Source organism: Pistacia vera, unplaced genomic scaffold (assembly GCF_008641045.1).
Source record: "Pistacia vera cultivar Batoury unplaced genomic scaffold, PisVer_v2 Contig192, whole genome shotgun sequence".
In the NCBI taxonomy this organism is placed as follows: Eukaryota; Viridiplantae; Streptophyta; class Magnoliopsida; order Sapindales; family Anacardiaceae; genus Pistacia; species Pistacia vera.
The window spans coordinates 533483-605571 of record NW_022195993.1 but is presented as its reverse complement, the minus strand read 5'-3'; the positions used below and the strand labels follow the sequence as shown (position 1 = coordinate 605571).

Sequence of the window (72089 nt, the reverse complement as noted above, 5' to 3'; positions counted from 1 at the left end):
GGTCGAAAACAAGGAGTTGTCGAACACACACAACATGCAAAATTCAGCCAATTCTAAACTATGCCCCAACATCAACTAAAATGATAGATATGTAAATATTTGTTACCTTCCAATGAAGTTTCATCACCAATGAACATTCGCAAGGTATATCCAAAGCTTCCTGTATGTAACGAGTGGGCGTCAATGCTCCTGGAACACTTTGCAAGCTAGTATGTGTGAATCATTTATTAACTTGTGTTTAAAACTAAATTTTAACACAAAAATTCAAAAGGAATATTAGGAAGAAGGTTTGGCCGAGAGAGGTGAGAATTTTAGATCTAAAATTCGATCTAAAACCAAAAGTTGCATGCAATAGTGATCTTGGCTTCTTTACATAGTTAGTGGAATTGGAAATATCATTTTAGTCCAAAACTTTACATGACGTGCAAGTATTCCTCCACCAATCAAAATTTCTTTTAGCCCACTATTATCTCATACTTGACATGACAATCAAATAAATCTTTCTCCACAAATATATTAAATTATTTAATACATTTAATGCATGTCTCCAAAAACATTCCATAATTTGTCTAATTTAATTTCGCAAACTATTCTAAATAGTTCAAATTAAATTAAAATAATTTATTTTTCACACATATTGTCCAGGATAACTTTTATCGGCTACCTAGGGGACCCATATGGAAATTTTTAATAACAGGCTTCAACGTATTTGATTGTGTACCCCTTTATCTCATAAACCTAAGGAACCAAATGCGTTATAGTTGTTGCGCACTCTTGAATTAAACATTTTGTTAATCATAAACTTTAATTATTTAATCAGATTAAATTATATCATAAAAGTTTATCCATTTAGCGATAGCTACAAATACACCCTCATGGAACACCGATAATTGAAACTAGGTTGATATATCGATATACCCTTCCAGTGACATCTTTTCCTTGCGTCCAGTTTTTCATCCACTTGATGATGAATGTTTAATAAACACTTCATTAAACGCTTGACCAAGTCTCATCATTCAGGTCCTTGTAAAACCCACAAGATGATATCTCTTAAACCTTTCGGAGTTATGAATTCTCTATATATGGAATAGTGTTCTCAGACCCATAGAACTACAATCCCAATCAACACGGGTATTGATCTGTTAAACAACAGAATCTCGCCTTCTATTCTAATCAAGGACTATAGTCTACAAATCAAAGGTACACTAGCCACTCAGGATTAAGGTACATATGTCAAAGTTGCTACGATGTGAAGTTTATGTTTTCTGTTACGGTAATTACATAGAATTATAAACTTCACTTGGTCCAATTCAATGCATCTAGAATGCATAAGTGTCTCTACCCTAAAATCCACATTTTATTGATTCAAGATTCATCACCCCCACAGAGGCAGACAACACAACAACCTTATCAAAACTAAGTGCCTAGTTCGTGTTTCATGGTTGTGAACATAATTATGAGCTACAACAAAATCTCATATCTCCCATATATGATACCTTCATATAAAAAAGGATTTTATCTTACTCAGTAGCTTGGGAACCTTTGACCTTGATGTACATACATATACACATGTATTATAAAGGAGATATAAGATGGTAATAAAACATTTCTATTTATTCAACAATCGTTTACAATCTCTCAGAAAAAAAAAAAACATTGTACTATTGGGGCATAACCCCAACAATGTTCCCACTTAAGGTTTAGCGAAATGTTAAGTTAATACCCCTAGTTTCATTTATTCCAGATTCTCGCCCTTAAAGTAACATTTTTTCCTTTACTTTAATAGTTGAAAGCTAAAATGGTATTTTCTTATTTTGCTCTCTTCTCTTCCCAGCCACCACCACCTTTCATCACCATCACCGCCTCCAAGACCACCAAAAACTCTTCTAAACCTCTAACCAAAGGCCATTTCTCCACACACACAACCCCAACACCACCCACGCCCCCCCCCCCCCCCCCCCCCCCCCCCCCCCCCCCCCCCCCCCCCCCCCCCCCCCCCCCCCCCCCCCCCCCCCCCCCCCCCCCGGCGGCCTCCCTTGTTTGCCCCGCCAATTACCGACGATAGCCCAGCTTTTCTCCCAACTTTTTATTGTATCGTGACTCATGTTAGCATGTTAAAGTGCTTTCTTTGGCAGGAGGCTCGTTCATGTTAGCAAAAAGCAACTCATGTTAGTAGAGTCTAAGCTGGCAGTTTTTTGGTTTTTTTGGTCGATTTTAAAGTCTAAAATCACTTCCGAGACCACTGTTGGACTCCCCACAACCTCCTCTACAAAATGCATACCTTCGCTTGTCGACCTCACTCACCATTTTGAACCACCTCCATTCTTGCCACCTTATGAGACTAGGTTACTTCTCAAGCTTTTTCTGATCAATTTGGGTACAATTGATCTCTCAAGACTTCACAACCAGCTTCTCCACCATCAATTGATTGTTGTGATGTGTTTTTTGGCCGTTTGTGACTCCCTAATTGCCGAAAATCGAAGCCCAAAGGAGTGCCCATAACCTGCTCAATTAAAATCCTTACCAACTATTGCTTAGAAGCCAACCCATCACCACCAAATTACTCCCTGCACTTCACACACCAAAACCCCTCAAACACTTCACCTGATTAACCCTCAAATCACCAACCATCTCCATTTTTTGTTCATGTGCACCCAACCCTCATTTATGGTTTGAAATCATGCTTGGGTTGTTGAAGTTGCTAAAATTGATTGTTGATTGGTGTTGACGATCAATCCTCGGTGGTTGTCTTGTTGATTGTGTGTGTTTTCCGATAGCCAATCAACCCCAACTACAAGATATCTTCATCTTCGAAGGTTGGCTGTGGGAAGTTTAGTAATAACACCCTCTGTATCTGGGTCAAAATTTATTAGTTATTAGCAGTGTTACTTTAAGGGTATGAATCTAAAATAAATGAAATCAGGGGTATCAACTTGTCATTTTGCAAAACCTCAAGTGGGAACATGTCGTTTACTCTTAAAACAATAACCCAAACCTACCCCATTTTTAGAATGGATAATGTGGCGGATTTGGGTATACATATAAGAGGTGGGCATGGGCATAAATTTCTTAGTGTCCAACCCAACCCACCCCATTGACATCTCTAGTATTTGTAAAGAATAAGGAAATAAAATTGGGAAATAAAAGAAAACTTAATATAGGTATAAGTTTCGTATCAATTCATTTTTTTTATTCAATTGATGCTATTTTATTACTTCTATTTTACTTTCATGTAGATTTTAGTGTGGAGTGGATCTATCGGCACCCAACAATAGACAAAGAAGCCCCACTTGTTAATGAATTCTATAATGACAAATTTATTCCTATATTAAATTATTAAAATTAACTTTAATTTTCTATTATTAAAAATACTTTCAACACCCAATTATTATTTTACAAACCCTAATTTTATTTTATTTTTTATGATAATGAATAATTAAGTTAGGATTTGAAATAGAGTGGTGTTGCTTAAACCCAGCCCAAACTCTTTCTATGGCCCAAAATCAATTAAATTTAAATTTATTAACTTCTCTACTTTAATTTTATCTTCTTACTTAATCTTTTTAACTTCTCATTTATTTAATCATGATTAATAAACAATAAATTTGTTCCAGAAAATTCCTTCTTGAATTTATCCTCTTTTTTATTTGTTTATTTTTTTCGAAGTGAATAAAATTTTACTCAAATACACTTGTGATTTAGAAACAAACAATGAAAAGGTTGGAAATTTGTTTTGGTTTGGTTTTATGGTTTTCAGTAACTGTATCTAAATCATGAGATTTTAAGAAATAAAAGAAGTTTAAAAAGATTGGGAAATTACAGAAGTTAGAAAGATTGGGAATAAATAAAAATTGATTTTTTTTCTAATTGATTTTGGGACTTGGCTAGAAAGAGATTGAGTGGGGCTTAAATGACACCCTCGAGATTTTCTTTAAATTGGATCAGATTGGATTAAAAAATCTAAAATCCAATATATACTTCGGATTGAAATCAATCAATGTCTTGGTTTTAACAAACGAACATCCCTTAATAAATCTATACTGTAAATCTCTATTTGTGAAAATTACATAGCATAGCCTTTTCATTATACGGACTTTCAACGTTAAACGTTAGATTTTTTAAATGATTGAGATTCATTTATACAATTTAACTTTCTCTAACCTTACTTTCGCTCTCTAACGTACCCTTTTAACTATTTTCATGTTATCATTTAAATTTTTTACAACTCTTATATAGTGTGTCCAGGGGCAGATGCAGAGTAAGCTGGGGGTGGGCCAAATTTTTCTAAAAAATATTAATATGTTAAATACCTCACAAGATTTTATTTGACTTCCCCCTAATTTTTTCTTTTAAACATTAATATATTTGATAAAATCCGATCCACACCCAACTTTTATATTAAAGAATTATGGCCCACCTTCAATTTTATAATAAAATTTGAAAAACTTCCACGTATTCCTCTACAAACCCTCACGTCTTTGCTGTCTAATCCTTCATCAACAAAATTCTACCAGTTATTTCACACTTTCACTCAGAGGCTTAATTAGAAGACTTTTCTCTCTGGTTAGTTCTTTTTTTTTTTTTTTTTTTTTTTTTTTTTTTGTTTTTTGGGTGAGTAATGCTTTTCTTTCATTTGTGTGTATTAGCATCAAATTTATATTGAGAAAATTTTTAGCAAAAAGGGGGAAGTTTTTAGATTTTAATATTTTGTGTATGGCAATGGGCCCGACATTTTCGGGTACCCGGCCCGGCCCGAAAGGGGCGGGCTTGGGCTTGGGCCTGGGCTTGATTTTAAGGCCTGACCTTGGGTACGGGCCGGGCATGGGTATATCTTTAGGCCCGGCCCAGCCCGACCCAAAAATTTTAGTATTAATTTTACTAATTTACCCTTATACTATATATTTAATTACAATATTATCCTATATATATCTATATCCATTTTTCCCAAACTCTAACCTCAATTTTCATCCCATATTAAAGGTTTAACATGTTAAAATTGCCTTTAAATTAGTTAGATGGGTTTGGTTCAACTTATTAAAGTGGATTTCACCATAACATATTATGCACAGCTGAAAAGTTAGTATAATCAACTATTATGAAGTTTTAATTGCTCACTTATTGCTTAAATTATTTGCGGAAATAACTTCAATTAATATTTAAAAACCATTTCTAAAATTAAAAATATAAAAAAAATTTGAAATTTATTAATATTTAAAAATAAACATTATTAAAAAAGGCGGGCCTGGGCCGGGCCTGCGGTTATAAAAAACCCGTCGGGCCGGGCTTGGGCTTTGCCTATCATACCCGTAGCGGGCTCGGGCCGGGCTTGGGCCTGTGTCATGAGGTCGAGCTTGGGCCTGGGCCAAGGGGTACCCGGTCCCGGCCCGGCCCATTGCCATCACTATTTTGTGATAGGTAAAGGATTGTGATTCTAAAATTTGGAAGAAAAATAATATATAGATACTAGAAATATAGAATCAAGAAGGCAACAATACTTAAATCGCGGCTTCACTTTGACCCCAATTTGTTTGAGGATTGAGGTAATTAATTTTTTTTTTAATTTCTTTTATGGCTTTAATTTGAATTGATGAATTTTTTTATATGAATTTTGTAATAAAGTTGATAAAATGCTAATGGCATGGGTAGCTTAAACATTTTGAGTTTGGTCTAAATTAATAGAACATTAAGAAGTCACATAATTGTGATTGATTATTTAAGACCAATAATTATTTAGATGAATACTATGGAAAAGGTAAAGAATAGTTGGAAAAATTTAGAATTTCCATAGTTTTTATCGAATTCAATTTGTGAGTTAATTTATTTCTTTGTATTTATGTAATTTTATTTCTTTGTCATTAGATATGGAAAAATATTTTAAAAGAAAGTTAATTGTTGAGACATCTCAACTTTCTTCTGTTGTCAATGATAATGAAAACCAACCTTCTTCAAAGAAAAATTGCTTCGAAGTTGACTTGGAAAATATTCCTTCTGATCCTGGATTTCGACCAAGAATTACATTTTATCATCCAAATGTTCGAGATCAAGTCAGAATGTGTTATCTTCAAAAGGGTCCTTGTCAACCTCGCCACCATAAGTTTCCCAAATCAAAATTTGGTGATCATGAACAGAGTTTCCAACATTCTTGGTTTGACAAATATCCTTACTGGTTGGAATATAGAGTTGAGAATGATGGTGCATATTGTTTATGTTGTTATCTTTTCAAACCAGATAAAGGATGTAATGTCTCACTAGGCAAGTCTTCACTGAGTGTCCTATAGAGAGAATCCAGAGAATTGCTAGTTTAAAAAGGGTGTTCGTCTAAAATTTTTATTCTTAATCCAGTTATAACATACTATTACACAAATATAATTTCTCACATATATAAATCCACATTAAATTTCTTCACTAAGACAGTGTGTGCAATCCTCTTGCCAGCTTGACGTCTCCCGACCACTACAATCTAATACCTGCAAAAATAAGGAAAGCAACGGGGTGAGCTATAAATGCTCAGTAAGTAAACCAAATCTAACTATGCTCTTACTCTGCTATCCCCGTTTTCGTTGTACTATTGCTAAATTTCTACTTGCTTTCTCTCTTTATTCTTAGGCGTACTACTTAGCAGTCTTCTATTTTTCTCAAATCTTCCTAAATTCTCCTAGTGCTGTGCTATTCTTTATCATTTTATTTCTCTTCTTTGCTAGATTATAACTTTCTGTTTCTTTCTCTACTCAACAAATCGCTAAGTTTCCTTGCTATTTGTCATGTCTCTAATTTCTATTCTTTTCTAGCATGTATCTAATTTATGTTCTTTTCTCGTATATCTTTAATTTCTTTTCTATTTTCGTAGGCTTCAATTTTATTTTCTTCTCCATTCTCATGGGCTTCTATTTTCTTTTCTTGGCTAGTCAGACACGCGATGATAAAACAAACTCTTTAACCTGTGCATAAAGGCATAAAATGCAATGCACATAAAATGTCTGATGCATATGCAAATGATCATGTTTGTATTCTTTTTGAAAATTCTTTTCTAATTCTTTCTGAAATTCTTTTCTTTCTTTTTGAAATTCGATCTTTACGTTTTCTATTTCTTATTCTATTTTTCTTTCTTTTTCTCTTTCTATATTCTGTTCTGGTTTGCCGATCAGACTAGGTTGAGGCATGGATTTGGAACCCTGGTCGTGTGAGCGTATTCTGAAATTCTTTCTGGGTACAATCCTCATCCACATGCGCTTCTAGCGGACTGTATAATTCTGTTTTCTATTCTAAGGCTGCTCACTGATGACGGCGTGCATGTGGGACACTTCTGCATCTCTGTCGCCACTAACTAACATAGCGAATACTCACAGGTTCTCCATCGCAATAGCCCTCTGAAAACATGCTTTATAAATATGAAAAATAACTAGCTAGACATTTTCCAATAATTTTAAAATTTCTGAAATACATGCTATGCTATGTCATGTATTTATATTTTGTCTATGCATAATCCCAAAATACGTGTCCGACTCTGGCATGTATTCTATTAATTCTAAGGTTTTTATTTGCTATACTTTTCTGGAAAGCCCAAAGTTCTATTCTAGTAGCACGCTTACCTTAAACATTTTCTATTTTATTCTTTATTTCTGAATTCTATGCATCGTGTGTACGTACGCGATTCTATAATTTCGACATAATTTTGTAATTCTTCAATTCTATCATGCTATGTAAAATGTACACGTACACAATTACATTATCACTCATAAATTCTACTCTTCTATAATTCTATTAGTGAGATATTAAAACGGCACAATTCAACTAGGGAATGAATTCTACATTTTGGGCAATCTAAGTTCTTCTATAAAAATCTATGCCACAACTTAGGTATTAAGTCTACTAACATGCCCAATTATGCTACTAGATTTTCTCAATATATATATCACATAACCATGTCATTAAACTACTCTCTAATATTTTCTAATGTTACAAACATGTCTTGTACAACTTTTTAAATACAATTTTTAATGCCATAAATTTGCATTCTCTTAACATGACCATCAACTTCAATTGTTATACATGCCCTTCTTTCTTCTTTTCTTTTGGCTACATTTTGTACATTAATCTATATTGCCATAGTAATCATTGTAAATACAATCTAACATATGGCATAACATATATATTTTGGCTAAATTCTAATTTCTTTCTAACATTCTTAACTAAACTTTTGGCCAATACAAAATATTCTCAAGATCTTCCAGCAAATTCTATGGCTTGTAATATATAATAAGGCATGAAAACTATACTCATACTAATCAATTTCTAAAATGGTCATGTATTTAATACATAAACCAAACTTCTATTTCGTTGATGTTTCTTTGATATTTATACTTGGGAAAGCTTTTCTATTCTTTATACAATAAAATCACTTATTGCATATTGTTTATAACTAATCTCAAAACAAGAAACAACAATATACTCATTTGACCAAGCCATTCTTTGAATGATCTTTCTAATTTCAAGCATACAAGCTTGACAATTTATAGTGGCATATTGTAATATTATAAAATAATCACCCATCTTTTACTATCATCAATACTATACTATTGCAACAATTTAATATGCAATTCTTGCCATCATTTTTCTAAAGTCATAAGTTTCAAAACTCATAATTCAATGACTAAATACAATATGCCATTCAAACTAATGCTAAAAGTTCAAGCAACTTGAACCATGCACAGGCCCGTTCATTTCATTGAACTAACATAACCAAGTGTTATTCTAAATTTTGGCATAACAAAATGCACTCTTGAATACTAAAACTTACCCTTAGTTCAGCCTAATATAACCTTTCAACTCCAATTCTTTCCTTTCTCAAACAATTTCTTCAACAAGATTTAACAAACTCATGCACGCATTTCTCTTTGAATTTTTATCAAACAATTCACGTGCACATGCAAATACTTGGTGGCCACTGTAATGCCCCACTTGAGATACGTAGTTCAATTGTGTTGTATTGCTTGAATTTTTATTATTTGTTCTCATTTGAGCTTGCATGTTGTTATTTTCCATTGGTTGGCCCTTAGTTGGATTGATGAGTTGAGTTGGTTAAGTGTTTGCCCTGATTTTGGTTGAGACTTGGTGTTTTTGAAATTCAGTCTTCGCTGGTGTGAAGAATAGCCTTTGTCGCGGCGACGTTGGCTTGAGTTTGTGAGTCGTTTCGTAAGTTTTCACCGGGTGACGGGAAGTTCTTCGCCGCAGCGACGGTCAGTTGAAAATTTTAATAAGTTTCTAGAGAATTCTTCCTTTGGGGCACAATGACCATTCTACCCCTAATTACAGGAAGTGGGGAGTGAAATGCAAAGAAATTACATAGAGAATAGTTTAAATGGGGGTACATTTGCAAAGAATTAAAAGGGCAAAGGTGGAATTCCCAAGAAAAAGTAAGGGTAAAATGGAAAGAGTGGAGAATATGAGATATTAAGGGTTTAACTTTAGAAACCCTTCATTCTTCTTCTTCCACTGCCATACTCATTCCTTTTCTCTCAACTTCCATCCAACCTTCAAGGAGTTTAAAGGGCTTTTGAGTAATTTTTTTGGGTAAAGAGGTGATTTAAAGCATCCTAAGGTAAGGACCTTTATTCTAGATGTGAAATTTACTATAAGGTGTTAAGGTCTTAGTGTTTATTGTTTACAAGTGTAGAGAAAAGCATCTACCAAAGGAAAAGAGAAGTGCTAGTGGAATCACACCATCACAAGGTAAGTAAATCCAACTCAAGCTAAAGTTTAAGAAATCCTTGAGTAGAGATTTCTTTATGCATGTATAAATGATGCTTGTTGAGAAATTGAGTAGAGATATATGTTTGTGTGTTGAGAAATTGAGTTGAGATGAGTATTTATGTTGTGGTGTTGGATATGCTCCTTTAATGGGAAGTGGTAATGTGTGATGAGTTGAGATGAATGTTGGAGGAGATTGAGTAAATATTTGGGAGTGTTCTTCTATGATAGGAGTTATGTCCATAGAAGGGAATTTCTTCCCATTTTGGATAGTTATAAAGAGAAAGAGAATTGTAGTTAGAGAAGAGTTTTTGTATGCACATGAGTTGTTTGATGAAATGCCTAAGAGAAGTATGAGAATGAGTTATGAACCTTAATTCTTGCAACATTGCATATTGGCATTTCCTAAGTGCATTAATGAGCATGAACCATTCTTATGCATTAATTGTGCATTAAGAAGTAGCTTGAGAAAGAGTAGAGAATTTCTACACTATAAGTATTAGCTTGAGAAAGAGTAGAGACCTTTGTGCTTAAACTACTCTTAAAGAAGAGAATAGAGTAGGTTGTGCGATGGGGAACCCGTGAGTGATGAGTAAAGTCACGAGAGTGGGTGCTTTGTGATCCCCAGTCGTGCCTCCGGTCAGATGAGGCCGTGACCGTCATGAAGAGTGGAACATGAGGTTCCAGTCGTGACATTCGAGAGATAGAGAGAAAGAATGTACACTCACATGGCCAAAGGTTCCGAATCCATGCATAACCGAATTTGATCGGTACAGAAATGAGTAGAAGTCATGTAGACTGGGAGAGTTCCAGGCCGTGCCTCCGGTAAGATGAGACCGTGACATTTCCATGAGTAGAATGGGAAAATAGAGAAATAGAAAGAACAGAAAGAGAAAATGAGTAGAGTCACGAAGAGTGGGTTGAGTCCCCAGTCGTTCCTCTGGTAAGATAAGGTCGTGACATACACCAGAGAGTATAGAGAAAAGAGTATGAGAAACAGAAACAAAAAGAGAACAAAAATGAGAAGAGAAGAGAGTAAGGAAAGAATTAAGAGAAAGAGTTACGGGGATAGACGAGTAGAGGATTTACTTACTGAGCATTATTTTGCTCACCTTGTTGTTTTTCTATGTTTTTGCAGGTTCTAGATAAGGACGCAGTCGGATGGATGTCGGCGGGCGAGAAGGAGTAGTTACACTGTCCACCACACTTTTGTGAACTCTTGTAAAGGATACTGACTTTTGTAAAAGAATATGTATATTAAATAAAAGAAAATTTGGGCCCAACTATTTTTATTAATGTACTCGTAGTTTATTATACGTATTTTTTATGAGTACAGTAGTATCAAACAGTTATTACATTTTAGTAATATCAAGCAGTTATTACAGCCACACTTCTACATCTCTCCAAATCCACTAAAATTGGAGCAAAAACTCACCAACTTAACTTCAAATCTGGACGGATTCAACACTTCCAAATTCCAACATCAACTCATGAAAATTTCATCCAAAGTTCAACCAAAACATCACATCTACATAACTACTCATCTCGGCTGAATTTCTACACGTTATTCTCCATCAAATGAGCATCTAAACAGCCAATACTTCTTCTCATACATCATACATAAACACTCAAGAATCAACTTACACATATACTACTCAAATTAAAGCTTAGATTGGGTTTACTTACCTTTTTCTTGCAAGAATCCTTTTCTTTGCTTCCTTTGCTCACTTTCTGCATTGATTCATGCTAAAACACATAAATTCATGAGAACTCATACTTATAAAACACAAATCACAAACTTTTTCTAAAATTCTTACCTTAGAAAGCCTCAAAATGAACATATATTCACTTAAGCATGAATTCTTAAGTAATTCCCTAGGAAGACTTTGAAGAACTGGAAGAGAAATGGGGGAAGAAGGTGGCGTGCTTAAGGGATGAGAATGGCCAGGGTTTGTCAATTGAAGCCTTATAACTAATAAAATATATATATTCCCATTTTACCCTTGTACTTTTATGATAATTCGAATTGTGTTATACGTGCATTTACCGATATACCCTCACTTTCAATGGATTTAACACATGTTCTTGGTCATTTTCACTCTCCACTCTTTCATCTAGTTATGAGTGAAAAGACCATTTTACCCTTATTCTTTAATTTCTTTCTATTAATTTACAAACTTGTATTTATCTCGACATCACACCACGTGTATTTTCCATAATCTTTCTACCACTCTATTCTCATGGCTAGCACACTTAATACATTATATTTATCATACTCACTTTTCACTTGAACACATGATTCTATGTAAAATGACCATTTTGCCCCTATTGAAACTTTTATAGAATTCTTCTATAAAACTAGTTAAATATATTCAGTATGACTATAAAATAATCCCTACCATATTTCTGAATGTAGGTACTACAAAGAAGAGCAGAGTGGCGGTGGTTCTTTTGTTCTTGATGACTTTCGCAACTAGAAGACATTTGAAAATTTTAAATATCATATTAGAGGTCCCAATAGCTATCATAACCAAGCTTTGAAAAATTGTCAAGCTTTGATGAACCAAAAGCAACATGTGAGTATAATTATTAATAAGAAATCTGACCAATAGTGAGAAGATTATCGTATTCGGTTGAAATGATCAATTTCTATTAGTTGGTTTCTTCTTTGGCAAGGATTACCTTTTCGTGGCCATGATGAGTATGATAATTCAATGAATCAGGGAAGCGTTCTTGAACTTTTACACTATACAGCTGAGCAAAATGAAGAGTATAGATTAGTAGCATTGGAGAATGCTCTTGAACATGATAAATTGATTGCTCCTAGTATCCAAAAAGACATAATCAATGCATTTGCAGTTGAAACCATCAACAAATTAATTGGGAGGTGCTTTTTTTTTCTATATTAGTTGATGAAGCTCGCAATGAATCCAACAAAGAGCAGATGGCAATTATTTTACATTATGTAAATAAAAGAGGATGTGTTGTTGAGTGTCTATTAAGCATTATGCATGTCACAAAAACAACAATTTTATCACTAAAGATGGGAATCGAAACATTGTTCTCTAAATACAATTTGAGCATATCAAGATTATGTGGACAAGATTATGATGGTGTGAGTAATATGCAAGGTCAGTTTAATGGATTAAAAGCACTTATATTGAAAGATAATGAATATTCCTTCTATGTTCATTGTTTTGTTCACCAACTTCAACTAGCACTTGTAGTTGTGGCAAAGAAGGATACAACAATTGAGAGACTTTTTTTTTAAGTTTCTTGCATGATAAATATTATTGGATGCTCACCTAGACGTTAGGATCTTCTTAATGAGAAACAAGCTTTGAAGGTGAAAAAAGCTATTGAAAGTGGCGAGCTTTCAACAGGGCAAGGCCTTAATCAAAATACTAGTCTTAGGCGGCTAGGGAAAACATAGTAAGGTTCACATTATCAGTGGTGAATTTAATTAATGACGAGTGGAGACTACAGCCCCACTCAAACTTTAAAAAATTTTAGATTATATATATATTTATATTTATTTGCATTTTGCCCCTATAGAACTTTGATATTTTGGGAAAGGAATGGTATTTTGTTTTTAATTTTTGGACTCTTACCAGAACAGCAATGCACGCCAAACGAACCTAGAACCTCTCTTGCCTCTTTCTCTCATGGTGCAGGTGCTCTAAACTCTCAAGTCTCTCTCACCTCCTTCCAAGTCTCAACTGGCACTATTTTTCAATTTCCATCAATTTCTCAAAAGGTAATGTCCCTAACCTTAAATCTCTAATTTTCTCTATTCAATTGATGTTTTGTTGTTGCATTCTTCCAATAAAATTGAGATTCGTTATCATTCTACTTGTATTATTTATTAAGAATTTGAGATTTTAGTAATAGTTGAGTGTATACTGTAAAATTTCATATAACCATCTTTTTAGAGTTTCTATGTTTGTATCTGCAAGAAAGAAAACAGTTAATTAAAATCATGATCCTATTAACTTAAATTTTAAATTTTAATTTAGAAGCTTATACAAGTAAATGATATATTTGGCTTTTGTTTATGAGAATAGAAATAATATATTCATTTGAAGACCGTAGTTTTGAGTTGCTTCAGTGTTGGGCTGCTGCAATGTTTTCTTTTAAATGAATTCATATTTATTGGTGGAGTTGTGATAAAGATCTGAATGTTGACTAGAAAGGTGGAGAAAGTAATGAGATGTTTGAAGGTTGGACCCACTTTTACATACCTTTTTTTCTTTTGTTTCAAGATTTTTCATGTTCTTTTTCTTTTTCTTTTTCTTTTTTTTTTTTTTTTTTTTTTTTTGGTTCTTTGCAAACTTGTAATCATTGTTTCTATGTTGTTTCTAGACTCTTTGACTCTTATAAGCAATAAAGAGGTCCTTTTTGCTGAAAAAAGAAATATTCATTTGAAGATGATCATTTTCATTACTATGTTTAATGTCGTTATTATTATTAATAGCAATAATGGTATCAAGAAATAATTGAATGATTTTAAGAGATAATGTTATCCATAAATCAAATTGAATAATTTAGTGATGATATCTTTATGTTGATGAGATGACAATGAATTATGTGGTTGTTTATTTTATAATTAGGTTGTTTGTTGTTGATTATTGTTTATGTTAGTAAAAAAAACTAGTGTAATTTTTCACAAATTCTTGGCATTCCCTAGTTTCTTCCATCTCAATCTCTTGGTTCTACACAAAATAAAATAAAAAACAAAAAAACATATCATTTGCTGTATCAAATAAATTATAAGTTATGTGGTTTGTGGTCCCTTGATGTTTGTGCTTTGTGGTGCCTTGATGTTTTCTTTATTTCTTCTCTCATGTTTGTAAGGTGATCACATGTTTATTGTTAAACAAAATACAAACCAGTTTCAAATCTTTTTCCTTGTTGCAAGGAGATCTTTGTCTATTCTTGAAAAGAAAATGAACACTGAAACAATCAACAGCTGTGAGAATATTTGATACATATACTCAGAACATTAGTACAAATAAATACAAACATGATCCAGAAACCACAAGCACAAAAATGGCAAAAGGCTATTGACTTGCATTAACTAAAATACATAAGATTTTTTCAAAACCTCAATGCTCTCTTTTGCCTTGTTTTTCTCCTTGAACTCAATGCAAATGTGCAATTGAAAGTTATATCAAAAGATGCAACAATATAACAAGTTTAGGTTACAAAAACTTATTATCAACATAAACAGCTAATTATTACTGAAACTTATTATCAACATAAACAAAACAAAAAAACTTATTACAAAAGCTTAAAAGATGCATATTTAAGATTTTTAATCAAGCACAATGAAAAAAAGACTAAAAAATATTAGTTCTTTGATAACATTTGTTGACAATACCAAAAACTTTTTAAACTTCATCATCATAAACAACTAATTATTTATTGTTTGTAAAGATTAGCGTGAACAATCATTTTTTATGTATCTTTTTTTTCATTCTCATTAAATTACTTGACTAAATCAAATTTTATAAAAATTTCCTATGAATCTTTTTTTTTTTTTTTTCCTATTCTTCAAGAGTTATAAAATGACATGCATAAATCAAGAATTATTTGTTTTTATGTTGAGTAAGTAATTACACCTAGATTTTTATCGTTTATAATTTATTCATCGTTATTTTTGGGACATTTTAAAAAGAGTTGACTTCTTTTTTCTATAAATATGCATGATTCATGTTAAATGAGTCTAAAAAGAATTTCAAACCCACAAAATATCATATTCTTATTGTCTTTCCATTACTATGTATGTAAATCACTATGGGTTACTATGTATGTCTTATTGTCTTTCCATTACTATGTATGTAAATCACTATGGGTTATTATTCTTGTACAATTTCTTATTATTTTATTTGTTTAAAACTTCTTATTAGGTATGCAATATGGATAAATTTCTCAAAAGAAAATTAGCAATAGACCAATCATCCTCATCAGTCCAAGAAAATAACGCCAATTATAAAGAAAATGATCCATTAAAAGAAAGTCATGTAGAACTAGAAGCCATCTTAAAAGATCTTCAGTCTGATCCAGCTCTATGGCTTAAAATCAAACATTATCATCCTAATTATAGGATGCAAATCGAAGATTTTACTTGCAAAAGAGTTGTTGCTAACCTCAAAATCATGCATTTCCATTGACAAAATTTGGAAAAGGATATTGTCGATTTAATCCTACTTGGTTTGATGTGTATGACGATTGGCTTGAGTATAGTGTGATCAAAGATGTTGCATTCTACTTGTATTGTTATCTTTTTAGACCTGCCATTATAAGTCAAGCTGGTAGTGATGCTTTCATTAGTGAGGGATTTTGTAATTAGAAGAAACTAGAACGCTTTCAAATTCATGTTGGCTAGCCAAATAGTGCTCATAACCAAGCACGACAAAGTTGTGTGAAGTTAATGAATCAAAAGCAACATATCAAAGTGACTTTGTCTAAGCAATCAGATCAAGTTAGGATTGAATATCGAACTCGCTTGGCTGCATCCATTGTTTTTATTAGATTTCTTTTGCATCAAGGGTTGGCATTTCGTGGTCATGATGAAGCTGAAGACTTGAGGAACCAAGGTAACTTTCTCAGACTTCTTCATTTTCTAGCTCAGTGCAATGAACATTTTAAGAGTGTTGTTTTGAAGAATGCACCTAGGAATCTTAAATTGATAGCACTAGTGATTCAAAAAGACATTGTGAATGTTGCGGCAAATGAAACCACAAAGGCTATCATTAGTGATATTGGAGATGATATATTTTCAATTTTGATTGATATGTCTCGTGATATATCAATGAAAGAATAAATAACTATTGTCATACGTTATATAGATAAAAAGGGTCATGTGCTTGAGCGATTTCTTGGCATTGTACATGTTAGTGACACAACAGCAGTATCACTTAAGATGGCTCTTGAGTCATTATTTTGTGAGCATGGATTGAGTTTGTCAAGATTACATGGACAAGGTTATGACAGGGCAAGTAATATGCAAGGAGAATTTAATGGTCTGAAAAGTTTGATTTTGAGGGAGAATGAACACGCTTATTATGTTCACCATTTTGCTCACCAACTTCAATTGACACTAGTAGCCGTTGCAAACAATCACATTTATGTTGCTTTGTTTTTCAGCTTGGTTACTAATTTGATAAATGTTGGTGGAGGTTCATGCAAGCATCGAGACATGCTTCGGGAGAGCCAAGTTAGTAAACTTGTTGAAGCAATAGAAATTGGTGAAGTTGGCAAGGGACAAGGTTTGAATCAAGAGACAAGTCTAAAACCAGCTGGTGATACACATTGGAGCTCGTATTATTATACGTTGATCAACTTAATCCTTTTGTTATCCATTGTGGGCGATGTGCTTGAGGTTATTGAAGAAGGTGGTTCAAATCCTGAACAAAGGGGTGAAGCATGTAATCTATTAGATTTAATATATTCCTTTGATTTTGCATATAACTTGCATATGATGAAAAGTATATTGGCAATTACTAATGAGTTGTCACAAGTATTGCAGAGAAAAGATCAAGACACCGTAAATGCTATGGCCCTAGTCAAAGTTTCCAAACAATGATTACAATTGTTGAGAGATGAAGGATGAGAATCTTTGTTGAGTGAAGTTTCTTCATTTTACCAAAAGCATGATATTACCATTTTGAATATGGATAATATGTTTGCAATTCGAGGGCAACCACGACAGAGAGTTGAGCACATGACAAATTTGCATCACTATCAAGTTGAATTGTTTTATATTGTGATAGATATGCAATTTCAAGAACTTAACACTCGTTTCACTGAGGTTAGTACTGAGCTGCTTCTTTGTATGACATGTTTAGATCCAAGTAATTCATTCTCTGCTTTTGACAAGCATAAGTTGATCTGTTTTTCCAGTTTTATCCATCTGATTTTTCAGCACTTGAGTTGATGGTACTTGAGAACCAGACTGAGACTTATGTTATTGACATGCGTTCTTGTGATGGATTTGCTGAGTTACAAGGAATTGGTGATTTGGCTAAGAATTTAGTTTGGTTTAAAAAAGACATTTTGTATCTGTTGGTGTATAATCTTGTGAAACTTGCATTAGTTTTATCAGTTGCAACTATGACCATTGAAAGGGTTTTTTCTGCAATGAATCTTGTGAAAAGTCAGTTATGCAATCGAATGGGAGATCAATGGATGAATGATTGTTTGGTCACCTATATTGAGAAAGATGTATTTGATATAATTGACGATGAAATGATTATCCAATATTTTTCAGAACATGAAAACTCGTCGAGGACAATTGTATAAAAATTGGTTTATTTTTACGAAAATTGTGTTTTTTGAAGATATTTATTTGTATTTTGTAACTTTTTATTGAAGCTCATCCTAATGAAAAAAAAAAGTACGGTTGTGATTGGTTTTATTTTATTTTATTTTTTTTTTTTGCCCCCATCAAGTGAAATTCCTGGATCCATCACTGCACATTATGAGACTTTACTTAGCTTGATTAATTTGTTCTCATCTGTTATTGAAGTGCTTGAGGATCTTATTGAAAATTATGATAATAGAGTTGAAGCAAGTGATTTGGTGGATTACATGACTTCTTTTAATTTAGCTTTTAACCTACATACGATGAAAAACATTTTGGGAATCACATTTGAACTTTCACAAGCATTGCAAAGAAATGATCAAGATATTATAAATGCTATGTCTTTGGTTCACTTGTTGAAAAGAAGATTAATGTTGATAAGAAATAATGGATGGGATAATCTACTTGATGTTTCTCATTTTTGCATTACTCATAATATAAATGTGCCAAATATGGAAGAGAAATTTGTTACACAAGGAAGATCGTGGTGTAATGTTCAAGAGATGACAAATTTATTTCATTATCGTGTCGAGTTGTTCTATGCAATAATAGATTTGCAACTATCTAAGCTTAACAATTATTTTAATGAAGGTAATACAGAATTACTTATTTGTATTGCCTCCCTAAATCCAAGTGATTCCCAAAATCCAAGTGAACCAATCATAGCATTTATAATATCTTGAACTTTCACAAGCATTGCAAAGAAATGATCAAGATATTATAAATGCTATGTCTTTGGTTCATTTTTGCTCAATTTTATCCACTTGAATTTTCTTCTACTGATCTTATGGCATTTGAACTTCAACTTGATAATTACATTAATGATATGCGCTTGGATAATGATTTTTCATGACTAAACATATTACCATTCTTGCTTTGAAAATGGTTGAAAGGACAAAGCATCTTATTTACTCATTGGTATATTTGCTCATCACATTGGCTTTACCCTTACTAGTTACAACTGCAAGTGTAAAAAATGCATTTTCTGCTATGAAAATTGTGAAGACTCATTTACGCAATTGGATGAGAGATCAATTCCTGAATGATAGCCTAATTCCATATGTTGAGAAAGATATATATGATAGCATTGATAAGGAGATGGTCGTGCAATGGTTCCTCAATATGAAGCCCCACCGAAGACAATAGTAAATGTAATTTTTTTTCTTTTTGTGACAATTTCAACTAGAAAAACTGAATATGATGTTATGTGAATTAGTTTTTATTTTGGCCCACCCTAACAGAAATTTCTGGATCCACGTCTAAGTGTGTCTTTTAAATTTGGAATAAATCACAACCAATAAAAACATTTAATGGCTAAAATAGAAAGTCTGCATAATAAAAATTATCAAAATGTTTGATAAGAGAAAAAAAAAAAACATGAGAGAGAGAGAGAGAGAGAGAGAGAGCTAAATGTACAAACTAATGTGTTTAAATGTGATTGGATAATTTTAAATTAAAGTAAATAATATGTCAAGCATGCAAAGTTACCATAACAATTTGTAGGGAAGTGTATAATTAGTTTGTATATCTAACGCTGATTCTATATATAAAGTCAAATTTATAAATAGTATGAGGATATTTTTTAAATTTTGAATATGTTTTGATAGGCTTCTCTACTGGCCAATAATAAGCTTTCTTTTTTGCCAATAAATGAGCCCAACCAAACAAACCATTTCTTTTAAGTAAGATTTACTATAAAGAACAATATCAACATTTTAATATTTGACAATATATTTGTTATATAAAAATATCTTTAAGAGTTAAAAACTATAGAAAAATTAAGAACACAAATTTGTTATTTCATTTGAAAATTGTTTTCAAAAATAATTAAAAAAAAAAATTTATCCCTTATTTAGAAAAACAAGTAACACTATATTCTATATCATATAGTTTCTAAATTTTTGTGTATATGATGATTATGACATTGACAATATACAATTCAAAATTTCTTGGACATATCCTCACAACTTTATTTAACATGATACTCATTGGATGAAAAAAATTCATAAGTGGAACCTACTGCTGGAGTTAAATATCAAATTCTTTGGGCTTTTAGAGTGAATTTCAGGCCCAAAAGTAAGACTGGTGGGCCAGCAGTGGCTGACTCTCTTGTATTTATTAGCTTTTATTTTTAAAAAGTCATCACTAGCCCTTCAATCTTCCTTGTTGGCATACTACTCTTTCATGTATCCTCAAGGTTACGGGTTCAAGGGCTGGTATTGGTGGCGGTGGCGGTGGCGGTGATGAACTTGATTGATGATGATAATAACAATAATAATTCTCCTGAAAATTAGAGGTATTCCAAAATACCTCCTTTTCTTTTTTCTAAGAATTAGACCTTAAATTAATCTCTTAGATAAAGTTGGGCCCTATAACAGTATTTCAGGCCCAAAATAAAAAGGCCCAATATGAAAAAAAAAAAAATAAAGCGGGGATTGAACCCGACGTGAATCGAACACGCAACCTTCTGATCTGGAGTCAGACGCGCTACCATTGCGCCACGGATCCACTTTGATGGTTACAGTCTCAGTATTATTTAACTTACTGTATAATAAAAACTAGGGATCTTCGTTTTACTTGTATGCAATTTGCAAAGCCAATCTTCATTGAAAGCTAACTGTAAAAAGAAAAAACTATGAAGCATCCAAATCCAAAAAAATTCAAACGAGCCTCTTTGGTCCGACACAATATCCAAAGAACAAAACCATCATCATCATTTCTCTCCTGGACCAAAACAGAAACTCTCTCAGTCTCATCTCAGACCCTCGCCCATTCACAAAACAACAATAACTCCAAGCTTCCAGTCAAACTCTACCCCCTTAACGCAACCCAACCCACTCTACCATATCTTTATCTCTGCACTAACCCTAAAAGCTACAAGATTTCTTTCTTCATTTCCCTCTCTTTCTCTTTCTTCTGCCTATACTTACACAACACAAAACAAAACAAAAAAAACAAAACCCCTTCAAATATCTTGGATGTTGTAACGCTGAAAACTTTAATGTGGGAAATGGGGTTTTGAAAATTGAAACCAATACCAATAGCACGCTTACCTGAAAACTTACACCTGAAAAAGCATAGTTTAAAAAAGAAATGGAGGAATTTCAAAAACTACCCCTCACGTTTTGCTAATGATCAACATATGGCACTTTTGTGGAAAATAATCAAAAACCATCCTTGTTTCCCTATCGCCGTCCAATTCCATTAACTTGCAAGTTAAATCTTTTATAAAAATTCTATTTTGCCCTCACTCTCGTTGGTAAAAATTAACGGAATTGAATAGCATAAGGGCTGAAGGGTGGTTTGTGTGTATTTTCCGCAAAAGTGTGATAAGTTTGTGATTAGCAAAACGTTAGCGGTCGTTTATGAAATTATCCCAAAAAAAAAAAAATTCAGAAAAGCGTAGTAAGCATGAGTTGATACTTCACAAGAATCGACAAAAGTGGGAACTGGTAAAGCTTCCAAAATAAAGGACCCCTCCACTCGACGGCCACGCTACAACTCCTCCTTCACTTTGTTTAATTTTTGCTCTGCTCCAGAAAGATACAAACTCCACTTTCATTAATTTATTATAATTTTTTTAATTTTATTTTACTGTAAACACTAATCCTAACCTATGCTAAAGGAATCCGTATCACTCAAAACAAAATCTTTCATTATTAATTACTTTCACAGTCAGGATATTATTTTTTATTATTCCTTTAATATCAATCTAAACAAATCTTCTTTGATAACCTGTTTTATTTAATACTATATTATTTCAATTTTTGTATATTTTTATTTGAAATGTTTACTTTACCCCCCTAGAGTTTCAATATTAATGAGTTTTAAACTATTAGATAGGCCTCCTAACTCAAACCAATTTTAAGCCATATAAATGTAAAACGGGTAATTTGCTAAAACGGGTAATTTGCTAGTATATATAAGGGTATAACAAATACTTCATTTATAATTACTCATCTTTACGTAAAAAATATTGTTTTAGAGTTATAATTTGATTAACAATTTTCTAGTATTTGAAAGATCAAAATCTTGACGATATAGGCCAAAATCTCAGGGTATATTAAGCTCTTTCTCTCATTTGTATTTTAGTTTGTTCATATTATTTAACTAAGAGCTAATAACATTTTTCCCCATTAATGTTCTTAATTTAAAAATAAAAAAATTATTTACCCTTAAATTTTAGTGGTTAGAATAAATGATAAGAAGATAAGTTGATAATTAATTTTTAATTATATAAATTTTAACGGTTGAGTATAAAGATTTTTATTATTTCGAGGGTATTGTGTTATTAAGGGGGTGTTTGTCTGAGCTTATGAAAATTAGCTTATAAGCAACAATTGCTTATAAGCTAAAATTAACTTATAAGCATTTAAAATTTTAAGCAATTACGTGTTTGGTTAAAGTACTTATAAGTGACTGATAAGTAATTGACGTGTTTGGTAAAATGTGGCTTATAAATACATTTTATTATAAAATTACTAAAAAATGTACTACATTAAACAATGTCATACTATGGAATTTAAAATTAAATAAGGATAATATGGTAATACTACTTGGTCGAACTAGCTTATAAGCAAAGTGCTTATAAGCCAAAAAAAAAAGTACCTCCCCCCAACTTATTTTTTTTAGCTTATAAGCTCAACTTTAAGCTCAAAAAATTATAAACAAACAGGTCGCTTAATTTTACAGCTTATAAGTAAGTTTGATCAGCTTAAAGCTTAGACAAACACCTCTTAAATCAAACATAGGGGTTTTGTTTTTACGCTTTAATTATGATCGTTAACGACTTAACGTTTTAAAGTCTTCTATATTAAGGAACAAAAGGGTTAAAGTAACACGTTGCAAATGGAGAGGCACGCAGGGAGAGCGATGTGAGGAGCACGAGGCTAAAATACAGTGGCTACGCACTCACCTTTAAAACGCCTCGAATTTCAAACGCTGAAAAGGATAAGCCCACTCTACGCCTATCCCTACACCCGCCTGTAGCCATAACATTTTAGTGGGTTCCACATAAATTTAATATTATATTTTATTTATGACCAATCGTATGCTATACATTCAACATGAATGTATCCTACATCATTACCATGCATGGTGATATTACTAATACGACACCGTACTTACGGAGTATGATAAACGTGTACTGCCCAACTGGGGCCTCGCGTAAAGCATAACTGTACCTTTTTTGATTGGTCAGAAGTGCTGAGGCTTTCGGGAAAATTTTGTTAGGATTTTTTTTTTCTTTTTCAGTGATCCCAAAATGCCCTTTGATATTTGTGTAAGCTAGGAGCTACTCTATCTCTATGCTGTTAAAAAAATAAATTTCATATTAAATGGATAAATAATTTTGAAAAATAATTAAAAATTTGAGATAAGTTGAAATATTGCGAGGGCAGTGCCCGATGCAAAGGAAAAGAGACAAAACCGTAAACCAACGTCACATCAGTAGACAGTATCAGCATCGGCTGAGGCCTGAGGGTGAGTGTGAGGTGACGCAGAGGCAGAGGGTAGGCCTGAGCGAATCAAATAATGCAGTGGTTGAATGTGATAGTGACGGGGTGCGAGAAGTAAAAAAAGGAAAGAGGCATTACGGTTCACCCACCGCAGAGTCTTGAGTGAAATAAATATTGATATCATATTAAATTTTACTGTTAAGATGGGCGTGCTCTGGTAGGGAGATTCTTGTGGGCCTTCCCCAGATCTGTACCAACACCAATACGATTACCCCCTCTGTCTCTGTGGTCCTCTTTTATTGTCACATCTGTCTTTTTTTTTTAATCTCAATTTTATATCTGATTTTTGTGATTATCAAAATTCAAAGAATGATATTTATTCTTAGTTTGATTTTTTTTTTTTTAAATTAGGAAATATCTAGGTGTTAAATTTAGGTAAATTTAAAATAAAAAAATATTTTAATACATATAATAAACTCATATTCTATTACTAACTTAAAATTTGTTTATTTTCAAAATATTTATTATTGCATAAACTTCAAAATTGTAACTCTTATTAATATAATAATTTTATACAATATACTATAGGTAATGTCGTTGTAACATAAACAGTCATAATAATTAAAATAAAAATAAAAATCTTATATATATATTTAAAAGAAAATTTAACATGTAAGCCAAACGAAAGGACTGATCAAACAATGTTTAATAATGAGTGGTCAAAACAGTCTTATAACTAAATTTAACAGTATAATTATATTTTTACAAAAGAGTAAACTGTTATATTCCCACCCAAGGTTTGACCCAATACCAAATTGTATGCTGTTTTATTTATTATAGATTCTTCCTCTTAAAATAATACTGTTTACAATTTTTAGGTTACAGAGAATACAATTATCATAATACCTTTAACAAATAAATTAATAAATTATTTTTAACCCCTAAATTACTAAAATTATATTAACTATCTTATTTTCAAATTACTTTAATAACACCCTCAGTGACTACGCACCCTCTTGGTTTTTGCTGGGATCTAAGCTATTTTCGATAGCGTTGAACCCCCTAGTCATCTCCATCACCTTCCCCATCGTTTGTCATCCAAAACCCCTCTGGTTCCCAACTCATTGGCCCCTTCGATCGCCGACGTCATAAGGCTTAGGGTTTCGCTATTTTTCGTTGGATTCCAATCAATTTCGGCGATGAAAATCCAATTGGACATCACTATTGCAACCAACATCTCCAACTTTACTAAACCCTTATGTCCCCAACAACCGTTTAGTCATCGTTCGTCGGTCGAGATTGACAAAAACCAGTCACATGTAGCGGCTGTCGTGGCTAGCAATCGGCGAGTGATAAGGGGTTGTAAAAGGTAAGGTTTTGTAGATGAGAGGATGAGGGTTCGAATGGTGGTAACAAAAGTGATTTTAGGTGGAAGAATCGCCAAAAAAGGGCAAAAAAAGTCGAGGCCAACATCAGCTATCATGCGTCAGAGCATCGTTAGGAGCGACGATCTGCTAATTTGTGTCTCCTTCTAAAAATGACTAATTCACTCCTTAACCGTTATGTCCAATAATTTTTCGTCACTTTAAGGGTGAGAATTAAAATAAATTAAACCAAGGGTACCAACTTAAATTTCATTAAACATCGGGTGGGAATATGTTGTTTACTCTAAAAAAAAAACACACACACACAAAATACAAAACAAAGATATAAAATTAATATATAAAATAGATTTAGATATAAAGTCTCTTTAATAATAAATAAGCATTCCGAATCGGACGGCTAGCAAATAGGGTTTAGTATAACAATCAGGAAACGGGTCACAGAAAAACTTTTCTCATCTGAGCGTAGTGTGGTCCAGGATTGTAGTTCCGACACTGCCACGTGGTACGGTTGATGCCGTGGATTAACTGACGAGGGATGCTGTCACCTGCGGTCACATTTGTCTGAGAAATCGTCAGTTGACGTGTCCCCTGATGTTTTTAACTCGTGAGAGTTCCAGGATGTTATCTCATTCTCCCCTTTGCTTTCTATTTTTGGACGAATTTTCAGACGGATTTTAGTTTTTAATTTTCATGCCTTATGTACTAAAATTAAATTTGACATGACCCCTTTTCACATCACAATCAAAATTAAAATAAACACTTTCAATTACCATATATATAAAAGAGTGATATTGACATTTCATTTTCAGCTTAATATATTATTTTAATAAAGATGGGATTGCGACTCAATTTTACAAACTCTCTTACCGCTCACAACTATTATAAATCGATTACAACTATTATAAATCGATTAATTAGGAGTTATTACATTGAAATGTTGAAAAAAACTTTATAAAATTAAACTATAAATATAGTATTGCCTATATTATTTAACACTTCAATTATTCATTTATACATTAAAATGGAACAACGAAATATACCACTTAAGATGAAAATTTGAAATATTATTTTAAAAAATTAGCACTATTATATAGATATATTTATCTGAGTTTATTTTATTCACCAATTTCATCTTGGCATACCCAAGATTTAAAAAATAATAAAAATCCTTACAATTATTGAAAACTCTTATAAAAAAAGAATTTTTTTTTGATACTGTAAAATCTCTCTATAATCATAATAGTGTGATTAACTAATTTTATTACTATGAAGAGGTTACAACTTAATAGAAATGTAGTTACAAAAACTTCTTATTTCATAATTCATGTTTTAGTAGTACAATATTAGCATTTCAATTCATGTTTTAATAGTATTATAATTTCAATTTAATGCTTCAATTGCCTACTTTTGAAAATGATAGAAGATTGTGTCTTGAAACCAATAAAGATAATTGTCCTTGATAGAATTGTAAATGCGGTTGATGTATGATCAATTGATGTGAAACTACAGACAATTGCCAATTGTTTTAAGCATTATAAAATTAGGATCCTCGATGTTAAGGAATTGCAAGCTACAATTGAAGTTGATGAGGAGAATTAAAGAGTCATTATAGAATTGAGTGATCAAATTCAACAACTTCACTACATTAATCAAATAGATATTAATGTCTTCCTTAATCATCTAATTGAGCAACAAGTCATGTATGCTTTAACAGAAGAATAAATCATTGTTCCAAATAGACAAGAAGAGAAATGAAATAATTATGAGGATGATAGTATAGAAATAAAAAAAATTTCGTACCAAAAAGCTTTAAACATGCTTGAGAAGCTATAAATGTTTTGGCTTCAACAAGAAAATGTCCATATTAGCGAGTAATGTACTTGTAAATTAAAAGATATGGTAACCACTCTAAACATAAATTATTGTCTCAAACAACTTTAAATAAATATTTTTATTTCATCTTAAACATTTAATGTAACATAACGTATTTTTTTTTTTATTATATACATATAATTATTATTATGAATGTAATTTTCCTTAAGACGAAAATAAAAAAAATTTATAACTTATTTATAATTATCTCAAATTGAGAATATAATTTTTTATGACTATATAGAGTTTATTTCTACATAAAATATCATACTGAAACTTTAGAGATATAATAATTATAAGAGGGTTTTTGATACTTTTCGTAAAGCTTGGATATGTTTGATATAAAACAATCCCACAAGAGGTATATAAATAGTCCATTATTTTATCATGCAAACACTTCAATTTAAAAATGAAAAATGTGTAATAATAAAAAGCTAACAAGATTTGGCAAGGAAAGAAAAACGAAATATTGAGAACCCCACTTTGAAAAAACTCCAAATTAGGTAAGAAACCTGATTATTAACTTGACGAATATAGCATAATTTTCTTGTCCTTTTTCTTACCAACCAAACAGCACAACTACCAAATCATTAAACACATGAATGGTTTACAATAATTCGAATTAGACAATTTAACATGAGAATAACCTAAGAAATGCCTATTCTGTCGAGATTTCAATCAATCTGCTTAAGCTTTTAGGTCAAGCCGGCATAAACCAAAACACAATAATAAGATTAGGTTGCAAACATGAGACATGTAGCCATACATTCATATGAAATCCTGCAGTGACTGCATTCATGTATCATAATATAAATAGTAAAATATGCTTCTTCTAGGAGCAAATACATAATAATAACTTAATAGATAGATACCTAAATTATGTCTTTCAGATATTCATTTTTCTTCTTCATCACACAAAAGACCAGTTTATGAACATAAAGGCCAAGCAGTGACTGGCATCTTCATCGTTGAGAACTTTCCATGCAACCACCTGCTCATATGACACCGGCCTGCCCATGCTCGATACACATATTCCTGCTGGTAGATATGCAAATCCCTGTGATCACATGCATAACGCATTAGATAGCTCCAAAACAGTATCTTAAATTATATCCCCAGTTAATATTTACTTAGACGAATGTAAAAATTACCTGCTGCATGATCTTAGCAAACTCTGAGCAGAGAACTTTTCTCCCAGCTTCATCAAGAATCTTATCGAGCATTATGTCCTGAAGGGCCACAAGGGTAGTTTCGAGCATGTCAAGCCCAGCCTGGTTTGCAAAGGTAAAAACAGGAGATGCCTGCAATATATAGTTGCCAATTATGTTTAGTTCAATAGGATATAGCACGACCAGAACTTCACAAAGCTCCATTTGAGTAATCAAGAAAAGAGTAACAGAAAAGGTTTTTGCATATGATAAGTGACAATTAATTTGAGGTGCTCCGATCAACAGCTAGTTGAAGAAATTACATTTGTTTTCAAGGAGCAGCACATTATTGCATCTGAGTGGTGCCAAAGTTGCTTCAACAAAGCATCACCAGCTTGGGTGTCGACTCGAAGAAACTCTCCCCCAGTGTGAATCCTGAAACAGGCAACACTATCATCAACATGATGGAAAATTGTTACGAGAAAGTGGATACTTAGGTCATTTATACATAAGTACAATATTTTGGTGCACTATCCAAGTAAGATATTATTACAAGTCCTTCATATACTTCACCGATGCAATGCATCATTATTACCGACCTTAGAGAATTTATGTTGCCAAGGTCCATAACAAATGTGCGTTATGAAATACATCCAAACAACAAATCCCTGCAATGCAACTTTTCTATTGGCTCACTATAACAAGATTAAAGAGATTGGAGTCTAACCTGTAACTTCGGCATATCCATCGAGCCAAGGTAAGAGCCTCAGGAGAACCAGGAAGTGGTTTTGGCCCTACATGCGAGCTGAGCCTGGAGGGTGCAATGGCCATGGCAACCCTCTGGACAGATCCCACAACGCTACGGACATACTGGCGGGCCATAGCAGCCACGTTGTCTCGCAGGTGATTCTCAAAAGTGAATTGAAATGCAATTGTCAGGACCGACCTAGAGGTGTAATTGTTAAGTTCAGCTTCACCAGCAGGACGGTTACCACCAGATCCAATCTCAAGTGCAGAGGCCAGATCCAAGGTTCGAGTTGCGGCAGGTCCATCCTGCAAATACAAGGAAACATAAACAATTATAAGAAAACAGGTATATACAGAAGGAACAAAAATAATTTGCATGACTACCTATAAGCAAAACAACTGTTTTTCCAAAGTTAGCAAAACTACAGCATGTTAAGAGATATTACCGTAGCTGTTTTAGAATCTAATGGTATGACACGGAAACCAGATGGTAACAAAGGAGCATCATCAGCAAAAGATTCATCAATAGGTGCAAAGACAAGCTGAGCACAGCCACTAACTGCATTTTCATCAACCCCGCTGCAAAGCTGCAAAATAAAATTCCAGAAATTACTAGTCAGAAAAATCCTAATAAATAGTACTGGCTCCATCATTCAGATTAAATTCGCGAACCCACTTGGCCAATTCCATATATGACAAAATAGTAAACTAACCTGTAACAAGTACATATCCCTTGCCAAAGCTACATCTTCAGGTGAGAACGCATGACCCTCTAGCCGAACAACCTCCAAGAACTGTTAGAGAAAAGAAAATCTTACATAAAAAATTAACTCTGAAGGACATGATAAGAAAGGATAATGAAATAAAATTTTAAGCAGATAAACGGCTTTCAGTTTTCACCTCCTCATGCTCCACAGTATGGGCCAGAGGTAAAATGACCTGGCTACTAGGGAAGCCACCAGGCCTAGCACAAGGAACTGCATAAGGACTAGCTTTAAGGCATGCAGCAGAGTATGCATCAACACCATAGTCAGCCCACTCTGAGCGGTGCTCTCTCAGAAAACGAACAAGCAAAGCGGGGGGAACGTTCTGCATAACCACATAAGAAATTATTTAAGTGGTACACCACAATCGAATTTGGATGAATCAAACATACATGTATGAAGATTTAATGTCAGCTAATCCAGTGGAACATAAGCGCAAAATTATGAACGCATAAGAGTGAAATGCAAGCAGATATAACCACAGATTTAGATCCTACAAAACCAATTTGGACAAGTGAGTACCTGCAGCAGCATTGATGCCTTGGCACAAAGCACACCTCCAAAAGTTGGAAACACAGATGAATTATATTGAGATGCAAGAAATTTGTTTGGAGATGAGTTGATGGCAATAGTCACATCCTCCACACCGTCACTATTCATAAGCGACCATCCATCATCAGAAAATCCATTAATTGCATCATTGAAACCCCTGAGATCCATTACAATAATCTATTAGTCAAGGAGAAACAGACTGAAGAAAGGACAGCAATCATAGACCATTGCTGGTTCTAAAATTTAGAACACATAACAGGCCCATAAGGAAAGCAGGTAAAAAAATACTTTTCGACATTCCAATTGGTCCACAGTGATTTGGAATGTATCAGACCAAGATGGCCAGGCTCCCCACGCTTTCCCGACGCCAGGTTGAGAGAGCTTACCTGCAAAGTCTCTGGCTAAAAGTTCTTAGCACGGCTGGCTGGCGACCTCCACCATACTGAATTTCCCCACTAGTCTCTTGAGCAATCTGTCGGATGTGACGCAAGGCCTGCATAGTAATATTTCAAAGATAAAATGTGGACAAACAAAAAAGGCCATATTAAGAAAATTTGATAGTGCTCTTGCAGCAGTTCTTACAGCCATGGTCATTTTCTGAGCAAGGATTTTAGATGATTCATAAAGTGGCCTGAGAACTTCAGGAACGCTCCAAGCCTAACACACAACCATGTATGTAAAAATTATTAAGAATTTAGAGGAATCAAATGTGTGTACAGACGAACTAACGCAATTTTAAGAGATAACTTTTTAATAAGAATCTCATGAAACGATATACATACATCCAAATCAACATGATCGACAATGTGAATAATGGAGCCACCACCCTCACAAGGACGGATTACAAAGCCACTTGGAAGCACTTCGCCTCTAACAAAACTTGATGCAGGAGGCCCTGTAGGGCCACCTGTGGAAGATGTCAATGACCTTTCACATACCTGCAAATAACATTTTAAGAGTCAATATACTAAAAGCATATGCAGTTCAAAGCATTTAAACAGAGGTGAACAACAGTCAAGAATTATTTGACATGCAAAGGTTTGAAATCCAGAAATTATCACTCCACTCAGATTAAATGCCATGTGCAAACATAGCAGTAGAATTTTGCAACTATCTCAACAACAGAGAAAGTTAGCTAACTCAACCAGCGGAGAATTGTTAAATGCATGAATATAAAGCTTCTCTCATAAGATTATTCAACCAATTTCAGGATATGGGCTCGCTTTTATTATTCTCAAGCTTCAACCAAAACTAGCTACTAGCAGCTGCACCTAAATGAATAAAATCAGAAATTTAACAAAGTATAAGTGGCATTACTGTGTTCATTTGACAGGTTTCCTCAATCTTGATGTTCATCTTCATGAACAAGAGAAAAAGGAAGCAAACAACACCAAAGGGCTTACCACAAGACTGCCATCTTCCAAACTTGTTGTATATCTCAGTGTCCAAAAGTCTCGTGCTGCTGCCAATGTAGTTGGTGCATAAGTCTGTAATGAGAACAAAAATAAATAAACAGGCACCATAAATAAATTTTAAAAACTTAAGTAATCAAAGAACCGAAATGGTAGAAGTCTACTTCAGTTTGAGCTGCAATGAAGGTTCTATCAGCAATTACAACAAACCTGCATGTATATGAGCTCTATCGTCCCTCCATTTCCTGTAGGAATTACACTCAACACTTCAAGGCATCGGCAATCACGAAACCAAGATGTACGATCTTTAAGTATTTCAGCGACCTGAAAAAAATATCCATAAATAACAATGCACCTAAAACAGACCACTATATAATTTTACTTTGGAGAAGATAAAAAGAAAATGTAGGAAGACAGGCACCTTCGTGGGATCTAAACTCACGAGACCGCAAGCTCGTGCTGCTACTCCACTACAATTGCGGGAAACAGCTACGATTCCAATAGAATCCGGACCAGGCTACGAAAAAATCAACAGAAAAGTTAGTTCATGCAAAAGACACAAACAAGCACACCAATTAATACATGTAAAATTTCTAGGACAGATAACAACGTTAAACTTAAGGAAATTATAAGAGATTGTACCTTCATCCCAATCATCTGGACCCAGTCGACAGCAGTTCCAGTAGCCTTGGGAAGGAACTCTGCCAGGGTCTCCTGTGCTATTGCAAGAAGACTAACACAAGTGGAAAGACATTGACAAGTTATTAAGCCATATCAGAAATTTAAATATCTTGATTGAATTGGTCTAAAGAGGCATTGATTACTCACCCAGCTGGGTTATTAGCATCCCTCTCAGGATGCTGAGGTGTTGGGTTTTGCTGTTGTTGGTGCTGACCACTCATGACCACAGACTCACAGCTATTGTCTGTGGTCGCAGATGCCTATTTTGAATCCACAAAAATTAAATAAACTTTAAGTATCTGCGCTAAGTTATAAACTCCAGCCCTTAAGAGTAACAACTTGGTATAATATGCAATATGGTGTAACCAGTATAAGATGAAAATAAGGTTAATGTGATAGTCAATGCATTTGCATCTATAACAGGGAACACACAAAGTACATTTAAGTTCACAGGCAAAAGAGGGTTGGGAAACCATCAATAGATAAGGCGAAGAAATGAATTCAAATAATATATTAAAAACACATGTTAGAGCATTATGAAATGCTCCCAGATGTAGAATGGCAAAAGGCTGTGGCTTAATAATTCCTGTAAACTAATGAATAAGACAGGTAGTATTCCAAAGCACCAGGGGTAATTGGCAAAAGTGGAGAAGCTTACACTATGTAGTTGTTGTCGCATGTAGCCATTCTCGTAAACCAAATGCGACACCTGCTTCTGCAGACGGTCATTCTCTTCCATCAACAGCTTGTTCATGGCACTCAGCTTTCTGTTCACTGTCTGAAGTCGGGAAGCTTCCTTTCTCTGCTTTTCTCGACATCTATTTTAAAAAAAAATAAACAGGAAAATGATTTCAAGGAGCTGAACAAAACTGCATTCATATCTTCTTGACAAAACACTACACAAAACTTATAACAAGTTTTGATGAAGCTTTGCAAGTAATTTTTGCTTAGACAAATAGTTGATACAATTCAGACCTAATAAAGGGCACCAAAACCATTCAAGCACACATAGGTTTTTAAAACTTTTCAACTATCAAAGTCAAATAAGAAGTACACAATAGAGTTAAACACATTATAAATACTGGTTACATGCTTGCTGACAGAAGGTCAGGAGAAAATTCTCTCTGCAAATGAAGCTAACACATAAGAAGGTAGCTAAGAATGATGACTCAACCAGTTTACCAGAAAGATGAAATTTATTGTCAAGGATTAATTTCATAATTCCTTTCTGCAGGCTCAAAAATGAGGAAAAAAAAGAAAGAAAAAAAGAAAGGACTGAGAATAAAAATGAAACTGTCATTGTCCCTCATTTAATTTCACAACAACCCCCAATCACAAAGTATTTTTTTTTATTTATAACCCATTAAAAAGGCTATAAAATGGAAGTTTCAGTTTTCATCTTCTGCAAAATGGAAAAAACTAGTAAGGTAAAGCAAGCATTGAAGTGAAAAGCCAATTGACTAGCTGTCATTATCTTCATTTAATTCCGAGAATACTCAGAATGGAAAAAAGCTTGAGCAATTAAGACTCTGTTCAAAGCAAGAAAAGAAATCTAATTTATGAACTAGATATTCCCCCAAGTTCTATAATATAAAAATTAAAATAAATGGGAAGACAAGACAGAAAACAGCATATAACAACATAAACAATAGAAAAAAAAAAATCAGAGAACAACAAAAAACCAAAACTTTCATCAGACATGCAAAAACCAATTTCCTTTTCAAACAAAACCTTAAAGCTTAAAAACTAAGCAAAGAAGATGAAATAACCCCCATGCCATTTTACATAGAAGCATCTCAAGCTTCAAAACTCAAAACAAAGAGTTAAAAAAACAGAAACTTCCTCTCCTCTGAATGAGACATTAAGTAGAACCCATTTCAGATCACATGCATATTAAGAAAATCCAATACCACTTTCATTTTTCCAAAGTTCACAGTTTACGTTCAAAAGTTTACTTGAAAACAAGAAACTTTTTTCTTGAAAAAAATAAAAGAAGACTTTATATTTATTATAAAAAAAAAAAAAAAAAAACCAGAGCTAACCCAAATTCTAAAGCTAACACTTAGAATGAAAACAATAAAGAAAAGAAACTTCTGAAAATACCCATTTTGATACCTCATTTTCCCAGACAAAAAAAACACAAACAAAATGTTGATCAAAACGAAACAAGAAAAAGCTTACATCACATCAGAAGAAGAAAAAAGAAAACACTTACAAACCCACATTCAGTAAAAAAAAAAAGAAACTCAAACTTAGTCTTTCAAAACAAAACAAAACAAAAAAAAAAAAAGAAAGATTTTACAAGTGTTTCAGTCACCTGCGGTTTTGAAACCAGACTTTGATCTGCTTAGGTTCAATATTAGAAAGAATAGGACACTCCCTAATGAGCTGTTGCCTTCTCAAAGAGCTAGGCTTGGGGCATTCCGAGTACACCCTCTCTAAAGCCTCAACTTGCTCAGGTGTATATCTCACATATTTACTTGAATCCATCTGTTGCTGATGCTTGTTTGCCAACAACTCCTTGCTATTATTACTGTTGTTGTGGTGATGGTGATGGTGCATAGAAAGTGCCATACACAAAACTCAAAAAAGGAACAATTTTTCACTCAAAAGAGGCAAAAACAAGACAAACCCAGATGGAGTTTTGTGCCTAAAACAGAAAAAGATGGTGGTTTGGTAAGGGCTCTTGATCTTCTTCAGTGTTTGAGTTTGTGGTGTTGTTCAAAGGCAGGCTCTCTCCCCCAAGAGAGCCCACTCTCTCCTTCATCAGTTGGGATGGTTTTTTTTCTGGAGGTTTTGAGTTTTGTTTTTGTTTTCCCTCTCTCTCTCTCTAAACAAAAACTGAACTGTAAGTGGTGAAATGAGAGGAAAAGTTGAAGAAAGAAGAGCTTAACGAAGGGTCCTCTGGTCTTTATTTTAGACGCCAATCTCGAGATTCTTTTACTTCTTAGGAAGAAACCAAAATTAATAAATTTATTTATTTATTAAAAAGAAAAAAACAAATACAATTAAAACAACCCACAGAAATTCACAGATTGAGAGAGAGAATAATTGAAAATTGTTCGAGGTAGAATATTACATAGATTACCCTTGAGATTTCTTAATTTATCACTTAAATTCTCAATAAATAAACCTCAAAAGTTTGAATATTGTATATAGATACCTCCTTTGCTCTAACTCTACCGTTTGTGTTGGATAGGTGAAATAGTAACTTCAGTTTTATTAAAAAAAAGTTGAAGTAAAATGGTAAATTTGGTTTTATTAAGAAGTTTTTGAAGTAAAATGATAACTTTTAACCCCAATGGATTGGTTTGACAGTCAATGAGGTTTACTTCCTTCCTTAAGTTCTTAAGTTCAAACCTTGGAGTCACATATTACAAAATCATTATGATTTATCTGGACCTTTGGGTTTATAAGGTGTTTTAAGAAAGTAGTAGATCTTAAAGTTTAAAAGTTTTATCATAAATACCTTTTTGCCCTAATTTTGATACATAATTATGTTAGGTTACAAAACACTTTCTTATAAAATCAAAGTTACCATTTTACCTCAACATTGTCTTAGGATTTTACTTGTCTAACACAGAATAGTAATATAATAGAGTCTAGGCAAATGGGTATCAGTAATACGGTTTTCAAAAATTAAGGGTCTATTTAATGAAAAAATGTGAAAATTATGATCAAAGTAAATTCAAAACCTTAAGGGTGGTTCATAATATTCTATGATTGATTATGTGGATGTGACAGACAGTAGAAATATACACCGTTATAACTTTTCTTTTTACCTATATGAAAAACATTATGTTGTTGATTTATTTTAAGTCAAAATACTAAGAAAAAAAAAGTCAAATTTGTAACATGAAACATTAACAATAATAATATAAAATGTTTAAAATATTCGAGTTTAGACTTAATATTAAACAAGTAACACATGAATAATGAGATAAAACACTACATTTCATTTCCTTATTCTTTTATATTTTGTCAAATCTTAACCTAAAATTTAGCATTATATTAATATAATAATAAAAAATGGGAGCCAAAGAAAAGAATAAATGAGGGACTGAATTTCATCTGCACGGCAGAGACTTTTTTTTTTTTTTTAATTTTAGACTTAACTCTTTATTTCTCTTAATTTTTTTATTTAAAAAAAAAAAAGAATTACTGGGCTTGCTGCCACCGTGTCTTTTAGCAATTTTGACATGGCATGCATGTGTAAATGGGTGATGATGCAGCATGCATGTATGTATGTATGTATGTTATTAATGTAATGATGCATGTGGGGGCATAGGAATGGGCATGCATGCGACGCGTGAAGAAAGAAAGAGAAAGTGGACGAATCCTGCTTTGCTGTTATTTATATCTCAACTTTACGACAATTCTATTGTAGATTACTCTACCACTTCAACTTGGGTAGGTCGGTAGGTGCGTTAACCCGGATCCGAAATATTCCGGCTTTTTGTCTTGGACTGTGGGCTTGGACCGACGATATTGGGCCTATTCTGGTCCATAATGGCTTTGTAAATACTTTTATTAAAAAATAAATAAATAAATGTGAAAATCAATATTTGCTTAAAAAAAAGCAAGGTCTTTTAGACTGTTTTATGGGTATGTTCAATTTTATTAGACTAGAAAATTATCTATAAACATATTTGAAAGCCTTTAGTTCACAAAGTATTTTATATGTTCTTCAGATATTTAAAAGATATTGTTTTAAATGAATGAGAAAAAAAAAATTAATTTTAATTTATGTTATTCTGATAACTTTTATTTTTTATTTTTAAAGAAAAAAAAAACAATTGGGATTTGCAGGTTTTAAATATTAAAAATTGAAAAAATTGATGATTCATCCTAACATACAAATTGTTTTAAGGGGAATTAATGATTTATAAGGATTAGAGGATTAGATGACTCACAACACAAGTAACATCATCAATTGTATTTGTACGAATATGTACAACAAACACTACAACTCCAAGAAAACATGATTAAGATTATAATCCAATTATGCCATTCCTTCAAATTATATAATTAACTACTCTACTATATAGTTAAATAATGATAATTTTTATTCATCTTCATAATGTTTTAGAAATTGTATGATGTTTATAAAACAATAATAATAAAGTTAAATGAAGAAATATGAGAAGATGAAGATGAGGAGAATTAATCAACGATTACAAATTAATTCATGTTTCAAGTATATGTAAGTGGGGTTTGCTGACTTTTATTGATTAATGATAATAATAAAAAAAAAAAATATGAAGTGATAGGATTAGATTAGTGGGGGAGATTAAGATTAGTCTACTTTAATTGCAATTAATGGATTCATACACTATTCTATACCCATCACCTTTCACAAGTTTTCATGCCAATTAATATCACTTAACAATTAATTATTTTATATATATATATATTAAAAACTAAAGAAAAATGTTATCCTTACAAAGACCTATACATAGAAGGTTACAAAGTGACGTGAGTAAGAAGAAAAAAACAAAGAAATAAGGGAAAAAGAGGGAGAGAGAGAGGGAGAGAGAGAGAGAGAGAGAGAAATCATGAAGATCAAGAGTAGCAATTGCCTTTGTATGCTCCCTTTATATTTGTCTTTGTAAGACTAGCACTGCTCAAAACTAAAATAGTGAACAATAAAAAATAAATAAGTATTTAGATTGGTTTTATATTTATTACATGGGTAAACGACATGTTCCCACCTGAGTTTTAGCGAAATACTAGTTAATACCCATTGTGCATTTATTCTAGATTATCACCCTTAAACTAATGATGTTAGCAATTTTTAAGATGCAGAGGATGCTATTATGATATTGCCCTTGAGAAATAAATTAATAAATTATTTTTTGAACCCCAAGTTATTAGAATTAGAAAATAACCATTTTACTTTCAGATCTATTTCAAAAACACCTTATTCTTCAACCTTCCTCTTCTGTAATCTTATTATAATAATTTATACAATATACTATAGATGTCGTTGTAACATAAACAGTCATAAAATTAAAATAAAAATAAAATTCTTATAATTATTATTAAAAGAAAATTTAACATGTAACTCTTATTAATATAATAATTTTATACAATATCTATAGGTAATGTCGTTGTAACATAAACAGTCATAATAATTAAATAAAAATAAAATCTTATATATAATTTAAAGAAAATTTAACATGTAAGCCAAACGAAAGGACTGATCAAACAAGTTTAATAATGAGTGGTCAAAACAGTCTTATAACAATTTAACAGTATAATTATATTTTTACAAAGAGTAAACTGTTATTTCCCACCCAAGGTTTGACCAATACCAAATTGTATGCTGTTTTATTTATTTAGATTCTCCTCTAAAATATACTGTTTACAATTTTTAGGTTACGAGAATACAATTATCATATACCTTTAACAAAAAATTAATAAATTATTTTTAACCCTAAATTACTAAAATTATATTAACATCTTATTTTCAAATTACTTTAATACACCCTCAGTGACTACGCACCCTCTTGGTTTTGCTGGGATCTAAGCTTTTTCGATAGCGTTGAACCCCCTAGTCATCTCCATCACTTCCCCATCGTTTGTCATCCCAAACCCCTCGGTTCCCAACATCATTGGCCCTTCGACGCCGACGTCATAAGGCTTAGGGTTTCGCTATTTTTCGTTGGATTCCAATCAATTTCGGCGATGAAAATCCAATTGGCATCACTATTGCAACCAACATCCAACTTTACTAACCCTTATGTCCCAACAACCGTTTAGTCATGTTCGTCGGTCGAGATTGACAAAAAACAGTCACCATGTAGCGGCTGTCGTGGCTAGCAACGGCGAGGATAAAGGGTTGTAAAGGGTAAGGTTGTAGATGAGGGATGAGGGTTTCGAATGGTGGTAACAAAAGTGTTAGGTGGAAGAATCGCCAAAAAGGGCACAAAAAAGTCGAGGCCAACAGCTATCATGCGTCAGGCATCGTGGAGCGACGATCTGCTAATTTGTGTCTCCTTCTAAAATGACTAATTCACTCTTAACGTTATGTCCAATAATTTTCGTCACTTTAAGGGTGAGAATTAAAATAAATTAAACCAAGGGTACCAACTTAAATTTCATTAAACATCGGGTGGGAAATGTTGTTTACTCTAAAAAAAAAACACACACAACAAAATACAAAACAAAGATATAAAATTAATATATAAAATAGATTTAGATATAAGTCTCTTTATAATAAATAAGCATTCGAATCGGACGGCTAGCAAATAGGGTTTAGTATAACAATCGGAAACGGGTCACAGAAAAACTTTTCTCATCTGAGCGTAGTGTGGTCCAGGATTGTAGTTCGACATGCCACGTGGTACGGTTGATGCCGTGGATTAACTGACGAGGGATGCTGTCACCTGCGGTCACAATTGTCTGAGAAATCGTCAGGTGACGTGTCCCCTGATGTTTTAACTCGTGAGAGTTCCAGGATGTTATCTCATTCTCCCCTTTGCTTTCTATTTTGGAGGAATTTTCAGACGGATTTTAGTTTTTAATTTTCATGCCTTATGTACTAAATTAAATTTGACTGACTCCTTTTCACATCACAATCAAAATTAAACTAACACTTATTATAAATAGATCAATTACAAACTATAATATTGAAAAAAACTTATAAAATAAATTATAAAATAGTATTACTATATTATTAACACTCAATTATTCATTTATACATTAAAGGAACAACGAAATATACCACTTAAGATGAAAATTGAAATTATATTTAAAAATATAGCACTATTATATAGATTATTTATCTGAGTTTATTTTATTCACCAATTTCCTCTTGGCATACCCAAGATTTAAAAATAATAAAAATCTTACAATTATTGAAACTCTTATAAAAAGAATTTTTTTTGATACTGTAAAATCTCTCTATAATCATATCGTGTGATTAACTAATTTATTACTATGAAGAGGTTACAATAATAGAAATGTAGTTACAAAAACTTCTTATTTCATAATTCATGTTTTAGTAGTACAATATTAGCATTTCAATTCATGTTTTAATAGTATTAAATTCAATTAATGCTTCAATTGCCTACTTTTGAAAAGATAGAAGATGTGTCTGAAACCAATAAAGATAATTGTCCTTGAAGAATTGTAAATGCGGTTGATGTATGATCAATGATGTGAAACTACAGACATTGCCAATTGTTTTAAGCATTTATAAAATTAGGATCCTCGATGTTAAGGAATTGCAAGCTACAATTGAAGTTGATGAGGAGAAATAAAGAGTCATATAGAATTGAGTGATCAAATCAACAACTTCACTACATTAATCAAATAGATATAATGTCTTCCTTATCATCTAATTGAGCAACAAGTCATGTATGCTTTAACAGAAGAATAAATCTTGTTCCAAATAGACAAGAAGAGAAATGAAATATTAGAGGATGATAGTATAGAAAAACAAAAAAAAATTTCGTACCAAAAGCTTTAAACATGCTTGAGAAGCATAAAGTTTGGCTCAACAAGAAAAGTCATATTGCGAGTAATGTACTTGTAAATTAAAAGATATGGTAACCACTCAAACATAAATTATGTCTCAAACAACTTTAAAAAATATTTTTTATTATCTTAAACATTTAATGTAACATCAAGTATTTTTTTATTATAATATAATATTATTATGAAGTAATTTCTTAAGACGAAAATAAAAAAAATATACTTATTTATTAATTATCTCAAATTGAGAATATAATTTTTTATGAATATATGAGTTTATTTCTAATAAAATATCATACTGAAACTTTAGAGATATAATAATTATTTAAGAGGGTTTTGATACTTTTCGTAAAGCTTGGATATGTTGTATAAAACAATCCCACAAGAGGTATATAAATAGTCCATTATTTATCATGCAAACACTTCAATTTAAAATGAAAAATGTGTAATAAAAAAGCTAACAAGATTTGGCAAGGCAAGAAAAACGAAGTATGAGAACCCCACTTTGAAAAAACTCCAAATTAGGTAGAAACCTGATTAACTTGACGAATTAGCATAATTTTCTTGTCCTTTTCTTACCAACCAAACAGCACAACTACCAAATCATTAAACACATGAATGGTTTACAATAATTCGAATTAGACAATTTAACATGAGAATAACCTAAGAAATGCCTATTCTGTCGAGATTTCAATCAATTGCTTAAGCTTTTAGGTCAAGCCGGCATAAACCAAAACCAATAATAAGATTAGGTTGAAACACTGAGACATGTGCCATACATTCAATGAAATCCTGCAGTGATGCATCATGTATCATAATTAAATAGTAAAATATGCTTCTTCTAGGGGCAAATACATAATAATAACTTAATAGATAGATACCTAAATTATGTCTTCAGATATCTATTTTTCTTTCATCACACAAAAGACCAGTTTATGAACATAAAGGCCAAGCAGTGACTGGCATCTCATCGTTGAGAACTTTCCATGCAACCACCTGCTCATATGACACCGGCCTGCCCATGCTCGATACACATATTCCTGCTGGAGATATGCAAATCCCTGTGATCACATGATAACGCATTAGATAGCTCCAAAACAGTATTAAATTATTCCCAGTTAATATTACTTAGACGAATGTAAAATTACCTGCGCATGATCTTGGCAAACTCTGAGAGAGAACTTTTCTCCCAGCTTCATCAAGAATCTTATGAGCATTATGTCTGAAGGGCCACAAGGGGAGTTTCGAGCATGTCAAGCCCAGCCTGGTTTGCAAAGGTAAAAACAGGAGATGCCTGCAATATATAGTTGCCAATTATGTTTAGTTCAATAGGATATAGCAGACCGAACTTCACAAAGCTCCATTTGAGGAATCAAGAAAAGAGTAACAGAAAAGGTTTTGCATATGAAAGTGACAATTAATTTGAGGTGCTCGATCAACAGCAGTTGAAGAAATTACATTTGTTTCAAGGAGCAGCACAATTAGCATCTGAGTGGTGCCAAGTTGCTTCAACCAAGCATCACCAGCTTGGGTGTCACTCGAAGAAACTCCCCCCAGTGTGAATCCTGAAACAGGCAACACTATCAACATGATGGGAAATTGTTACGAGAAAGTGGATACTTAGGTCATTTAACACAAGTACAATATTTGGTGCACTATCCAAGTAAGATATTATTACAAGTCTTCTATACTTCACCGATGCAAGCATCATTATTACCGACCTTAGAGAATTTATGTTGCCAAGGTCCATAACAAAGTGCTTATGAAATACATCCAAACAACAAATCCCTGCAATGCAACTTTTCTATTGGCTCACTTAAACAAGATTAAAGAGATTGGAGTCTAACCTGTAACTTCGGCAATCCACGAGCCAAGGTAAGAGCTCAGGAGAACCAGGAAGTGGTTTTGGCCTACATGGAGCTGAGCCTGGAGGGTGCAATGGCCATGGCAACCCTCTGGACAGATCCACAACGTACGGACATACTGGCGGGCCATAGCAGCCACTTGTCTCGGAGGGGATTCTCAAAAGTGAATTGAAATGCAATGTCAGGACGACTAGAGGTGTAATTGTTAAGTTCAGCTTCACCGCAGGACGGTTACCACCAGATCCAATCTCAAGTGCAGAGGCCAGATCCAAGGTTCGAGTTGCGGCAGGTCCATCCTGCAAATACAAGGAAACATAAACAATATAAGAAAAAAGGTATATACAGAAGGAACAAAATAATTTGCATGACTACCTATAAGCAAAACAACTGTTTTTCCAAAGTTAGCAAAAACTAGCATTATGAGATATTACCGTAGCTGTTTTAGAATCTAATGGTATGACACGGAAACCAGATGGTAACAAAGGAGCATCATCAGCAAAAGATTCATCAATAGGTGCAAAGACAAGCTGAGCACAGCCACTAACTGCATTTTCATCAACCCCCTGCAAAGCTGCAAAATAAAATTCCAGAAATTACCAGTCAGAAAAATCCTAAAAAATAGTACTGGCTCCATCATCAGATTAAATTCGCGAACCCACTTGGCCAATTCCATATATGACACAAAGTAAACTAACCTGTAACAAGTACATCCCTTGCCAAAGTACATCTTCAGGGAGAACGCATGACCCTCTAGCCGAACAACCTCCAAGAACTGTTAGAGAAAAGAAAATCTTACATAAAAAATTAAATCTGAAGGACAGATAAGAAAGGATAATGAAATAAAATTTTAAGCAGATAAAAGTTTCAGTTTTCACTCCTCATGCTCACCAGTATGGGCCAGAGGTAAAATGACCTGGCTACTAGGGAAGCACCAGGCCTAGCACAAGGAACTGCATAAGGACTAGCTTTAAGGCATGCAGCAGAGTATGCATCAACACCATAGTCAGCCCACTCTGACGGTGCTCCTCAGAAAACGAACAAGCAAAGGGGGGAACGTTCTGCATAACCACATAAAAATTATTTAAGGGGTACAACCACAATCGAATTTGGATGAATCAAACATACATGTATGAAGATTTAATGTCAGCTAATCCAGTGGAACATAAGCGCAAAATTAGAACACATAAGAGTGAAATGCAAGCAGATATAACCACAGATTTAGATCCTACAAAACCAATTTGGACAAGTGAGTACCTGCAGCAGCATTGAGCCTTGGCACAAAGCACACCTCCAAAAGTTGGAAACACAGATGAATTAATTGGAGGCAAGAAATTTGTTTGGAGATGAGTTGATGACAATAGTCACATCCTCCACACCGTCACTATTCATAAGCGACCATCATCATCAGAAAATCCATTAATTGAGTCATTGAAAACCCTGAGATCCATTACATAATCTATTAGTCAAGGAGAAACAGACTGAAGAAAGGACAGCAATCATAGACCATGCTGGTTCTAAAATTTAGAACACATAACAGGCCCATAAGGAAGCAGGTAAAAAAATATTTTCGACATTCCAGTTGGTCACAGTGATTGGAATGTATCTGACCAGATGGCCAGGCTGCCAGCTTTCCCGAAGCAGGTTGAGGAGCTTACCTGCAAAGTCTCTGGCTAAAAGTTCTTAGCACGGCTGGTGGCGACCTCCACCATACTGAATTTCCCCACTAGTCTCTTGAGCAATCTGTCGGATGTGACGCAAAGCGCTGCATGTATATTTCAAAGTAAAATGTGGACAAACAAAAAAGGCCATATTAAGAAAATTTGATAAGCTCTTGTAGCAGTTCTTACAGCCATGGTCATTTTCTGAGCAAGGATTTGAGGATTCATAAAGTGGCCTGAGAACTTCAGGAACGCTCCAAGCCTAACACACAACCATGTATGAAAATATTAAGAATTAGAGGATCAAATGTGTGTACAGGAGACTAACGCAATTTTAAGAGAGAACTTTTTAATAGAAATCTCATGAAACGATAACATACATCCAAATCAACATGATCGACAATGTGAATAATGGAGCCACCACCCTACAAGGACGGATTACAAAGCACTTGGAAGCACTTCGCCTCTAACAAAACTTGATGCAGGAGGCCCTGTAGGGCCACCCGTGGAAGATGTCAATGACCTTCACATACCTGCAAATAACATTTTAAGAGTCAATATACTAAAAGCATATGCAGTCAAGCATTTTAACAGAAGGTGAACAACAGTCAAGAATTATTTGACATGCAAAGGTTTGAAATCAGAAATTATCACTCCCACTGATTAAATGCCATTGCAAACATAGCAGTAGAATTTTGCAACTATCTCAACAACAGAGAAAGTTAGCTAACTCAACAGCGGAGAATTGTTAAATGCATGAATATAAAGCTTCTCATAAGATTATTCAACCAATTTCAGGATATGGGCTCGCTTTTATTATTCTCAAGCTTCAACCAAACTAGCTACTAGCAGCGCCACCTAAATGAATAAAATCAGAAATTTAACAAAGTATAAGTGGCATTACTGTGTTCATTTGACAGGTTTCCTCCATCTTGATGTTCACTTCATGAACAAGAGAAAAAGGAAGCACAACACCAAAGGGCTTACCACAAGACTGCCATTTCCAAACTTGTTGTATATCTCAGTGTCCAAAAGTCTCGTGCTGCTGCCAATGTAGTTGGTGCATAAGTCTGTAATGAGAACAAAATAAATAAAACGGCACCATAAATAAATTTTAAAAACTTAAGTAATCAAAGAACGAAATGGTAGAAGTCTACTTCAGTTTGAGCTGCAATGAAGGTTCTATCAGCAATTACAACAAACCTGCATGTATGAGCTCTATCGTCCCCCCATTTCCTGTAGGAATTACACTCAACACTTCAAGGCATCGGCAATCACGAAACCAAGATGTACGATCTTTAAGTATTCGCGACCTGAAAAAAAATCCATAAATAACAATGCACCACACCAATATAATTTTATTTGAGAAGATAAAAAGAAAATGTAGGAAGACAGGCACCTTCGTGGGATCTAAAATCACGAGACCGCAAGCTCGTGTGCTACTCCATACAATTGCGGGAAACAGCACGATTCCAATAGAATCCGGACCAGGCTACGAAAAAATCAACAGAAAGTTAGTCATGCAAAAGACACAAACAAGCACACCAATTAATACATGTAAAATTTCTAGGACAGATAACAACGTTAAACTAAGAAATTATAAGAGATTATCCTTCATCCCAATCATCTGGACCCAGTCGACAGCAGTTCCGTGCTTGGGAAGGAACTCTGCCAGGGTTCCTGTGCATTGCAAGAGAACTAAACAAGTGGAAAGACATTGACAAGTTATTAAGCCATATCAGAAATTTAAACATCTTGATTGAATTGGTCTAAAGAGGCATTGATTACTCACCCAGCTGGGTTATTAGCATCCCTCTCAGGATGCTGAGTGTTGGGTTTTGCTGTTGTTGGTGCTGACCACTCATGACCACAGACTCACAGCTATTGTCTGTGGTCGCAGGCTATTTGAATCACAAAAATAAATAAACTTAAGTATCTGCGCTAAGTTATAAAACCAGCCCTTAAGAGTAACAACTTGAGAATATCAATATGTTAACAGATAAGATGAAAATAAGGTTAATGTGATAGTCAATGCATTTGCATCTATAACAGGGAACACACAAAAGTACATTTAAGTTCACAGGCAAAAGGGTTGGGAAACCATCAATAGATAAGGCGAAGAAATGAATTCAAAATATATTAAAAACACATGTTAGAGCATTATGAAATGCTCCCAGATGTAGAATGGCAAAAGGCTGTGGCTTAATAATCTCGTAAACTAATGAATAAGACAGGTAGTGTTCCAAAGCACCAGGGGTAATTGGCAAAAGTGGAGAAGCTTACACTATGTAGTTGTTGTCGCAGAGCCCTTCTCGTAAACCAAATGCGACACCTGCTTCGCAGACGGTCATTCTCTTCCATCAACAGTGTTCAGGCACTCAGCTTTCTGTTCACTGTCTGAAGTCGGGAAGCTTCCTTTCTCTGCTTTCTCGACATCTATTTTATAAAAATAAACAGGAAAATGATTTTAAAGAGCTGACAAAACTGCATTCATATTTCTTGACAAACAACTACACCAAACTTATAACAAGTTTTGATGAAGTTGCAAGTAATTGTCTTAGACAAATGTTGATACAATCAGACCTAAAAAGGGCACCAAAACCATTCAAGCACATAGGTTTTTAAAACTTTTCAACTATCAAAGTCAAATAAGAAGTACACAATAGAGTTAAAACATTTTAAATACTGGTTACATGCTTGCTGACAGAAGGTCAGGAGAAAATTCTCTCTGCAAATGAAGCTAACACATAAGAAGGTAGCTAAGAATGATGGCTCAACCAGTTTACCGGAAAGATGAAATTTATTGTCAAGGATTAATTTCATAATTCCTTTCTGCAGGCTAAAAATGAGGAAAAAAAAAAGAAAGAAAAAAAAAGAAAGGCTGAGAATAAAAATGAAACGTCATTGTCCCTCATTTAATTTCACAACAACCCCCAATCACAAAGTATTTTTTTTTATTTATAACCCATTAAAAAGGCTAAAATGGAAGCTTCAGTTTTCATCTTCTGCAAAATGGAAAAAAACTAGTAAGGTAAAGCAAGCATTGAAGTGAAAAGCCAATTGACTAGCTTTCATTATCTTCATTAATTCCGAGATACTCAGATGGAAAAAAGCTTGAGCAATTAAGACTCTTTCAAAGCAAAAGAAAGAATCTAATTTATGAACTAGATTCCCCCAAGTTCTATAATATAAAAATTAAATAAATGGGAAGACAAGACAGAAACAGCATATAAACAACATAAAAAAAAAAATCAGAGAACAACAAAAACCAAAACTTTCATCAGACATGCAAAAAACAATTTCCTTTTCAAACAAAACCTTAAAGCTTAAAAACTCAGCAAAGAAGATGAAATAACCCCCATGCCATTTACATAGAAGCATTTCAAGCTTTAAAACTCAAAACAAAGAGATAAAAAACAGAAACTCCTCTCCTCTGAATGAGACATTAAGTAGAACCCATTTCAGATCACAGCATTTAGAAAATCCAATACCACTTTCATTTTCCAAAGTTCACAGTTTACGTTCAAAAGTTTACTTGAAAACAATAAAACTTTTCTTTAAAAAAATAAAAGAAGACTTATATTTATTATTAAAAAAAAAAAAAAAAAAAAAACACAGAGCTAAACCCAAATTTCTAAAGCACTAAAGAAAGAAAACAAATAAGAAAAGAAATTCTGAAAATACCCATTTTGAACCTCATTTTCTCCAAGACAAAAAAAAAAAACAAAACAAAATGTTGATCAAACGAAACAAAAAAGCTTACATCACATCAAAGAGAAAAAAAGAAAACACTTACAAACCCACATTCAGTTAAAAAAAAAAAAAACTCAAAAATTCTTCAAACAAAAAAAACAAAAAAAAAAAAAAAGATTTTACAAGTGTTTCAGTCACCTGCGGTTTTGAAACCAGACTTGATCTGCTTAGGTTCAATATTAGAAAGAATAGGACACTCCCTAATGAGCTGTTGCCTTCTCAAAGAGCTAGGCTTGGGGCATTCCGAGTACACCCTCTCTAAAGCCTAACTTGCTCAGGTGTATATCTCAAAATTACTTGAATCCCTCTGTTGCTGATGTTGTTTGCCAACAACTCCTTGCTATTATTACTGTTGTTGTGGTGATGGTGATGGTGCATAGAAAGTGCCATACACAAAAACTCAAAAAAGGAACATTTTCACTCAAAAGAGGCAAAAACAAGACAAACCCAGATGGAGTTTTGTGCCTAAAACAGAAAAAGATGGTGGTTTGGTAAGGGCTCTTGATCTTCTCAGTGTTTGAGTTTGTGGTGTTGTTCAAGGCAGGGCTCTCTCCAAGAGAGCCACTCTCTCCTTCATCGTTGGGATGTTTTTTTCTGGAGGTTTTGAGTTTTGTTTTTGTTTTCCCTCTCTCTCTCTAAACAAAAACTGAACTGTAAGTGGTGAAATGAGAGGAAAAGGTGAAGAAAGAAGAGCTTAACGAAGGGTTCTGGCTTTATTTTAGACGCCAATCTCGAGATTCTTTTACTTCTTAGGAAGAAACCAAAATTAATAAATGATATTTATAAAAAGAAAAAAAAACAAATACAATTAAAACAACCCACAGAAATTCACAGATTGAGAGAGAGAATAATGAAAATTGTTCGAGGTAGAATATACATGATTACCCTTGAGATTTCTTAATTTATCACTTAAATTTCATAAATAAACCTCAAAGTTTGAATATTGTATATAGTACCTCCTTTGCTCTAACTCTACGTTTGTGTTGGTAGGAAATAGTAACTTCGTTTTATTAAAAAAAAGTTGAAGTAAAAAGGTAAATTTGGTTTTATTAAGAAGTTTTTGAAGTAAATGAAACTTTAACCCAATGGATTGGTTGACAGTCATGAGGTTACTTCCTTCCTTAGTTCTTAAGTTCAAACCTTGGAGTCACTATTACAAAATCATTATGATTTATCTGGACTTTGGGTTATTAAGGTGTTTTAAGGAAAGTAGTAGAATCTAATCCTCTATAATTAAGGATACAAAAGGGTTAAAGTAACACGTTGCAAATGGAGAGGCACGCAGGGAGAGCGAGTGTGAGGAGCACGAGGCTAGAAAATACAGTGGCTATCGCACTCACCTTTAAAACGCCTCGAATTTCAAACGCTGAAAAGGATAAACCCTAAGCCCACTCTACGCCTATCCCTACACCCGCCTGTAGCCATAGACTTTTTAGGTGGGTTCCACATTAAATTTAATTATTTATTTTATTTATGACCAATCTGTATGCTATACATTTCAACATCAATGTATCCTATCATCATTACCATGCATGGTGATATTACTAATACGACACCGTACTTACGGAGTAGTGATAAACGTGTACTGCCCAACTGGGGCCTCGCGTAAAAGCATAACTGTACCTTTTTTGATTGGTCAGAAAGTGCTGAGGCTTTCGGGAAAATTTTGTTAGGATTTTTTTTTTCTTTTTCAGTGATCCCAAAATGCCCTTTGAATATTTGTGTAAGCTAGGAGCTACTCTATCTCTATGCTGTTAAAAAATAAAATTTCATATTAAATGGATAAATAATTTTAAAAAATAATAAGTAAATTTAAGCTGATATAAATTAATTAAAAATTTGAAGATAAGTTGAAATATTGCGAGGGCAGTGCCCGATGCAAAGGAAAAAGAGACAAAACCGTAAACCAACGTCACATCAGTAGACAGTATCAGCATCGGCTGAGGCCTGAGGGTGAGGGTGAGGGTGAGGGTGACGCAGAGCCAGAGGGTAGGCCTGAGCGAATGAAATAATGCAGTGGTTATGAATGTGATAGTGACGGGGGGTGCGAGAAGTAAAAAAAGGAAAGAGGCATTACGGTTCACCCACCGCAGAGTCTTGAGTGAAATAAATATTGATATCATATTAAATTTTACTGTTAAGAAGTGTGGCGTGCTCTGGGTAGGGAGATTCTTGTGGGGCCTTCCCCAGATCTGTACCAACACCAATAACGATTACCCCCTCTGTCTCTGTGGTCCTCTTTTATTGTCACATCTGTCTTTTTTTTTTTAATCTCAATTTTATATCTGATTTTTGTGATTATCAAAATTCAAAAGAATGATATTTATTCCTATGTTTGATTTTTTTTTTTTTAAATTATGGAAATATCTAGGTGTTAAATTTAGGTAAATTTAAAATAAAAAAAATATTTTAATACATATAATAAACTCATATTCTATTACTAACTTAAAAATTTTGTTATTTTCAAAATATTTATTATTGCATAAAACTTCAAAATTGTATCTGATTAATATAATACTTTATACAACATACTATAGGTGATGTCGTTGTAACATAAACATCATAATAATTAAAATATAAATAAAAATCTATATATAATTTAAAAGAAAATTTAACATGTAAGCCAACGAAAGGACTGATAAACAATGTTTAATAATGAGGGTCAAAACAGTCTTATAACTAAATTAACAGTATAATTATATTTTTACAAAAAAAGAGTAAACTGTTATATTCCCACCCAAGTTTGACTTCGTCTATTTTTTATTCTTAAATAATAAGTTAATAATTTTTAGATTATAGAGAGTGCTATTACCATGATGTCCTTAACAAATAAATTAATAAATATATTTTAACTCCTAATTACTAAAATTATAATTAACTATCTTATTTTCAAATTACTTTAATAACACCTAGTGATACGCACCCTCCGGTTTTTGATGAATCTAAGCTATTTTCGAAGCGTTGAACCCCTTCACCTCCATCACCTTCCCCATCGTCTGTCCTCCAAAACTCCTCTGGTTCCAACTCATTAGCCCCTCCGCTGTCGCATCATAAGGCTTAGGGTTTCGCTATTTTTCATTGGATTCCGATCAATTCCGCATGAAAATCCAATTGGACATCACTATTGCAACCAACATCTCCAACTTTACAAACCCTATGTCCAACAACCGTTTAGTCTCGTTGTCGGTCGAGACGACAAAACCAGTCACATGTAGCGGCTGTCGTGGCTAGCAATCGGCGAGTGATGAGGGGTAGGAGGTAAGGTTTTAGATAGGGATGGGGTTCGAATGGTGGTGCAAAAGTGATTTTGGGTGGAAGAATCGCCAAAAAGGGCAAAAATATGAGGCCAACAGTCGCTATTATGCGTCGAGCACTTTAGGGGCGACGATCTGCTAATGTGCTCTCTTATACAAAATGACCAATTCACTCCTTAACCGTATGTCCAACAATTTTCGCCACCTTAAGGGGGAATCTGAAATAAATTAAACAAGGGACCAACTTAATTTCATAAACTCGGGTGGGAATATGTTTTACTCTAAAAAAAAACACCACACACAAAAAAAATACAAAACAAAAATAAAAATTAATATATAATAGATTTAGATATAAAGTCTCTTTAATAATAAATAAGCATTCCGAATCGGACGGCTAGCAAATAGGGTTTAGTATAACAATCAGGAAACGGGTCACAGAAAAACTTTTCTCATCTGAGCGTAGTGGTCCAGGATTGTAGTTCCGACACTGCCACGTGTACGGTTGATGCCGTGGATTAATGACGAGGGATGCTGTCACCTGCGGTCAATTTGTCTGAGAAATCGTCAGTGACGTTGTCCCTGATGTTTTTAACTCGTGAGAGTTCCAGGATGTATCTCATTCTCCCTTTGCTTTCTATTTTTGGAGAATTTCAGACGGATTTTAGTTTTTAATTTTCATGCCTTATGTACTAAAATTAATTTGACATGACCCCTTTTCACATCACAATCAAAATAAATAACACTTCAATACCATATATATAAAAGAGTGTATGACATTTCATTTTCAGTTAATATTATTTTAATAAATGGGATTGCGACTCAATTTTACAAACTCTCTTAGCTCACAACTATTATAAATCGATTACAACATTATAAACGATTAATTAGGAGTTATTAATTGAAATGTTGAAAAAACTTTATAAAATTAAACTATAAATAAGATTGCTATATTATTTAACACTTCAATTATTCATTTATACATCAAATGAACAACGAAATATACCACTTAAGATGAAAATTTGAAATATATTTTAAAAATTAGCATATATATAGGTATATTTATCTGAGTTTATTTATTCACCAATTCTTCTTGGCACACCCAAGATTTAAATATAATAATAAAAATCCTTACAATTATTGAAAACTCTATAAAAAATGAATTTTTTTTTTTATACAGTAAAATCTCTTATAGTCATAATGGTGGGACGACTACATAATACAAAATATATTAAGTTTTTCCTTATCATCAAATGAGTAACAAGCATGTATACTTAACAAGAAAATAAATATTGTACAAATAGACCATAAGAGAATGAAATAATACGAGGATGATAGTATGAAAATACAAAATTTGTCTAAGAAGCTCAAACATCTGAAATAGTATAAATTTTGGCTTAATAAGAAAATGTGGCGAGTAAATGTACCTAAAGTAAAAGATGTGATAACCATTCTAAACATAAATTATTGTTTCAAACAACTTTAGATAAATATTATTTCATCTTAAACTTTAATGTAACATAGATATATTTTTTACAATATACATACAATTATTATATGTAGAAACATAACTTTCCTTAAGCAGAATTAGAAAAAATTATAACTTATTACAATGTGAAATTTATTTTATTTATAACATCCAAATTAGATATAAAATATCACTATAAGAGATTTTACTATAATTTAAAAAGGTATATTAAAAAAGGATAATAATTATAGGAGGGTTTTTGATACTTTTCGTAAAGCTTGGATATGTTTATATAAAACAATCCCACAAGAGGTAATAAATAGTCCATTATTTATCATGCAAACACTTCAATTTAAAATGAAAATGTGATATAAAAGCTAACAAGATTTGGCAAGGAAGAAAAAACGAAATATGAGAACCCCACTTTGAAAAAACTCCAAATTAGGTAAGAACCTGATTATAACTTGACGAATGCATAATTTTCTTGTCCTTTTCTTACCAACCAAACAGCACAAACTACCAAATCATTAAACACATGAATGGTTTACAATAATTCGAATAGACAATTTAACATGAGAATAACCTAAGAAATGCCTATTCTGTCGAGATTTCAATCAATCGCTTAAGCTTTTAGGTCAAGCCGGCATAAACCAAAACACAATAATAAGATTAGGTTGCAAACATGAGACATGAGCCATACATTCATATGAAATCTGCAGTGACTGCATTCATGTATCATAATAAAATAGTAAATATGCTTCTTCTAGGAGCAAATACATAATAATAACATAGAAGATACCTAAATTATGTCTTTCAGATATTCATTTTTCTTCTTCATCACACAAAAGACCAGTTTATGAACATAAAGGCCAAGCAGTGACTGGCATCTCATCGTTGAGAACTTTCCATGCAACCACCTGCTCATATGACACCGGCCTGCCCATGTCGATACACATATTCCGTGGCAGATATGCAAATCCGTGATCATGCAAACGCATTAGATAGCTCCAAAACAGTATCTTAAATTATATCCCCAGTTAAAATTTACTTAGAAGAATGTAAAATTACCTGCTGCATGATTAGCAAACTCTGAGCAGAGAACTTTTCTCCCAGCTTCATCAAGAATCTTTCGAGCATTATGTCCTGAAGGGCCACAAGGGTAGTTTCGAGCATGTCAAGCAGCCTGGTTTGCAAAGGTAAAACAGGAGATGCCTGCAATATATAGTGCAATTGTTTAGTTCAATAGGATTAAGCAGACCAGAACTTCACAAAGCTCCATTTGAGTAATCAAGAAAAGAGTAACAGAAAAGGTTTTGCATTGAAAGTGACAATTAATTTGAGGTGCTCCGATCAACAGCTAGTTGAAGAAATACATTTGTTTTCAGGAGCAGCACATTATTGCATCTGAGTGGTGCCAAAGTTGCTTCAACAAAGCATCACCAGCTGGGGGTCACTCGAAGAACTTCCCCAGTGTGAATCCTGAACAGGCAACACTATCATCAACATGATGGAAAATTGTATGAGAAATGGATACTTAGGTATTATACATAAGTACAATTTTGGTGCACTATCCAAGTAGATATTATACAAGTCCTTCATATACTTCACCGATGCAATGCATCATTATTACCGACCTTAGAGAATTTATGTTGCCAAGGTCCATAACAAACTGGCGTTATGAAATACATCCAAACAACAAATCCCTGCAATGCAACTTTTCTATTGGCTCACTATAACAAGATTAAAGAGATTGGAGTCTAACCTGTAACTTCGGCATATCCATCGAGCCAAGGTAAGAGCCTCAGGAGAACCAGGAAGTGGTTTGGCCCTACCTGCGAGCTGAGCCTGGAGGGTGCAAGGCCATGGACAACCTCTGGACAGATCCCACAACGTACGGACATACTGGCGGGCCATAGCAGCCACTTGTCTCGCAGGTGATTTCAAAAGTGAATTGAAATGCAATTGTCAGGACCGACCTAGAGGTGTAATTGTTAAGTTCAGCTTCCCAGCAGGACGGTTACCACCAGATCCAATCTCAAGTGCAGAGGCCAGATCCAAGGTTCGAGTCGGGCAGGTCCATCCTGCAAATACAAGGAAACATAAACAATTATAAGAAAAGGTATATACAGAAGGAACAAAAATAATTTGCATGATACCTATAAGCAAAACAACTGTTTTTCCAAAGTTAGCAAAAATACAGCATGTTAAGAGATATCCGTAGCTGTTTTAGAATCTAATGGTATGACACGGAAACCAGATGGTAACAAAGGAGCATCATCAGCAAAAGATTCATCAATAGGGGCAAAGACAAGCTGAGCACAGCCACTAACTGCATTTTCATCAACCCCACTGCAAAGCTGCACAATAAATCCAGAAATTACAGTCAGAAAAATCCTAATAAATAGTACTGGCTCCATCATTCAGATTAAATTCGCCAGACCCACTGGCCAATTCCATATATGACAAAAAGTAAACTAACCTGTAACAAGTACAATCCCTTGCCAAAGCTACATCTTCAGGCGAGAACGCATGACCCTCTAGCGCAACAACCTCCAGAACTGTTAGAGAAAAGAAAATCTTACATAAAAAATTAACTCTGAGGACATGATAAGAAAGGATAATGAAATAAAATTTTAAGCAGATAAAGTTTCAGTTTTCACCTCCTCATGCTCCACAGTATGGGCGCCAGAGGTAAAATGACCTGGCTACTAGGGAAGCCACCAGGCCTAGCACAAGGAACTGCATAAGGACTAGCTTTAAGGCATGCAGCAGAGTATGATCAACACCATAGTCAGCCCACTCTGAACGGTGCTCCCTAGAAAACGAACAGAAAAGCGGGGGGAACGTTCTGCATAACCATATAGAAATTATTTAAGTGGTACACCACAATGAATTTGGATGAATCAAACATACATGTATGAAGATTTAATGTCAGCTAATCCAGTGGAACATAAGCGCAAAATATGAACGCATAAGAGTGAAATGCAAGCAGATATAACCACAGATTTAGATCCTACAAAACCAATTTGGACAAGTGAGTACCTGCAGCAGCATTGATGCTTGGCAACAAGCACACCTCCAAAGTGGAAACACAGATGAATTATATTGAGAGCAAGGAATTTGTTTGGAGATGAGTTGATGGCATAGTCACATCCTCCACGTCACTATTCATAAGCGACCATCATCATCAGAAAATCCATTAATTGCTCATTGAAACCCTGAGATCCATTACATAATCTATTAGTAAGGAGAAACAGACTGAAGAAAGGACAGCAATCATAGACCATTGTGGTTCTAAAATTTAGAACACATAACAGGCCATAAGGAAAGCAGGTAAAAAAATCACTTTCGACATTCCAATTGGTCCACAGTGATTGGAATGTATCGACCAAGATGGCCAGGCTGCCCACGCTTTCCCGACGCCAGGTTGAGAGAGTTACCTGCAAAGTCTCTGGCTAAAAGTTCTTAGCACGGCTGGCTGGCGACCTCCACCATACTGAATTTCCCCACTAGTCTCTTGAGCAATCTGTCGGATGTGACGCAAGGCTGCATAGTAATTTCAAAGTAAAATGTGGACAAAAAAAAGGCCATATTAAGAAAATTTGATAGTGCTCTTGCAGCAGTTCTTACAGCCATGGTCATTTCTGAGCAAGGATTTAGATGATTCATAAAGTGGCCTGAGAACTTCAGGAACGCTCCAAGCCTAAAACCAACCATGCATGTAAAAATTATTAGAATTTAGAGGAATCAAATGTGTGTACAGACGAACTAACGCAATTTTAAGAGAAACTTTTTAATAAGAATCTCATGAAACGTACATACATCCAAATCAACATGATCGACATGTGAATAATGGAGCCACCACCCTCACAAGGACGGATTACAAAGCCACTGAAGCACTTCGCCTCTAACAAACTTGATGCAGGAGGCCCTGTAGGGCCACCTGTGGAAGATGTCAATGACCTTTCACATACCTGCAAAAACATTTTAAGAGTCAATATACTAAAAGCATATGCAGTTCAAAGCATTTAAACAGAGGTGAACAACAGTCAGAATTATTTGACATGCAAAGGTTTGAAATCCAGAAATTATCACTCCATCAGATTAAATGCCATGTGCAAACATAGCAGTAGAATTTTGCAACTATCTCAACAACAGAGAAAGTTAGCTAACTCAACCAGTGGAGAATTGTTAAATGCATGAATATAAAGCTTCTCTCATAAGATTATTAACAATTTCAGGTATGGGCTCGCTTTATTATTCTCAAGCTTCAACAAAACTAGCTACTAGCAGCCGCACCTAAATGAATAAAATCAGAAATTTAACAAAGTAAAGTGGCATTACTGTGTCATTTGACAGGTTTCCTCAATCTTGATGTCATCTTCATGAACAAGAGAAAAAGGAAGCAAACACACCAAAGGCTACCACAAGACTGCCATCTTCCAAACTTGTTGTATATCTCAGCGTCCAAAAGTCTCGTGCTGCTGCCAATGTAGTTGGTGCATAAGTCTGTAATGAGAACAAAAATAAATAAACAGGCACCATAAATAAATTTTAAAAACTTAAGTAATCAAGAACTGAAATGGTGAAGTCTGCTTCAGTTTGAGCTGCAATGAAGGTTCTATCAGCAATTACAACAAACCTGCATGTAATGAGCTCTATCGTCCCCCATTTCCTGTAGGAATTACACTCAACACTTCAAGGCATCGGCAATCACGAAACCAAGATGTACGATCTTTAAGTATTTCGGCGACCTGAAAAAACATCCATAAATAACAATGCACCACCACTATATAATTTTACTTTGAGAAGATAAAAAGAAAATGTAGGAAGACAGGCACCTTCGTGGGATCTAAACTACCGAGACCGCAAGCTCGTGCTGCTACTCCACTACAATTGCGGGAAACAGCAACGATTCCAATAGAATCCGGACCAGGCTACGAAAAAATCAACAGAAAAGTTAGTTCATGAAAAGACACAACAAGCACCCATTAATACATGTAAAATTTCGGACAGATAACAACGTAAACTTAAGGAAATTATAAGAGATTACCTTCATCCAATCATCTGGACCCAGTCGACAGCAGTTCCAGTAGCCTTGGGAAGGAACTCTGCCAGGGTCTCCTGTGCAATTGCAAGAAGACTGACACAAGTGGAAAGACATTGACAAGTTAAGCCATATCAGAAATTTAAACATCTTGATTGAATTGGTCTAAAGAGGCATTGATTACTCACCCAGCTGGGTTATTAGCATCCCTCTCAGGATGCTGAGGTGTTGGGTTTTGCTGTTTGTGGTGCTGACCACTCATGACCACAGACTCACAGCTATTGTCTGTGGTCGCAGATGCCTATTTGAATCCACAAAAATTAAATAAAACTTTAAGTATCTGCGCTAAGTTATAAACTCCAGCCCTTAAGAGTACAACTTGAGTATAATATGTATAAGATGAAAATAAGGTTATGTGATAGTCAATGCATTTGCATCTATAACAGGGAACACAAAAGTACATTTATGTTCACAGGCAAAGAGGGTTGGGAACCATCAATAGATAAGGCGAAGAAATGAATTCAAATAATATATAAAAAACCATGTAGCATTATGAAATGCCTAGATGTAGAATGGCAAAAGACTGTGGCTTAATAATTCCTGTAAACAATGAATAAGACAGGTAGTATTCAAAGCACCAGGGGTAATTGGCAAAAGTGGAGAAGCTTAACTATGTAGTTGTGTCGCATGTAGCCATTCTCGTAAACCAATGCGACACGCTTCTGCAGACGGTCATTCTCTTCCATCAACAGCTTGTTCATGGACTCAGCTTTCTGTTCACTGTCTGAAGTCGGGAAGCTTCCTTTCTCTGCTTTTCTCGAATCTATTTTAAAAAAAATAAACAGGAAAATGATTTCAAGGAGCTGAACAAAACTGCATTCATATCTTCTTAACAAAACATACACAAAACTTATAACAAGTTTTGATGAGCTTGCAAGTAATTTTGCTTAGACAAATAGTTGATACAATTCAGACCAATAAAGGCACCAAACCATTCAGCACACATAGGTTTTTAAAACTTTTCAACTATCAAAGTCAAATAAGAAGTACACAATAGAGTAAACACATTATAAATACTGGTTACATGCTTGCTGACAGAAGGTCAGGAGAAAATTCTCTCTGCAAATGAAGCTAACACATAAGAAGGTAGCTAAGAATGATGACTCAACCAGTTACAGAAAGATGAAATTTATTGTCAAGGATTAATTTCATAATTCCTTTCTGCAGGCTCAAAAATGAGGAAAAAAAAAAAAGAAAGAAAAAAAGAAAGGACTGAGAATAAAAATGAACTGTCATTGTCCCTCATTTAATTTCACAACAACCCCCAATCACAAAGTATTTTTTTTTATTATAACCCATTAAAAAGGCTATAAAAGGAAGTTTCAGTTTTCATCTTCTGCAAAATGGAAAAAACTAGTAAGGTAAAGCAAGCATTGAAGTGAAAAGCCAATTGACTAGCTGTCATTATCTTCATTTAATTCCGAGAATACTCAGAATGGAAAAAAGCTTGAGCAATAAGACTCTGTTCAAGCAAGAAAAGAAATCTAATTTATGAACTAATATTCCCCCAAGTTTATAATATAAAAATTAAATAAATGGGAAGACAAGACAGAAAACAGCATATAACAACATAAAAAAAAAATAACAGAGAACAACAAAAAACCAAAACTTTCATCAGACATGCAAAAACCAATTCCTTTTCAACAAAACTTAAAGCTTAAAACAAGCAAAGAAGATGAAATAAACATGCCATTTACATAGAGCACTCAAGCTTCAAAACTCAAAACAAAGAGTTAAAAAACAGAAATTCCTCTCTCTGAATGAGACATTAAGTAGAACCCATTTCAGATCACATGCATATTAAGAAAATCTAATACCACTTTCATTTTCCAAAGTTCACAGTTTACGTTCAAAAGTTTACTTGAAACAATAAACTTTTTTCTTTCAAAAAAATAAAGAAGACTTTATATTATAAAAAAAAAAAAAAAAAAAAAAAAACACAGAGCTAAACCCAAATTTCTAAAGTGAAAGAAAAACAATAAAGAAAGAAAAACTTCTGAAAAATACCCATTTGATACCTATTTTCTCCAAGACAAAAAAAAAACAAAAACAAATGTGATCGAAACGAAACAAGAAAAAGCTATATCATCAAAGAAGAAAAAAAAGAAAACACTCAAAACCCACATTCAGTTAAAAAAAAAAAAACTCAAACTTTGTCTTTAAAACAAAAAAAAAAAAAAAAAAAAAAAAAGATTTTACAAGTGTTTCAGTCACCTGCGGTTTTGAAACCAGACTTGATCTGCTTAGGTTCAATATTAAAAGAATAGGACACTCCCTAATGAGCTGTTGCCTTCTCAAAGAGCTAGGCTTGGGGCATTCCGAGTACACCCTCTCTAAAGCCTCAACTTGCTCAGGTGTATATCTCACAATTACTTGAATCCATCTGTTGCTGATGCTTGTTGCCAACAACTCCTTGCTATTATTACTGTTGTTGTGGTGATGGTGATGGTGCATAGAAAGTGCCATACACAAAACCTAAAAAAGGAACGATTTTTCACTCAAAGAGGCAAAAACAAGACAAACCCAGATGGAGTTTTGTGCCTAAAACAGAAAAAGATGGTGGTTTGGTAAGGGCTCTTGATCTCTTCAGTGTTTGAGTTGTGGTGTTGTTCAAAGGCAGGCTCTCTCCCCAGAGAGACCACTTCTCTTTCATCAGTTGGGATAGTTTTTCTGGAGGTTTTGAGTTTTGTTTTTGTTTTTCCTCTCTCTCTCAAACAAAAACTGAACTGTAAGTGGTGAAATGAGAGGAAAAGTTGAAGAAAGAAGGCTTAACGAAGGGTCCTCTGGTCTTTATCTTAGACGCCAATCTCGAGATTCTTTTACTTCTTGGAAGAAACCAAAATTAATAAATTATTATTATTAAAAAGAAAAAAACAAATACAATTAAACAACCCACAGAAATTCAGATTGAGAGAGAGAATAATTGAAAATTGTTTCGAGTAGAATATCATCGATTACCCTTGAGATTTCTGAATTTATCACTTAAATCTCAAAATAACCTCAAAGTTGAATATGTATATAGATACCTCCTTTGCTCTAACTCTAGCGTTTGTGTTGGTGAAATAGTAACTTAGTTTTATTAAAAAAAAGGAAGTAAAATGGTAAATTTGGTTTTATTAAGTAGTTTTTGAAGTAAAATGATAACTTTTAACCTTAAGGATTGACTGACAGTCAAGGCAAGGAGGTTTAGGTTCGTTTGGTTCACATTTTTACGCTTTAGGGAAATTTTTTTTGAAAAAAGTAAAAAAAAAGTTGAATTGAGCAAGGTATTACAATGTAGGATTTATAAATTTAAAATACCCCATAGTTATTTTTTTACACAAACACCCCTATAATAAAACATAAAAGTTAACAAAAAACACCCCCACCTACCCATCAAATACAGACAGCTGGCCACCACGCCAGAAGGTGGCCGGAGTGCCATATTGCGTATGACCGACTGGATCTTGCTGGTCGTGCGTGATATGGCATTTTCGCCAGATCCACCGACAAAGGCAGATCTACGGCTAGATCTGGCGTAGATCTTCGTCAACGACGGCCAAAGATTGACCGTCGTTGACGACTGGTTACGGCCAGATCTTTGGTTTAGATCTAGCCTTTTTCGATCAGATCCACTGTGGATCTGGTCGGAAAAGGCTAGAGCAACACACTACAGGCCAGATTCAGTCGGTAGTGCGCCATTATACTAGATTTCAGCCATCTTCTGGCAGAGTAGTGGCCGGAATCTGGTAAATGTGGATTGCTGGGGTGTTTTGTAATTTTTAAAAAAATATTTAGGGGTATTTAATTTATAACAAATTTAGGGGGTTAAAAAGTTAAATATATTGTTAGGATTTTAAAATTTACTGTTAACTTTATTGGGAATACTAAAAGTAGTATTCCCAAACTTGAGCAAACGAAGCTTACTTTCTTCCTTGGTTCTTGTTCAAACCTTTAAGTCATTACCACAAATCATTGTGACTAACTGGCCTTTTGAACTTGTAGGGTATCTAAGTGGTAGATCAAGTTTAAAAGTTTTATCATAAATACCTTTTTGCCCTAATTTTGATACATAATTATGTTAGGTTACAAAACCTTTCTTATAAAATCAAAGTTACCATTTTACCTCAACATTGCTTAGGATTTTACTTGCTAACACAGAATAGTAATATAATAGAGTCTAGGCAAATGGGTATCAGTAATACGTTTTCAAAAATTAAGGGTCTATTTAATGAAAAAGTTGAAAATTATGATCAAAGTAAATTCAAAACCTTAAGGGTGGTTATATATTCTATGATGATTATGTGGATGTGACAGACAGTAGAAATATACACCGTTATAACTTTTCTTTTTACCTATATGAAAAACATTATGTTGTTGATTTATTTTAAGTCAAAATACTAAGAAAAAAAAAGTCAAATTTGTTAACATGAAACATTAACAATAATAATATAAAATGTTTAAAATATTCGGTTAGACTTAATATTAAACAAGTAACACATGAATAATGAGATAAAACACTACATTCATTTCCTTATTTTTATTTTTGTCAAATCTTAACCCAAAATTATCATTAATAATATAATAATAAAATGGGAGCCGAAGAAAGAAAATGAGGGACTGAATTTCATCTGCAGGCAGAGACTTTTTTTTTTTTTAATTTTAGACTTAACTCTTTATTTCTCTAATTTTTTTATTTAAAAAAAAAAAAAAAGTACTGGGCTGCTGCCACCGTGTCTTTTAGCAATTTTGACATGGCATGCATGTGTAAATGGGTGATGAGTGCATGATGTATGATGTAAATAATGTTATGATGCATGTGGGGGCATAGGAATGGGCATGCATGCGACGCGTGAAGAAAGAAAGAGAAAGTGGACGAATCCTGCTTTGCTGTTATTATATGAATTATATCTCCACTTTACAACAATTCTATTGTAGATTACTCAACCACTTCAACTTGGGTAGGTCGGTAGGTGCGTTAACCCGGATCCGAAATACCGGCTTTTTGTCTGGACTGTGGGCTTGGACCGACGATATTGGGCTATTCTGGTCCATAATGGCTTTGTAAATACTTTTATTAATAAAATAAATGTGAATATCAATATTTGCTAAAAAAAAGCAAGGGCTTTTAGACTGTTTTATGGGTATGTTCAATTTTATTAGACTAGAAAATGATCTAAAAACAATTTGAAAGCTTTAGTTCACAAAGTATTTTATATGTTCTTCAGATATTTAAAAGATATTGTTTTAATGAATGAGAAAACAAAATTAATTTTAATTTATGTTATTTGATAACTTTTATTTTTATTTTTAAAGAAAAAAAAACAATTGGGATTGCAGGTTTTAAAATTAAAAATTGAAAAAATTGATGATTCATCTTAACATACAAATTGTTTTAAGGGGAATTAATGATTTTAAGGATTAGATGACTCACAACACAAGTACATCATCAATTGTATTTGTACGAATATGTACAACAAACACTACAACTCCCAGAAAACATGATTAAGATTAATCCAATATGCATTCATTCAAATATATAATTAACTACTTCTATATAGTTAAATAATGATAATTTTTATTCATTCCATAATGTTTTAGAAGTTGTTGATGTTCATAAAACAATAATATAAAGTTAAATGAAGAAATTGAGAAGATGAAGATGAGGAGAATTAATCAACGTTTACAATAATTCATGTTCAAGTATATGTAAGTGGGGTTTGCTGACTTTTGATAATGATAAATATATATATTAAATTATATTATATATATATATATATATAATATATATATATATGAAGTGATAGGATTAGATTAGTGGGGGATATTAAGATTAGTCTACTTTAATTGCAATTAATGGATTCATACACTATTTTATACCCATACCTTTCACAAGTTTTCATGCAATTAATATCACAAACAATTAATTATTATTATTATTATATATATACTAAAAACTAAAGAAAATGTTATCCTTACAAAGACGAGGGCTACAAAGTGAAGCTGAGCAAGAAAAAAAAAATAAAGAAAGAAGGAAAAAGAGGGGGAGGGGAGGGGAGGGGGGGGGGGGGGAGGGAGAGAGAGAAATCAAGAAGATTAAGGGTAGCAATTGTCTTTGTATGCTTCCTTGTATTTTGTCTTTGTAAGACTAGCACTGCTCAAAACTAAAAAGGAACAATAAAAAATAAATAATTATTTAAATTGGTATATTTATTACATGAGTAAACGACATGTTCACCCGAGTTTTAGCGAATACTAGTAATATCCTTGTAGCATTTATTCTAGATTATCATCCTTAAACCAATGATGTTAGCAATTTGAGATGCTGAGGATGCTATACGATATTGCCCTTGAGAAATAAATTAATAAATTATTTTGAACCCCAAGTTATTAGAATTAGAAAATAACCATTTTACTTTCAGACTATTTCAAAAACACCTTATTCTTCAACCTTCCTCTTCTATCTCACGATTGCCATTTTCAGGCCAATTGGCGAAGAGAGTAACATCACAGTTGACAATCGGAGCAAAACCAGTTAACGGGTTTGAGGAGTTTTGTAAAGGGATGCCGACAGTTAAGAGGGTGGTGTTAGATTTTATTTTCGTCACGGGAATCACCAAAAATCGCAAGAAGCACCTTATCCATAGTGAGCGGCGCGCCGACGATTTGGCGGTGTAGAGGGGTGGAGATGATAGGGGTTTTGATGAGAGAGGTGAGGGGATATGTTTGGTGGTAATGGGGTCAAGACGTTAGAATCAGGCCAATTTGGCTTGAAAATGGCAACCGTGAGGTGGAAGAGGAAGGTTGAAGAAGAGGGTGATTTTGAAATAGATTTGAAAGTAAAATGGTTATTTCCTAATTCTAATAACTTGGGGTTCAAAAAATAATTTATTAATTTATTTCTTAAAGACCATAGAATTGGAATCAAAGTCATATGATTCTTATATTGAATTGATATATACAGTAGGTATTTATAGGACTTACAGGAAAATTAAGTAAGGAAAGAAATAATTAGTAAACTAATCAATCTCTAAAAATCCTATAGCTAATCCTATAATAATAACAAAGATCCTACAGCTAGCAAAAATAAATTGTCAACAGCTACTCTAATCTAATTATAGACAACAAATATTCTGACTTTAATATTTTCCAACACCCCAAACCCACCCCCACCCCCCCAAAAAAAAAACCGGTTTGAAAATATCTTCCAAAGCCAGTTTGCTAATTAAAATTTCAAATTGCTTTTTTCACAGTCCTTTTGTGAGTATGTCCGCAAATTGTTCACCAGTAGGAATGTAAGTCATGCAAATTTTGTTCACTCTCCACCTTTTCTTTTATAAAGTGTCTATCAACCTCAACATGCTTCGTTCTATCATGAAGTACTAGGTTGTGGGCAATAGAAATAGCAGCCTTGTTGTCACAGTACACCTTCATAGGTAATGGATTAGAGATCTTCAATTCTTCCAGTATTCTCTTAATCCACAATACTTCACAAAATTCCATGAGCAACAACCCTAAATTCAGCCTCCGCATTACTTCTAGCTACCACATTTTGCTTTTTGCTACGCCAAGTAACCAAGTTTCCCCTAATGAAGCTTTGAAATCCAGAGGTTGATTTTCTGTCCATTACCCTTCCAGCCTAGTCTGCATCAGTATATACTTCCACTTGAAGATGTCCATGGTTCTCAAACAATAGACCTTTACCTGGAGTTCCCTTTAAATATCTCATAATCATGTAAACAACATTAAAGTGCTCTAGTCCAAGAGAATGCATGAATTGACTTACTAGACTAACTGCAAAAGCTATATCGGGGCGTGTATGTGAGAGATAATCAGTTTTCCAACGAGTCTTTGATACTGGTCTCTCTTGATAACTTCTTTAGGCTTGGCAGGTTGTAGCTTTACATTAGAATCTATAGGTGTCTCAACAGCTTTACACCCTAATAAACCTATTTCTCCAAGTAAGTCAAGCACGTATTTTCATTGTGTAACAAAGATCCCTTTCTTTGACCTAGCGAACTCCATACCTAGAAAATACTTCAAGATGTCCAGGTCTTTGATTTCAAATCCATTAGCAAGTGTCTTTATTAATCTATCCAGTTCAATGCTATCATCCCCTGTTAATATTATATCATCAACATAAACAATTAGAATGACAACCTTTCCTTCATTTGAGTGTCTATAGAACATAGTGTGATCTGCTTGGCCCTGACAATAACCATGACTCTTCATGACATTTCCAAAGCGTTCGAACTAGGCTTTGGGTGATTGTTTGAGGTTGTATAGGGATTTTTTTTTTTTTTAAATCTACATACTTTGTTCTTGTCAAGTTTACCTTCAACCCCAGGTGGTAGCTCCATAAACACTTTTTCTTCTAAGTCCCCATTTAGGAAGGCATTCTTCACGTCTAATTGGTGTAGTGACTAGCCATAGTGTACAACCAAGGATAGTAAGACTCGTATTGAATTTATCTTGGCTATTGGTGCGACTGTCTCCTAGTAGTCTATTCCATGTGTCTGTGTAAACCCCTTAGCTACAATCCTCGCCTTGTATCTTTCTATACTACCATCAGCTTTACATTTAATGATAAATACCCATTTGCACCCCACATTCCTTTTTCCTTTTGGTAAGTCATCAACCTCCAAAGTATCATTGTTACAAAGAGTGTTTAACTCCTCTAGTACTGCTAATTTCCAATCCTGATGATCAAGGGCTTCCTGGACATTTCTTGGAACTAACAAGTGAGAGATATTGGAGGTAAAAGCTTTATGGCTTTCTGAAAGTCTATGATAAGAAAGATATTTAGCAATAGGGTTTTTGGTACATGTTCTGACTCATTTCCTAAGAGTTATAGGAACATTGAGAGATGAAGATTCATTATCAGGAATTGTGACAGAGGAAGAATAACCTGGATTTTTAGGATGACCAGTTGTTATAGGCAATGATTGATCATGCTCGGGAATTGTGAGTTAAACCTCACTATTTTGATGTAACCTGCGTTTGGAATAAACAAGAAGCTTAGAAGAAAGATCATCCCGTAGTATTTCTCCCCCTGCTTGTGGTACATCTATGCATGGATCTAGAGAATTAGGATTTCCTTCTTTTTCGTTACTTAAAACCTCTTTTTCATTCTCATACGAGTTTTTGTCAAAAAACTTCAAAGATAGGCATAGGTGTGGTAGTTTGCCAAAACTGATCTCTAAAGATTATTTTGGTAAAAAGCTTGATTTTCAATAAACACCACATCCATGCTTATATGAACTTCTTTGTTCTAGGATTAAAGCACTTATACTCTTTTTTATTTGGAGCATACCCAAGAAAAATACATTTTTCTGCTTTTGGATCAAGTTTACTTCTAAGAAAGTTAGGAATATGAACGAAAGTAGTGCACCCAAAAACCTTTAAGGGTAAATATGAAATTAATCTATTTTCAGGAAATATATTTTTCAAAAATGATAGAGGAGTGTTATACTTCAAAACACGAGTAGGCATTCGATTAATCAAGTAACATGTAGTTAATACATCGTCCCCCCATTAAAATTTTGGAAATGCATAGAAAACATTAAAGCTCTTCCAACCTCTAATAAATGTCGATTTTTTCTTTCAACAATGCCATTTTGTTGTGGTGTATCACGACAAGTCAATTGATGTTGAATACCATTTTCTTTCAAAAAATTTCCCAAATATGTGTTAAAATATTCTATACCATTATCAGGTCAAAATATACAAATTTTTGTTTGGAACTGATTTTCAATCATACTATAAAAGTCTTTGAACAATTTTCCAACTTCAGATTTTTTACTCATCAAATAAACCCAACATAGACGAGTATGATCATCTATAAAAGTCACAAACCATTTTTTTCTAGATAAAGTAGTGATTTTTTAGGGACCCCAAACATCACTATGAATTAAATAAAAAGGCTTTGATGCACAATATGGTTCTGACTTATAAGAAATTTGGTGACTTTTAGATAAGTGACAAGTTTCACAATCAAACGAAGTACAATCAAAACTCTTAAACAAATCAGGAAATAAATGTTTTAAATAAGCAAAACTAGGATGTCCTAGTCTAAGGTGCCAAAGCTTTATTTGTTCATGCATAGGGATTGAATTGATACTACCACTCAAACCTTGAGCTTGTTTATTGTTGAAGTTGTTATCATCAAAATAGTATAGGCCATCAATCATCCTAGCACAGCCAATCATCGTCCCTAACTTCTGGTCTTTAAATTCACAATGGGAATCAAAGAATATGACACGACAATTAGAATCTTGTGATAATCTGCTCACAGACAAAAGATTACAAGAGAGTTTAGGAACATGAAAAATAGATTTTAGTTCAATTGTTTCTGAAATTTTTATTGAGCCTTTTCTAACAATGGATGAAAAGCTTCCATCTACAATCCTCACTTTATTATTACCAGGACAAGGTGAATATGATTTAAACAAATGAGGAATACTTGTCATGTGATCGGATGCACCTGAATCAATGATCCATGGTGCAAAGGCTAAAACACTAGAGTTAGTGTTAGGAATTCTACCTGATTAGGCAACAGATCCAAGAGGGATACCTGATGATGGATTGGATTTTAGTGGTTGAAGAAGTTGATCAAAGTACTCCTTGCTCAAATGATTAGTTTCAGCTGCATTGGCTTTGGAAGTTATGTGACTGCTTTTATCTCCAGGTCTGCTGCCTTTCCCATTTAGTGGTTTTCCATGGAGCTTTCAGCAATTTTCTCTAGTGTGACATGCTTTGTTGCAGTTGTCACACCATATTCGCGGTTTCTCATAAAGCCTTTGTTGGTTTTGGTTGTTGTATTGTGATTGGTTTGCAGCAAATGAAGAATTTTCAACACTGTTGATAGTAACCAGAGCAGAGTTCTCAGTAGATCTTGATCCTGCAATTCCCTTCTTACCCAGCATAACGCTTCGACTACTTTCCTTCCTTCTTACTTCTAAGAAGACTTCTCCAATGGAAGGAAGAGGTTGTTTGCCAAGAATTCTTCTTCCAACCTCATCAAACTCAACGTTCAGTCTAGCCAAGAATTTAAAAATTCTTACACTCTCCACAGTTTTCTTGTTTTGATTCCAATCATCTGAATTCTTCCACTCATAATTGTTAAACAAATCCAGATCTTGCCAAAGGCCTTTGAGGGCATTAAAGTACTTAGACACGTTGCCTTCTCCTTGTTGGATTTCTCCAACCTTTTGCTGTAACTCATAGATTTGAGATTGGTTTTCAAGATCAGAATACATCTCAACAACACTATCCCAAAGTTCTTTTGCAGCAGGGTAACACATATAATTGGAAAATGTCTTCATCCATAGAATTCACCAGCCATGACATAATCATGGAATTTTTTGCATCCCATGTAGCGTATGATGGATCTCTCTTCTCAAGTGCTTTGATTTCACTAGTCAAGTACCCGATCTTGCCTCTCCCTCGAATATACATACGTACATATTGGGACCAACGAATAAAGTTTCCTTCTTTGAGTTGAATAGTCATAATCTGAACGAAATGGGACTTGGTATGGCTAATCTTGGTTTCATTGTTTTTTTTGTGGTGACAACAGGGGAAGACACAGATGAAATCTCAGACATAGTGAAGAATCTTTTCTGACAATTTTATTCCCAGAAAAAGCCTTGCTTTGATACCATAAAGAGTTAAAGACTATAGAAATGGAATCAAAGTCATACGATTCTTATATTGAATTGATATACATAGTAGGTATTTATAGGATTTATAAGAAAATTAATTAAGGAAAGAAATAATTAGTAAACTAATCAATCTCTAAAAATCCTACAACTAATCCTATAATAATAACAAAGATCCTACAGCTAGCAAAAATAAACTGTCAACAACTACTCTAATCTAATTATAGACAAAAATATTTTGTCTTTGATATTTTCCAACATTTCTCAAGGGCAATATTGTAATAGCATCTTCTGCATCTTAAAAATTGTTAATGCCATTGGTTTAAGGGTGATAATCTGGAATAAATACAACCAGAGGTATTAACTTAGGATTTTGCTAAACCTCGGGTGGGAACATGTCGTTTTCTCTTATTTCATTGTGTGATCTTATTGAAATAAATAAATATGAATTTATTTTTCAATCATATATACAATGTTTAGTTGATTACGAGCATGCTAAGAGGAAGAGGAACCACTAATTAAGTAAGATACAGCTCTTTAATTTTGTTTATATAATTTGTAAAGTTTATTTAGGATGCTTCGAACACAAGTATAGGTTAAATCTAATCTCAAATATTTGTTTTAATCTCATGTGCGGAGTCATCATGAAATCAACTAAACCAAATATATATGAGCTTTTTTTCTGTCTAGATGCCAAGTGGCATATAAGTTATAGTTGTAAACTTATGATTTAATTTAGAGTTTGTCTCTTCTTTTTGTCTTTTGCTTAATTAAGATAGATTATGATCTCATTAATTATCATTAATTAGTTAAGTTTATTTCTTTTCAATGATTGAATTTTTATTTTATTTTTTAATAATGTATTTGTATGCATTATTTTTTAATACACATTAGATCAATTGACATGTTATAATTATTTCATCTATTAGTTTAGATATCGTCTTCTTAATATATATATATAATTATGGTATATTTATAAAGAGTAAATTTTACATTTCAACTTATTAATATAAAATTAAATTAATAAATTTATATTATTATAGTTCTCCATCATCCTATCATAGTTGTGAAACTCATACATATAACTCTACAAGTTTCATGTTATAAGTTTACAAACTTTATAGTAATACCATTACAATGTTGTGCAAAATGAACCATCTTATATCATTTACGTAACAATATCACATTAGTTGTTATATAAAAAATATTGATTTTGATATAATGAGTATTATATAAGACACATGATACGCACATTCTTCTTTCATTAGACCAATTATACATACATATATATGCATTATGATAAAGTAGGTTATATAAATTTCAAACCTAGTGCATAAACATAAACATAAATATAGATTAACCCTAACCCTAACCCTAACATGAAAGTTTTGTGGTAAAGGTCAACCACCACCAACCATTTCTTTATGATAAGGTAGGATATATTAAATTTCAAACGTCATGCATAAACATAAAAATAGATTCTAAGACTAACCCTAACCCTAACATGAAAGTTCTGTGGTAAAGGTCGACCACCACCAACCATTTCTTTAAGTAACAAAATTGAGAGTGTTTCCCACTTCCTCTCTGTATCTTAAGTCAGAAGAATCCAAGAGAGAAGAGAGATAAAAACTTTTTGATACATAGAGTGTAATTTCAACTCAATGCTTTGGATGCTTTTTGTAAAGATATGAAAATAAAACACTTTATAATAAATACATAAAGAAATGTCAACCTTGTGAAATCTAAAAGTCAATTGCTTTTCTCGCTCTCTCTCTCACAAGAGCTAGAAGACATATAATTAATGGCTTATGATGAAGTTCTGAGGAGGAGTCAATGGTTACGCAGACTCAGTTGGTGTCTTCTTGTCTCCCTCTAGCTCTCCATATGTGTATGTAAATGATCATGAATCTCTTTAATTTCTTTCTCCTTTTATTATTAAAAAAAAAAAAAAAAAAAAAAAAAAAGAAAAGAAAAAAGCCTTTCCGTTTGGCACACAAAATTAGGTTTATTTGACACAAATTCGGGTCCACAGAGGGGCATGTTCCCATATCAGATTGCGTGATTTTGCAAAATTTGCAAAGGTGGGAGTCACTTTCCAGCCTCTATCTCATGGACCCATATGCATGAATTAGCTTTCTTTGGTGGTGATGGTGGTGGAGATCAAAATGACGACCCCAGCTTTGTCATGCACCAAAAGAGACTTTTTTATTTTTTTTTATTTTGCAATTTAGACCCCACCATGCACATTTCTCACTCTAGAATTGTGTGCCCTTTGCTTCCATTTTACATCTCTCTCTCTGTCTGGTTATGATAAGAGGTATAAAGGTAGCTCTAGACATGGAATATGTGGATAGAGAGAGACAGAGAGAGAGATAGGAAGAATCCCAGCTGAATATTATGGTCATGTGAGAGGGAAATGATCTCGATATATTTGCTATCAATTATGACTCTAATTTCATATAATACATGCTATCATTAGGAGTGGTAGCAAAGGTTTTTAATTTTATTTGTCAACACCTTTGGAGAAAAAAGAAAATTACCTACCAAACATTCTATACACATTCCCTTTGCTTCTATAGATATCTATATTTTTTAAACTTTGTTAGATGACATCGTTAACAGACATTTTTAATGTCATTTAACTTTAAAAGATGAAACTTAAACTAAACTTTGTAATATTGAAAACCATTAAATTGCCCCCAAAGGTGAATTCAGGTGGAACAAAGTTCATTCAGCCTCGA

At 33.5% G+C, this 72089-nt stretch overlaps 1 protein-coding gene, 1 non-coding gene and 1 pseudogene across 2 annotated transcripts; all 3 read right to left on the bottom strand.

Moving 5' to 3' along the window:
• Positions 1 to 20548: 20548 nt before the first annotated feature.
• Positions 20549 to 20620, bottom strand: TRNAW-CCA. Its single transcript has one exon. It is a non-coding gene; the product is annotated as a tRNA-Trp (tRNA).
• A 6916-nt stretch (positions 20621 to 27536) lies between these two features.
• LOC116127448 (homeobox-leucine zipper protein ATHB-14-like) lies at positions 27537 to 35043 on the bottom strand. Its single transcript, XM_031413094.1, has 18 exons — positions 34447 to 35043; positions 32788 to 32947; positions 32277 to 32389; positions 32091 to 32181; positions 31870 to 31965; positions 31659 to 31772; positions 31440 to 31523; positions 30819 to 30974; positions 30619 to 30693; positions 30423 to 30529; positions 30007 to 30193; positions 29621 to 29809; positions 29434 to 29514; positions 29167 to 29307; positions 28701 to 29026; positions 28297 to 28408; positions 27977 to 28126; positions 27537 to 27882 (listed from the first exon to the last, which is right to left on the bottom strand). The coding sequence occupies exons 1-18, from the start codon at positions 34701 to 34703 to the stop codon at positions 27736 to 27738; spliced, it is 2586 nt and encodes an 861-aa protein (XP_031268954.1). The 5' UTR covers positions 34704 to 35043; the 3' UTR covers positions 27537 to 27735.
• Positions 35044 to 53439: 18396 nt separating this feature from the next.
• LOC116127484 lies at positions 53440 to 60287 on the bottom strand (annotated as a pseudogene).
• Positions 60288 to 72089: the final 11802 nt, after the last annotated feature.

Excerpts from the sequence above, each read along its gene's own strand:
- LOC116127448 (XM_031413094.1), bottom strand. The coding sequence starts at position 34,703 with ATGGCACTTTCTATGCACCATCACCATCACCACAACAACAGTAATAAT. Across the intron at positions 29,027-29,166 it reads TAGATTCTAAAACAGCTACG|GATGGACCTGCCGCAACTCG; the intron begins GTAATATCTCTT and ends TTGTATTTGCAG. Across the intron at positions 28,127-28,296 it reads GCTGCTCCTTGAAAACAAAT|GCATCTCCTGTTTTTACCTT; the intron begins GTAATTTCTTCA and ends TATATATTGCAG.